This window comes from Manihot esculenta, chromosome 12 (genome assembly GCF_001659605.2).
Source record: "Manihot esculenta cultivar AM560-2 chromosome 12, M.esculenta_v8, whole genome shotgun sequence".
NCBI lineage: Eukaryota > Viridiplantae > Streptophyta > Magnoliopsida > Malpighiales > Euphorbiaceae > Manihot > Manihot esculenta.
This window is the reverse complement of record NC_035172.2, coordinates 5,724,836-5,796,097: the sequence shown is the minus strand read 5'-3', so window position 1 is coordinate 5,796,097 and position 71,262 is coordinate 5,724,836. Positions and strand designations below refer to the sequence as shown.

At 37.1% G+C, this 71,262-nt stretch overlaps 4 protein-coding genes across 9 annotated transcripts; 2 read left to right on the top strand and 2 right to left on the bottom strand.

Annotated features, from left to right (window-relative positions):
• The first annotated feature begins 11,766 nt into the window (after nt 1–11,766).
• Nucleotides 11,767–21,383, top strand: LOC110628174 (centromere/kinetochore protein zw10 homolog). Of its 3 annotated transcripts, XM_021774697.2 has the most exons (14): nt 11,768–12,365; nt 12,750–12,887; nt 13,253–13,426; nt 13,743–13,904; nt 15,681–15,914; nt 15,998–16,147; nt 16,792–16,884; nt 17,502–17,597; nt 17,797–17,925; nt 18,028–18,105; nt 18,202–18,360; nt 18,449–18,599; nt 18,718–18,800; nt 20,792–21,383. In XM_021774697.2, exons 1-14 carry the CDS (start codon nt 11,817–11,819, stop codon nt 20,873–20,875), a joined length of 2,280 nt encoding a protein of 759 aa, XP_021630389.2. In that variant the 5' UTR covers nt 11,768–11,816; the 3' UTR covers nt 20,876–21,383. The 3 variants fall into 3 exon arrangements, 2 of the variants coding, with proteins under 2 accessions (XP_043804728.1, XP_021630389.2); XR_006347985.1 differs by lacking the exon at nt 18,449–18,599 and having other exon boundaries at nt 11,767–12,365; XM_043948793.1 differs by lacking the exons at nt 18,449–18,599; nt 18,718–18,800; nt 20,792–21,383 and having other exon boundaries at nt 11,767–12,365; nt 18,224–18,332.
• Nucleotides 21,384–22,065: 682 nt separating this feature from the next.
• On the bottom strand, nt 22,066–30,865 carry LOC110627907. Its single transcript, XM_043962259.1, has 22 exons — nt 30,665–30,865; nt 29,952–30,518; nt 29,581–29,816; nt 29,375–29,452; nt 28,931–29,065; nt 28,698–28,819; nt 28,215–28,379; nt 27,935–28,040; nt 27,458–27,563; nt 27,236–27,346; nt 26,349–26,512; nt 26,126–26,243; nt 25,401–25,625; nt 24,950–25,140; nt 24,539–24,706; nt 24,341–24,446; nt 24,097–24,234; nt 23,843–24,001; nt 23,561–23,767; nt 23,163–23,357; nt 22,483–22,554; nt 22,066–22,394 (listed from the first exon to the last, which is right to left on the bottom strand). The coding sequence occupies exons 1-22, from the start codon at nt 30,710–30,712 to the stop codon at nt 22,236–22,238; spliced, it is 3,576 nt and encodes a 1,191-aa protein (XP_043818194.1). The 5' UTR covers nt 30,713–30,865; the 3' UTR covers nt 22,066–22,235.
• Nucleotides 30,866–33,809: 2,944 nt separating this feature from the next.
• Nucleotides 33,810–36,858, bottom strand: LOC110628159 (transmembrane 9 superfamily member 12). Of its 2 annotated transcripts, none has more exons than XM_043948920.1 (2): nt 36,658–36,858; nt 33,810–36,197 (listed from the first exon to the last, which is right to left on the bottom strand). In XM_043948920.1, exon 2 carries the CDS (start codon nt 36,147–36,149, stop codon nt 34,176–34,178), a length of 1,974 nt encoding a protein of 657 aa, XP_043804855.1. In that variant the 5' UTR covers nt 36,150–36,197; nt 36,658–36,858; the 3' UTR covers nt 33,810–34,175. The 2 variants fall into 2 exon arrangements, with proteins under 2 accessions (XP_043804855.1, XP_021630370.2); XM_021774678.2 differs by having other exon boundaries at nt 33,810–36,207; nt 36,658–36,857.
• A 2,293-nt stretch (nt 36,859–39,151) lies between these two features.
• On the top strand, nt 39,152–46,256 carry LOC110627292. Of its 3 annotated transcripts, XM_043948817.1 has the most exons (6): nt 39,160–39,386; nt 39,478–39,506; nt 42,760–42,954; nt 43,602–43,652; nt 45,749–45,813; nt 45,898–46,256. In XM_043948817.1, the coding sequence occupies exons 1-6, from the start codon at nt 39,310–39,312 to the stop codon at nt 45,988–45,990; spliced, it is 510 nt and encodes a 169-aa protein (XP_043804752.1). In that variant the 5' UTR covers nt 39,160–39,309; the 3' UTR covers nt 45,991–46,256. The 3 variants fall into 3 exon arrangements, with proteins under 3 accessions (XP_043804754.1, XP_043804753.1, XP_043804752.1); XM_043948819.1 differs by lacking the exons at nt 45,749–45,813; nt 45,898–46,256 and adding an exon at nt 45,131–45,738 and having other exon boundaries at nt 39,152–39,386; XM_043948818.1 differs by lacking the exon at nt 43,602–43,652 and having other exon boundaries at nt 39,156–39,386.
• Nucleotides 46,257–71,262: the final 25,006 nt, after the last annotated feature.

The window sequence follows — 71,262 nt, the reverse complement described above, 5'->3', positions numbered from 1 at the left end:
TATGAGGTGACTGAATATGCTCTCTTACCTCTTGTCACGTCACTGGACTAGGCTATTCTCGGATAAACCTGCGCATGTGGTCAGTCCGGCCTGCTTCACGTCACCGGAGGACACGCAATGTTGGGCTGGTATGCTTGAAAGTAACTTGATGGACTTTGGATCTGCGTTCTTTTCTAGAGCTCGGCCTCGCCCTAGTGTGTAAGAAGTTTGGTTCCTTGCAAAATAATCAGGAGGTCTGGTGCACTTGGAATTCGGATTTACAAAAGGTAATGGTAAATTATTTTCAATAGTTATTTAATGCTGGAGATTGTGATGCTAATGATGTTGTTTCGAAAATTCTTCACCTTATTACTGATGCTATGAATGCGTGCTTAATGGCGGAATATACGAAAGAAGAAGTATTTGATTTTATTAAAGATTGAGTTTAATAAAATTGGGCTTAATGGCGGAATATACAAAACCCGAATTTAAATTTCATAAAGTGAGTTCACCGCAAAGAAGTATTTGATTTTATTAAAGATTGGGTTTGGAAGAGGCTGAACTCTTGGAAGAGGAAACCATTGAGTCAGGCAGGTAAGGAAGTCATGATTAAAACAATATTGCAGGCACTTTCCAATTATATTATGAGCCTTTTTTTGCTGCAAAAAACTTTATGTTATGAAATTGAAGGGGTAATGAATGCTTTCTGGTGGGGCAAAGGAGAAAACTACCGTGAGAGTATAAGATAGATGGCTTGAGATCTGTTAGCGAAGCATAAAAGGGCTGGGGGCTTGGGGTTCAAGAGGATTCATGATTTTAATTTGGCACTTCTAGACAAGCAATGTTGGTGTTTGCTTACTCAACCTTCATCTATTGTGGCTCGTGTCATGAAAGCATGATATTTTTCTCGTTCTTCGCTATGGACAACATCACTTGGTCATAATCCTAGCTATGTATGGCATTCTATTTGGGAGTCTTGGTCGATGGTACAATAAGGTATTGTTTGTCGAGTGGGTTCGGGTAGTGATATTTTTGTATGACACTCTCCATGGTTACCTGATCCTCACGATTCTTTTATTTCTACACCTCCTCCTAGGCCTTTTGCTATTAATTGTGTTTCTGATTTAATTGTTGAGAACTGTTGGAATTTGCCTCTTATTGCCTCTGTGTTTAATGAACGAGATGTTCAACAGATTCTATCAATTCCACTTGGGCGGTCATGGGAGTCGGACTGCATTAGTTGGAAGCTTGAACAAGATGGAGAATTTTTTTGTGAGAAGTGCTTATAAGCTGCAGTGTTCTTATGTTTCTCCTTCTGCATCTATCTCGGGCCTTTGGAGCAAGTTTTGGAAATGCAAGGTGCCCCCTAAAGTTCTTAATTTTGTTTGGAGGGCACTTTCGAATGTGGTGCCTGCTTCAACGACGTCAGATGCAAGTATATAATTTATGTCCAATTTGTCAGCGTGGAAGTGAGACTATAATACATAGTTTTATTCAATGTTCTTTTGCTCGAGAAGTTTGGATGCAAATTGATATAGGATGACAGTATCCAGGTGTTAATTCATTGATGGATTGGTTCTTAGCTGTATTTGTTCTAGCCTCTGTTGATAAATGCAAATTAATACTCATGGTTTGTTGGGCATTGTGGACTAATAGAAACTCTATTGTGTGGGAACATAAAGGACAGTCTCCCTCTCAAGTTTCCCATATGGCCTCACGGTTCCTACAAAATTGGATTGTTGCTGCTCCTTCTTCCTTAGCTACTGCTGCTGCACCAAGTTCAGACTATCTGCGTTCATCGCAATGGCCATCGGAATGATGGATGAAAGTCAATGTGGATGCATCTACCGGCCCAAGTTTGAATTTTGTGGGTTTAGATGCTGTTGTACGTGACTCATATAGGGAGTTTATGGCGGCTAAAGCCTTGCGTTATCCAGGTTTCTTCTCAGCAAAAAATGCAGAGCTATAGGAATTATTAAGTTTTAAATTGGATAAAGAGCAAAGGTTGTCAGCGGGTTCTGATTGAATCGGATGCCATTTCAGTTGTTCAAACAATTAATTCATCAGGTCTTACCGTTAGATCATCATTTGATTTGATTGTTAGTGATTGTAAATCTCTTTTAAGTGAAATCGTTGAAACTAAATGTTGTTTTAGTTATAGGTCTGCGAATGTGGTTGCCCATTTATTAGTAACGGGTGCTCATTCCGAGTCAGGTTTGAGAGTTTGGTATGTTAATCTACCTCATTTTACTGTGACTTTTTAATATAATAATAAAATCACAAATGTTTCTTTTTAAAAAAAAATGAATTTTTTTTTAATTTTAAAAAATATTAAAATTAATTTTTTAAATTGATGTCATTATCATTTTAAAATATTTTCATATATACTATCCAAATTCAACTAAATAAATAATAATAATGGTTAGATTTTGCCTCTTCAAACACGGCCAAAGCAGAAATAAAAAAAGGGTATTATTTGTAATGGAAAACGACGGTGGCAATTTCCAATTAAATGGTTAATTTGACTTTTTTTGGTCGAATTTAAAATTTAAAATTATTTATATAGTTTAAATTTATATATGAGTTAAATAACTAATAAAATTAAGAGATTATTAAGATATAATTTATTTAAATTTGATTCCATTAATTCATTTTAATATAAAAATTAAATAAACGAATTTACTTTGAATTTCTTTTAAATTAATTTGAAACCACTTATAAATTAATTCAAAACTTTTTAATACTGATATACTAGATAATTCTAAATAACTTATTTTTTTAAATAATGAGAGATTTATAATTTAATCTCTAAATATTATTATTATTAATAAGTCAGTCCATATATTTTTAAAAATTTATTAAAATATTTTTTTTTCGTCAACAAAATACTTCTTCCATTTATTTCTACTATCAAAAATATAACAAAAAATCAAATTATCCTTTTATTTTCCTCCGGTTCCTCCTTATTTTTCTTTATCGATTCTTCCCACTCTTCTTCTTTTCCTTCATCATCGTCATCTTCTTCTTCTCCTTCTTCTTTTTCTTCTTGTTCTCCTTCATCATCATCATCTTTTTCTTTTTTTTTTGAGGAGGAGAGACTATTTATTGACAGAAAGAAACAATAAGGACGTTTTAATAGATATAAGAAAATATAAAAGCGTTTTAATAGATATAAGAAAAAATAATGGCGTTTTAATATATTTCTGAAAATATAAGTACAGACTTATTAATAATAGTAATATTTAAGAACTAAATAAGGGGTTTTATTTGAGGGCAAAATTGGATTTGAAAAAATTTTCTCCCTTATCCTTTGTCTATTTTTAACGGAAAGAAAAATGGAAAGACAATTTCGTTGACGAAGATAAAAAATTATAACGTTTTAATATGTTTCTAAAAATGTAAAAATTGATTTGTTAATAATAGTAATATCCAAAGAGTAAATTGTAAATCTCTCTTAAATAATTCAATTACATTCTATTCCTTAGAAAACATAGACTTGAAAAAATTTGAATTAAGTCTCATTTGAAACTATTCATTTTGTATAAACAAATTTAAATGAATATTTATAAAATCACCCATAATTTTTTTTAAATAAAATTTTTTAAATTAAAATAAAACAGAAGGCAAAGTTTCCATAGGAAGAAGATGAAGAAGATGAGGAGAAGTCAAGGAAAGGAAGCTTTGGCAATTGCACAGACCAAAGAGATAGAATATGAAATATGATAAGAAAATGCAAGCAAGTGTAGACAAATAGAGGTAGGTAAAGGTTTGATGAGAGCATGTGATGATTATTCAATTTGTCTACAGGGCTATGTGATGGTTGTTGCAAGATATATCCTATACACCTTTAGCCTACTCCAAAACAATGCAACAAAAATGTATAGGATTCCTTTGTAGATTAGTTTGAGGTAAATTTTATTAGTTTAGAGTGAATTTTAATTTAATTTTAAAAGAACATAATAAATAAATAAATAAAACTTAATTAATTCTTATAGAAAAGATAAACGTTTCATTTTACAAAATAAAATAAATAATTGAGTGATTTTAAAATAAAAAATGAAGTAATAAATTTTATAAAATTTTAAAAATTTAATAGTAAGTCTGCGGTTATAAAAAATTGAGAATTTTGAAGATTTTGAAATATCTAAAAGCTACGCTTTTTTTAATTTAGTCGATTTAATTTAAAATCGAATTAAATTAAAAAAATTAAAAAATTAAAATTTTAATATTTATAAAAATCTAACAGAATCGATTTTGGATAAAAAATAATTTGAATAAAACTGGTATAATTCAGTTCGATTCGGTTTAATCAGTTGAACTTTTTATTTTTTACCCCTTATTTTTAATATTTTAAAATTTAATTGAAATATTTTAACTTTGTTCATATCTAATTGCCTTTATTATAAAAATAACATACTATTATCACTAATTGATTTGATTTTATCGATTTTTTCTTATCAAAATCGAACACAACTAAAATAATTAAAATTTTTAAAAATAAAAATCGAATCCAACTGAAAATAATAAAAAAATGAACTGAATTTTCGAATTAATAGGATTCGATCAGTTTTTTGGATTTGAATCGAGTACTACTTACCCCCTACAAATGACCTTCATCCTAAATAAAGTAATTACTTTTAAAAAACATACCTTATCTCCAAAAACTCCCTTCTAAATATAATGTTAATTAGATTATTGAATCAATCTACTTTGAAAATAAATTAATGAAGAATTTATTATATATAGTCTCTTAATTTTATTACTAATGTGATTCTGTATTTTAAAAATTAACATTTAATTCCTTAATTTTACTTTCATTAATATATGATGTTGCACTGACTCCTTAAGGGGATTGGATCTACAAAACAAGTAGCACTAGATAGTTTAGTGGATAAAATCTCATATGCTTTAGTCGGTAATGACTTTAAAGGTATTGACCGCCAAAAGAGTTAATATTGAGATAAGATCTATAAACCTAAAGGTACCCATATTTACAAGTATTGGAAACACATACCTGATAGGGTTTGAGAATCGTGATAGACTTCTGATTGGACTAGGACATCGTATTTAATTATGATTAGATCTCCTATTTTATATAAGTTAGATTTGGGATAGGATTCGGTCTAAGATATTAGATATGATGTCTAAATATTCATCTTATCCTTATTAAGTTTCAATTATGAGGACATCATAGTAAACATTGAAGCACTATAATTTAAAGGAGCTATCACTAGACCTAGAGATAAAGCATTGCAAACCATAATGATGGAGCATTCAGCAAAAGGCCATGTAGCGTCTTAGATGAGGAGGCAGCCAAGGTGGAGGTGACTTGGATACAATTTTGATAATCTTGGGAGATTCTCACCAACTATCTAGTGTGCACTTAATGTTCAAGATATAAAAACTTAAAGATGAATACTGTGGACCACTTCTATGTCATATTTGAAAAAAAAAATCATTTTATATTTGGTCAAACCCACATTTTAAGATCCATACCTTGGTAGAACTACTTATAATTCATACTTCTTACTCTCACTAAGTGTTTAAAAATTCTATAGCATAAAAGTTGAGAAAAAAACTCCATTGAAGGAGGGCTTATCGGGCTTAGGTCATTTTACTTATTATGAGGTTGTATTCTTTGTTAAGTTTCACTTAGAATTTTAGTTTATTATAAGTTTGTCGCTTGTAATATCACAGGCTTATACTTGAGAAACTCCGGCACATGTTTCTTTTATGTTTCAAGTGCATTAACTCCATTATATCTTTATTTTTCATATTCATTGTATTAATAAAAGTATTGTCATTCTCAAGTGTTATTCTTATTTTTGTTGTTAAGTTATTGTGAATATTATTTAAGTGTGTTTGAGTTTGGTTGAATAATGATCCTTTCATGGCAGAATAATTTGAGTTATACTTCAAGTTAGATTTGGCTAAAGCTTAAAGGATAAAGAGGGATAATTTACACATATGATATATTAATTTAAAATTTATAATAGTAAAATATATAAATTTTATTTTGTAACATAAAACTCTCGATTTCTATTTAAATAGAGGGATTTATAATTTAGTCTCTGGATATTGCTATTATTAACAAGTCAGTCCCTGCATTTTTAGAAACCTATTAAAACTTCCTTATCTTTTCTCTCCGTTAATAAAATAGTCCTTCCGTCTATTTCTGCCGTTAAAAATATAACAAAAGACAAAATTACCCCCTTCTTTTCCTCCTCCTCCTCCTCCTTCTTCTTCTTCATTGATTCTTTCTCTTCTTCTTCTTCTTCTTTGGTTCTTCTTCTTATTTTTTGATTCTTTTTCGATTTTTCTTTTTATTCTTCTTCTTTGAGGAGGAGGAGAAAATTCTTTTTCTTCTTCTTCTTCTTCTTCTTCATCTCCTTCTTCTTCTTCTTTTTCTTCTTCTTCTCCTTCATCATCATCATCTTCTTCTTTTTCTTCTTTTTTTCTTCTTTTTTTGAGGAGGAGGATAGACTATTTCGTTGACAGAAAAAAATAATAAGGACGTTTTAATAGATATGAGAAAAGTTAAGGATATTTTAATAGATATGAGAAAAGATAAAGACGTTTTAATAGATTTTTGAAAATGTAGAGACTGACTTTTTAATAATAGCAAAATTCAATAACTAAATAAGAATTTTATTTGAGTGTAAAATTGAATTTTAAAAGTTTTCTCTCTATCTTTTATCTATTTTTAAAGGAAAAAATGATGGAAGGACTATTTTGTTGACGAAAATAAAAGATAAAGACGTTTTAATAGGTTTTTAAAAATGTAGGGATCGACTTATTAATAATAGTAATATCCAAGAACTAAATTATAAATCTTTCTAAATAATATAGAACACCGTTTCATCAATTATAGCAAGTTTCTATATTATTTTGCTATACGATACTTATTAAATTATATATCTATATATCTGATGACTGCTGGATTCCTTCACCCCGGACCAGGGGCTTGACCACAGCCCAAGACCCATGACGTAGAGGCCCACACACCTAATATACATAACAAGCCTGGCTCATCCAACCTTCAAGGCCGGGCTCGACCCATCTTCCTCACTCAAGCCGGCCCGGTCCGCATGGAGCAGGCCCTCTTCACTCAGGCTTAGCATCCAGCCCAACTCTCGGTCCAGCCCAGGATCCAGAAAAATATTCACCAGACAACCTGGCAGATCCGCTCGGGCGTACGCACGGGGAGAATCAGAGGCCGTTACGCATGGAGCAGGCGGCTGATACCCCAGTACTTCCGAATCCGCATGGCAGAGATGCGTGGTCCAATCCTGGAGAGATCTTTACACGTCACCAGCAAGCAAGACAATGTATAAAAGAGGAGTCCCCTCCTCAGAAAGTTTAAGCCTTATTCAGTAATACAAAAACTCTTGTAAAACCCTATTCTATTGGATCTCAGATCATCAATTGGCGCCGTCTGTGGGAAACGAAGGAGATCTTTTCATCACCGGAGTTTTCACTTTCACAACCCACTGAGATCCACGATGGCAAACCACCAAGACAGTAACCTTAATATTCCAAATGACCTGAGCTCTGCCCAAGATGGGCAGCAGTTCTCCTTTTCTAGCCCTACAACGTTGAATAACCAAACACCTATCTCTCTTAATCCCTCGCCAAGCCTGGCAGGGAATACTCCCACCATGACCCTGTCTAACCAAGACATTCAAACCATGGCTCTCCAGCTACAAACCACTGCCCACTGGTTGGGGCAGATAATGCAACAAAGGGGACTTAGCACCCCAGTAAACGCACTCCCAGTAGTGGAGGAACCCAGAACCGATGAACCCCAACCTACCTCTGCCCGCCTCCAAACTAACAACCACAATGCCAGAGAAGAGGAAGAACCGGAGGCCCGAATCCATGGGAGAAGGGCAAGAGAGTGGATAGAAAATGAAGAGGTGAATGACTATTCTGCTGAAACAACCAGGGAAACGGGAACTGAAACAGAGGAGGAAGAATGTAGTTTGGGCAAAAGATCCAGCCCGGAAGACGAGAAAATGAACCAAAAGCTGAAAAGGTTGAAGGAGCAGCTCCTAGCCGAGCTGGGTAAGAAAGATCAGAGTCAAACCTCCTTGCCTACTTCTTCTCCCTTCTCAAAGTTAATGCAGCAGGAGACCGTTCCCAAAAAGTTTATGATGCCGCCGATGGCGGCCTATAATGGGGCTGGTAACCCGAGAGAACATGTCATGAACTATAAGACCTTCATGAAGTTGCAAACTCTGTCAGATGCTCTGATGTGCAAGGTGTTCCCAACAACGCTCTCGGGACCAGCGAGGGCATGGTTCAACAGCCTGGAGGCCGGAAGCATTCAAAGTTTCGGAGATCTGGCCACTCGCTTCATTAGCCGGTTTGTAGCCGGGGTGCCAGCAGATAGGAAGACGAGCTATCTGGAAACAGTGAGACAAAAAGCTGGTGAATCCCTCAGAGAGTATGTCGCCCGTTTCAATACGGAGGCCTTGCAGATTCCCGAGCTTGACGAAGGAAGGGCGGTAGAGGCCATGCAAAAGGGAACAACCTCTGCCGAGTTCTTTGGCTCTCTGAGCAGGAAACCTCCGACCTCACTGGCCGAGTTGATGATGAGGGCGGAAAAGTATATAAGGCAGGATGACGCCTTAGTAACGAGTAGATTTGCCAAAGGGGTGGAAGGAAAAGAGAAAGCCCCAGAGGAAGGGAGGTCGGAGAAACACGAGAAGAAGCGTGGAAAGAGGCCTGAGCCGTACAAGCAGACCTGGGAAAGAAGGGATCAAAGGCCTCCCCCTCCTCGGGTTCTCGAACCAAGAGTGCTCCCTCCTTGGGTCCCGGAGAAACCGACTCCATTAAATGCGTCCAGAGCCGAAGTGCTCATGGCTGTCCAGGATAAGGAGTTTCTCCAGTGGCCCACACCTTTGAAGTTGGAAGCAGATCAGAGGAATCCTGACAAGTATTGTCAATACCACCGGACGCATGGCCGCGATACAAATAACTGTTTTCAGTTAATCGCGGAGATTGAAAGATTGATAAAAAGGGGGCATCTCAAAAATTTTGTGAAGAAACCAGAGGGGCAGAGGCCTCAACCCGGTCCGGCAGCCCAGATGCCCAGGAGAACTGGAGCTGGACCAGTGAATGATGGGTCCAGTGGGACTATTAATATGATTGTTGGAGGAACTGGAGGACGGATGAACCGTCGAGGGAAGAAGAGAAACCGGGAAGGGGAGACCAGCAATGGCGAGGTTATGCAGATCGTTGAACACTCTCCCATGACCATCGCTTTCTCTTCGGAGGATGCACAGGGCATTCAGATGCCCCATGATGACGCGCTTGTCGTTGAAGCAGTCATTCATAATTTTCGGGTGAAGAAGGTTCTGGTGGATGATGGGAGTAAGGTCAATTTATTGCCATATCGGGTTTTCCAGCAGATGGGAATCCCAGAGGAACAGCTGGTTCGGGACCAGTCACCCATCAAAGGGATAGGAGGAGCACCGGTACTTGTGGAAGGGAAGGTGAAGTTGGCCCTTACCTTGGGAGAAGCACCCAGGGCTCGCACCCATCATGAGGTGTTTTTGGTGGTCAAACTCCTGCTAAGCTACAATGCGATTTTGGGGAGGCCGGCGTTGTTCAACTTCGAAGCTGTCACTAGCATCAGGTATCTGGCACTCAAGTTCCCAACGAAAGGAGGAGTGGGAATGGTCCGGGGCAGCCAGGAAGAAGCAAGGGCAGTATACTTGGCCACAGTGACGGAACCGAACTCAACCGGAGAAGTGCTTGATTCGGAAGTTTTGGAGGTCAGGGATGAGACAAAGGAAGCCCGGAAAGAACCCGTAGGAGAGCTGGAGACCTTCTCTCTATCAGAAGAAGAAGCGAGTAAGGTCTTCAGTCTCAATGCCGGCCTCACCAAAGAACAAAAAGGTGAAGCCATGGCCCTGATCCGAAGTCACTCGCCGACCTTCGCATGGAAGCCCTCAGACATGCCGGGAATTGACCCCAAAGTGATGACACACCGATTGAATGACCTTCGCTGGATTCCTTCACCCCGGACCAGGGGCTTGACCACAGCCCAAGGCCCATGACGTAGAGGCCCACACACCTAATATACATAACAAGCCTGGCTCATCCAACCTTCAAGGCCGGGCTCGACCCATCTTCCTCACTCAAACCGGCCCGGTCCGCATGGAGCAGGCCCTCTTCACTCAGTCTTAGCATCCGGCCCAACTCTCGGTCCAGCCCAGGATCCAGAAAAATATTCACCAGACAACCTGGCAGATCCGCTCGGGTGTACGCACGGGGAGAATCAGAGGCCGTTACGCATGGAGCAGGCGGCTGATACCCCAGTACTTCCGAATCCGCATGGCAGAGACGCGTGGTCCAATCCTGGAGAGATCTTTACACGTCACCAGCAAGCAAGACAATGTATAAAAGAGGAGTCCCCTCCTCAGAAAGTTTAAGCCTTATTCAGTAATACAAAAACCCTTGTAAAACCCTATTCTATTGGATCTCAGATCATCAATATCTATATATATATATTTTCTTATGTGTAATATTTAATTAGTTTTTATTTTTTATAAAAAATTAATTAAATGGGCGTGTTTGATATTGTTATAAAATTTCTGTTTTTTATTTTTTTAAAGCTAAAACTAACTTTTTAATTTTGTTATTTATTTTTTAAAAACTATTTTCTAAAATTGTTTGTATAAAAATAAATTTAAATAATTTTATAAATAGTTACACATAAAATAAATAACAAATTATTTTTATAAAATGTATAATATTATAATAAAAAATTAATATTTGATTCCTATTATATAAAAAAATTTATTGATTAATTCTTGATTTTGAAAATTGTATTAAAATTTTATTGAGATTTTAAAAAATGTACTAGTTGTTTTTTCATTAATTTTGATATTTGAGTGTTGTAAAAATAAAAATTATTATTTAATTTCTATAATATAAGAAAATTTACTAATTAGTAGATATTTTTATAAATTAATAAATTTTTCATATCATAAAAATTAAATAATAAATACTTAACCATTAAACTAATGAAATAATTTATTAGTATATTATTTAATATCTTAGGGATATTTAATGTATTTTTTAAAACTGATCGATCAATTAATGAATTTTTTTATATCACAGAAATTAAATAATAAATTTTTAAAAAAATTTAAAATTCATTCAATATAGAGAAAATAATTAATAGATATTTTTATAAAATTAAGAAATAAATTAATGATTTTTTTATATTATAAATATTAAATAATAAATAATTAATAATTAAAATTAATAAAATAACTAATTAATAATTTTTTTAAAATTTTAATAATATTTTATTATATTTTTTAAAATTAAGAAATCAATGAATTTTCAAGTAATATAAAAATTAAATAGTAAACTTTTCTTATAATAATAAAATAAAGATATATTTTATAATTTAATTGAATAAATATATATTTAAAAAATTAATTTAATGGATTAAAATAAAATTTTAAAATTATTAATGATAATTAATAAAAATCATTAAAAAATAATATTTTGATAAAATGTATAAGAAGAAAATTAATATTTGTAGTTTTGAATTCTTATTTTAAAAATATTTTAAATAAATTTTATATTATTTAAATAGAAATGAAAAAAATTTTTATGTTATAAATGGAATTATGTATTTTACGGATACAACTCCTGAGTTAGTGGACCGTTTGTATAAAGTACCCTGTGCTATAATGTCACAGACCTTTAACTTCTGTACCACTTTTGTAATTTACCTTTCTTCGTTCCACTATATTTTAACTCTACCAAAATCCACTGCACTCGGAGACTAAAAATTCAAGTCCTATCGTTATTCAATGGACGCTTTGTTCGACGCGATTAACGTCCGAGACCTACTGTCCACCGGCGACCTCACGGACTCGACCTCCCCACTTTCTGCCCCCGATCTCCGCCTCCTCATAACCAGGCTCGAATCTTATTCTCTCCAAATCAAGTCCAGAGTCCAATCTTACCTCCTTTCTCACCACAGCGACTTCTCGGCTCTCTTCTCCCTCTGCAACGACGCTGTTCTACAGACTAATCAAATCAATGAGAAGGTGGCGGATCTTATGGGCTTGCTTTCTAATCCTCCTGTGGATGTTGAGATTAGGGCGATTGTTGAGGAAGCGAGTGCGAAGATGAGGGAGGTGAGGGTGAAGAGGCAACTGTTGGAGTTGGTGAGGGCGATCGTGGGAATAAGTGACAGGTTAAGAGATGTAAGAGTGGCATTGAAGAAGGGACAGCTGAAATTTGCTGCTGAGGAAGTAAGGGACTTGAAGAAGGCCTTGAGGATTGGTGATGAGGATGAGAAGGATCCTGTGGTGTACGGCTTGTTAAGGAAGGAGTGGCTTGATTGCTTTGAAGAGGTAACAGTTTTTGCCTGTATGGCTCTATTTGGTTGCTGGGGAATTTTCCGAAAATATAGAAAAGTCTAACTTGAATGCTTTGTCCATAGTTAAGTTATATTTTAGCATCATTAGCTGAAAGTTTTGGAAATTTTGCATTTATCTCAGTGAGTTATTCTTACATAAAATTCCATATCCGACAATGACTGTTTAGCTAAAATGATTTTAGAGGGTTTAAGTTTGCAACTTACAATTGGAGGTGTTGTGGTTTATTCTGTGAAACAAGACAATCCTCAGCAACCAAATGGAGGATTATTTTATTTACTGTTATAGTGAATTGTGATTGGTATATTTGTGATTTATATTTTGTGATTTTTTTTAGATGAATTGGATTTGGGTTTGTAGATTCAAGATGTGCTTGTGAGGTTCATGGAAATTGCAATACGGTTTGAGCCAAATTCTGGTGGAATTCGGGTCAAGTATCGGCTGAGCATGGATGGAATTGCTGGGGTTGACTTTCACACAGTTTTGGAAGCATTGGAAGTAAGTGTACTTGTTATCTAATCGTCCTCAAGAAAATTCAATATCTTTAGTTATTCTTACATGTACTTTGTCAAAAAAGCCTTAAAACACCCATCAGAAGTTGGTCCATTGAGACTAGTTATTATGAAATATTGTTTGCTTTTGGGACAATTGCTCCATTAAGGGTATGTTTAATTGCTATTGCACGTAGCTAATCAACAGTGCATGATGAGAATTCGAGTTAGAGAAGGAATTAAATTGTAAAAATCTGTTGCCTATGCTCAAGACAATTCCTTCTAACATTTTAACATGACAACCATACTGGGTAGGTGCTTATTGAATCCAAAGCTTCAATTTATTCACTCATTTATTAGGTGATACTGTAGGTGATTGGTATTTTGGATTATGGGCTTGCTAAAGTGGCTGACCAGATGATCAAGTTTGTTATCACCCCTGCTGTAAATTCTCGATCGTCTATTTCATTTGTAGAAGATTCTGAAAAAGTATCAGGAGAAACAGCTGAGGCAGTGTTAAAGATGGTACCACCATTTAATCCAAAGGTAAAATTGCTTAATTAAATTGTCAATATACTTTATTATTTGCGCTCGCTATTATTCAATACAATGGCAATGCATATGAAAATCTGTAGTATGGAATGCATGCGCTAAAGTTTATGACTTGCTTGAAAATGGCAATGTTCTTCGATTTTGTTACACTGCATTTGTTATTTTGAAAATTTTATAAATAAATTCTGTCCTATTGGTTGGAATGGAACTTCTGCCAATAGATCACATCTAATATGCTTTTGTTTCCAATTTTTTGTTTGTTGTGGTATATATTAATTGTTTCTTTGAATTTATTTTGTCCAATTATTAGATGGAAGATGTGGATGGTGAGAATATATATTCAGGGATCATTCAGGTTGTAAAGTTTATTTACGAACGCATATGCTTCCAAAATGTTTCTTGGAATCAAGTTTTTGGAAGATTGACATGGACCAGGATATCTGATTTGATTATTTCTAGCTTCCTCTCCAAGGTTTGTTTCCTTGAATCTTCACATGTTAGCTGCATTTTTTTTAGATTTTTTTTATATGTACAGAGACACACACCCCCCTTTTAAGTTTAAGATTGACATATATGTCAAGATATTGATTATACATTCCTGTACATTTGTTTATTGACGTCTCTAGGTACATCAAATAACCAAGTGTTGAACATAGAAATTTGATAGCAGAATAGGCAATATTGTTGGTTGATAGGACAAGTTGTCAATTTCCCATCTGCAAAAGTTTTTCATGCAAATGCATCATTCCCTTTTGGGTTTTTGGTAGAGTAAGGATCCTGCTCAAGGATTCTTAAACAGAAAAGGGACAATGGAAAAATAAGATAATATTCTTCTGTATTTAACTAAAATCACTACTTCGTTGTTTACAAGAGAAACAGGACAAGCACAGCAGAACAAAAACTAAAATATGAGAAAGAAAATAGGCAAAGCCTCCAGGATAACAATCGCAGCAGAATGACAAGTTTCTGCCCTTAACACACTATTATTTTTCACACCTTGTACATAGTAGCATGTTAATATTTATACTATAATTTTTCATCATTACTCTTCCATATGTTATCATTCCCTAGTTCTCCTCTAATCAATTCCTCAAGATTCCCTGCTGGTAATGGTAGGTTGGTGCTCAAATTTTGACTGCTGATATCTTTTCCCTTTCAGAGTACACTTTGAAGCTCTTGAGCTAGACCTTTTTCCTCCTTTCATATCAGTTCATCTTTGACATGGTCACTATGAATGTTATTTGGAAGAATGTAAACTGCTGAAATTATTGATGCATTTGTCAAATATGCTTTCGTTCAAATAGTGAGCACTTCTAATTTTCAAACATATCGTAGGATTGGGAAGCAAATGGATTGGGTCATGTCTGAAGCTGGCAAAAATTAAGTCACCTCTGCCAAACTGGTTTCTGATGGATCTAGAAACTGAAATGCATCCTGTTCATCCATTCTCCAGAGTTTAAGGTTAAATTGTTGTATGCACGATAGATCACTAAACCATTGCATGATACAACTCTAATTTTGACTAAGGTCATTAATATAACTCAAGACAAAAATAATAGCAAGATCTGTAGAAATATATTCAGGACTGATGAACCTACTTACCCCAGTTGATTTATGCAGAAAGTGGTTTACCCAATTCCCATATGGAATCTTCCACACTTTTATCCCACCAAATTAATGCTTGAGATAAATAAACTTTTCCCTTCTTGTTTCTTCTGTGGACTTCGAAATGATTTATATCAATGTGCACTGCGGATATGAAGTTGGATATGCATTCTGAGAGAAGCTCGCAGCCTTAACCATTTGGGGCAGTTGTAATGGTTTCCTGGTTTCTGTTGCATTTGGGAGGTGACATCTTGCTTGAAGGGTGCTTATCTGAGGCAAAGGCTTTGGTTGAAGGTGATATTGTTTGAAGTGGGGATGAGTGAGCAACTTAGTCCTTTGTTGGTTAATTATACCTTTGTTTTTTATCATACACAAGGATTGTTGTATTTCCTTTTTCGTTGTTCTTGGAGCTTACACTAATTTTAACAGAAATTGCTCACTGAATAATGAAACTGCCTTGGTTGTGGTTTACGTTAACTTCTTTGCTTTGAAAATTGAAATGTGCTTCACATGGTTATCTGACCTAATGCTGCATGTTGTTTCTTCTTCATTGTTTTCATTTTGTTTCAATCTATGTGACTCCCTTGTTTGCATGTATGGATGACAGTTTTTTTTTTTTTAATTTTTTAACTTGTTCTCCCAGGCGGTTCCTGAAGATGCTTCAAAACTTGCTGACTTTCAGAAGATCATCAAAGTCACATCTGAGTTTGAGAATGGTTTAAAAGAAATGAAATTTATTTCAGCAACTGATAGCACAGATCAAAAGTTGAGCAATTTTGCCGAAAACGTTGAGATTCACTTTGCAACTAGGAAGAAGATGGAAATTTTGGCAAAAGCTAGAAATTTGCTTTTAGGATGTGATTTTTCCATTCCACAAGTGAGCTTTTAAGAACTGGAATGCATTTTCATACCAGTGCTGTTATATTTTAGTAAGCTTCTGAACAATTGGTACTTCCACAGGATTATACAAGTGAAGGACCTCCAGTGAAGAGTGCTGGACTAGCTGTAAATTCTTCTGAGCATGTTGTTGATTTGCTCTTTCTATCTGAGAGGTGTGTGGTGTCCAAAGCAGCTTCCCAACTTATGGAGCTAGTGCATAAGACGCTTCAGGTGGTTGATTAAATAATGGAGTAATTTAATTTTTGTTGCTTAGAAAATTTCAACTCATATCTTTTTTCATAGATGTTCGCATGGTAGGCTTATCTGTGGAATGTTTTTGTCGCATAAGTTTTATGCCTTTCTCACTCTACTTTCATCAGTGCTACTGATTGAATTGCTAACATTTTGATCACCATCCAAGCCTGCTCTAGTTTAAATTTTTTAGAAGATGGAAAGCTGCCTTCAATCCAGCAAGTTGAGAATTTGTCCTAGGTTGTGGTGCATTTAGCAGTCAAGACGTGTCAAATTTTCATGAAGTGGCTACTAAAAGATCCAGCACTCTATATTTTCCTCCCTCACATTCCCACATTGAAATAAATGTGCTTTTTGTGAGAGGTGGATAGTTGCTTTTTTCATGCAACAGGATGATTGAAGTTGAGATGTTCTATCTATGTTTTGTGAACATAACTATTGAATTTTTTAATGAAGAATTTCATTCAAGATGTATAGGATGCTAGTGTTGCATGTGTGATCTGAATCTGACCCATCATTGGGTATAAATTTTTTTCTTTGATAGTAAGGGTGAAAATCTAACTGGATCCCTACATTCACTCAGAAAGTAGGTTTTGCTGATGATAGATGGTGAATTGGTGCAGGATGTTTGTTTGTCATCTCCAAGAGTTGCACTTGAATTCTATCGTGCAGCAAGGGATGCTATGCTTCTTTATGAGGCTGTTATTCCTGTTAAGGTTAGTGCATGGGATGTAGTTCTAAAGCATGAAATTTACCTGCTTAACTGTATGCAATATTGTTCTTGCGGTTGGTTGTCCTACTACGTGCAAAAAACAGTCATTTGAAAAAGCCTTGTTCAAAAGCATGTGATTTGGTTTCTGATATGGAATCATGTCTCTAGAAATCTTCATCTCGTGCTTCTATGGCAAATCATCATGGGGAAATTGATTTTGTTTACTTCTTCTTCTTCTTCTTCTTCTTCTTCTTTTCTTTTTATTTTTTTTTAATGTTTAAACTTTTTTTATGGCTAATCACGGGTATTGATTGAACTTCTTTGTCCTTAAAATTTCTGAAAGCTCTCTGTCTCTGGACTCCTTTTGGGCATCTCTTGTAATGGATCTGCTTTATTCAATATCCTAAATCTATTTTATTTTCATCATTTTATTGAAGGCAAAATTTTTTGCATATTGTCCCACTTTTCTTTGAGATGTTTTATGCATGTGATAAATTTGACCTAGAACAAAGCTTGAGGTATAACACTCTTTTGTTCTATAACCTTTATGGCTAGCTAGACAAAATGTTCAAGTGAAATTATGTGTGTTATGTTAGTAACCTTCAGTTTTGACTTATGAAGCTAGAAAGGCAGCTTGATGGCATTAACCAGGTTGCTGTTCTTATGCACAATGACTGTCTTTATCTATCTCAAGAGATATTAGGACTGGCATTTGAGGTATGCATGAACAGACTACATATTTATTTATAATGAATTATACAAGATAATTTGTGTGTTACAATGTTGTATTTTCCATTGTTTTGAAGTGACATTTTATTCAACAAACTTTTTCAATCATATGATGGAAATGAAACTGGATACCTTAACTCCAGTAGAAAACTAATTCTTTGTGTTCCCTTGAATTGTGATGTTCCAGTATAGGTCAGACTTCCCAAATTGTATTAAGGAGCAAGCTGTTTTTGTTGACATGGCTCCACGATTTCATATAATGTCAGAGAAGATATTACATAGACAAATCCAACTTGTAATTTTTAATTTGAAAGAGGTAAACTGTCAGATAGACTGTCATACATCAAACTGATGATAGAAAGTTTTGAAGGTTAACCAGAAAGTATGAACTGATATCAACTGAAAATGTTATTACCAGGCCATAGATGGTGCTGATGGTTTTCAGAATACTCATCAAATCAAACAATTTGAGTCTGCAAAGTTTAGTATAGATCAGGTCGGTATGTTTTATGTGTGCTGCATGCATTTCTTTCCTTAAGTTATCAGTTGATATCTTAACTTTATGCGGTAGAACTAAATGTTTCTGTATTAGGTGGTTTTTATTCTTGAAAAAGTACGTCTTATATGGGAGCCACTGTTGCTGCCATCCATTTACAAGAAAAGCACATGCATAGTTTTAGAGTCGGTTTTTTCTAGAATGGTGAGAGACATACTTCTTCTAGATGATATGGCAGCCGAGGAAACATTACAGGTATGATCTATTGGTTTATGGTTACAAGTTTTTGTGGCTTACAAGGCTTTGTGTTTAGAGGATATCTGATTCATTTATAATTCCCCAGCTTCAAAGACTCATCCATCTGATGTTGGAAAGCCTAACTTCTTTGATGGAGTCCTTGACTGCTATCATCCAAAAGGAGAAGTTGGAAGAGTATTCTAGATTTCCTTTAGATGATCTCATACCATCTTTATGTAAAATTCGCAAACTTGCAGGCATGGTTTCAGTCTTTCGCTTAAGTTTGTTTTTGAAAGTCAATAAGGATTTGATGTTGTCTCGTGTCCTTTTCTTTTTCCTTTTTCAAATCTCACTATTTTGCTCTATAATTCTCAGAATTACTCGACATGCCCTTGAAATCCATTATGACAGCTTGGGAGAGCGGGGAACTTCTCAGCTCTGGCTTTACAACATTAGAGGTATGCATATATGTGCAGCATTTAATCTAGTGACCTTTTGTTAGATACATTGTGTATCCGTTTTGTCTTGATACAATATATTGTACATCCCTTTTGCCAACAATTAATTTACCCTTTGTTTGGATCCTTAATTGTGCAAGAGAATGGGAGAGAAATTTGAGAGAGGAAATGAAGAGAAAAGAAAAAATATGAAATCTGATTTCTTTTATGTTTTGGATAGATTAATATTTGAGAGGAGAAATCAAGTCTCGCTTAAAAGAAAGGAGGGCAAATAACAATTATACCCCATGTTTCTCCAGTAGAACTTAATTTTCTTTATCAAGTGTTTCCAGAATATGAACTCAAACTAACAAAGGACAGAAGTCTGAAATATAAAACTAGCAATTGAGAGTCAAAATATCCATAGTTTTATTCGAAAAGAAAAAAGAAAAGAGCAAAACCAACAATGTTACAACACAATGATCAACGATACAAGGGAAAAAAAGAAAGCATTTCATTGTCAGCTTAAAATGGAAAGAGCATTGCTGAACCAGAAAAAGAAAATGAAAGAAAATACATACTTGCTGTACTAAAATGCAGAGCATAAATGATAGGGAAATCCACAAATTCATGTTTCTCTTATATTTGGAGAAGGGCATTGAAGTATTTTTGCCTTATTTCTTTCCAATTCCCACCTTTGGGAGGGAAATAATAAATTGGGCCATTTGCATCTGATTAGGAAATGTACTTTCCCTTCTTTTCCTCTCCTTTCTTTTCATTTCTCCTCATTTTCTGTCCAAACAAGAGTAATTTCATAATTTTCATTCCTTTTCCTTCCTCTTCTCTCCATTTCTCCCAATCCAAACTTCAAAGTCCAAACAAAGGGTTAGAGAAACTAATGTCTTAACATAGTAATATATTGTATATTGTTATCCTTTCCTTCCCACCATACCATACCATAAATGGGCGACACGTTAACTCCAGTAATGACTCATTCCATTAGTCCTATGGCAAACATACTCTATGCCCTTGTTTGGAATGGCTAGTTTTCAAAGAATTCAAAAGAAATGAATTCTTTTTCCTAATTTTTTGTATTTGGCAAAACTAATAGTATAAGAATTCAATTACATCAAAATTACTGAATTAGTCATTGAGAACTCTTTTTTTCTTTTCCTTTATCCTTTTTTTTTTTCTGTTTTGATTTTAAATTTATTTCTTATTTTTTAATTAATAACTGCTATTTAAAAAATTAATATCTAATGCATTTATAATTAATATTAAGAAATTTATTATATTATTTTGTTAATTTTTAAAAAAGTCTTAATTTATATTTTTTAATAGTAAACCAAATGTAAAATTTAGATTCTAAATCCTATAAAAATATAAATAATGAATTTTCAACTGATGTGATAAAATGGTTGTTATTTATAAGAATAAATATTTGTGTTTAGTTTAAAAATAATAAGAATAATGAATAAATTAAATTAATTTGAATTAATTGAGTTAATAGCCAAAAAAGTCTGTACTTTTGATTTTGTTGCAATTACTATGTACTTTTCTTTTTTTGCCAATTAAAATCTGATTTTTTAAAGTTATTTCAATTATATCCTATCGTTATTTGTGCCAATAAAAAACTAATGGAATTGCCACGTCACTTGCCACGTCAATGCCTTGTATACCAAACGAGGGCTATGGGTTGATAATTTTCTACCGATTCTGAGTTATGAGGAAACTAATACTCTGCCACAACCAGGAAGCCAACGTCTTTGTCTGGTCTGCTGCACCACTAATTGCTCATTACATGTGGGATGGGAGAACTATAATTGTATGGAGAAAGTCTTATAAGAGATTAAACTTCTTAATTGAAATTTTCTTTTAATTTTTTATTTTAGAAATGATGTAAAAGAAAAGCTAAGTATGAGATAAAGATAAGCGTCCAGTGCATTTGTTGGTTGTTATTTGGTGTCTGTTCTACATTCTTCAGGGTGGTTAGAAACTCTTCAATTTTGCAGGTTGAAGATTTCATTAAAGCCATATTTGCAGATTCACCGTTGAGAAAGGAATGCCTATGGAGAATAGAAAATGTCGGCTTGTAAAGCTACAATTTTACTGGAATTTCAGCTCCAAATGACATCAATATAGGGTGGTGAAGAAGAGAAGACAAAATGAGAAGAGAGAAAATTGTCAGTGTTCACTCAATGGGGACAGCAAATGGCTGCTGAATGTAATACCTCTTATATCAACTGCTTTCTCATCCAGTCAACAGAGCTAGATTTACAGATTCCTGATATATTTTGTAAAGCTGTTCTCATTCTGTCGCCCCCACCCCCGAAAAAACAAAACATCATCAGTACAGGGAAATAGCTTAAAGGTTAAATTGGAAACTGCATGTTTATCACTTGGAGGTTACGGAAACTGCAGATGCTATTAGATTATCAGCAGAGCATCTGTCATCAAGTTGTGTAATTTTTTTTTTTTTTAATGTATTGTTGGCTTCGTAATGCTTGTATACTTCGAGCGTAGTTGAATATATGATCCTCTTGTATCGATTTTGGCTGTTTTGTAACGGCTATATCAGGTGGTCTGGGTTTGGATTTCTGAGCAGTTCGATTCCATTTTGCATTTGCCACATTACCTTTTCCTTAACATGGTTTGAAGTGCATAGTTGAATTTCTGATTTCAGTTCAGGGTTGAAAGAAGGATGGGAAGTATTAGGTTCCATTGACAGGGCCAGCCAATCTTGATCCTGGTCAGTTGAGCAAATCACATTTCCTAGTTTTGAATGAAACAGAGGAACTTTGTCCATTCTACAGTCAGTTTTTAGCAAACCAAATGACTACTATTTGATTCGCGGTATAGGGAAATTCATTAATTAATTTCTTAAATTTAAAAAAATTATTATTTGATTTTTACATTACAATAAAATTTATTAGTTAATTTTTCAATTTTAAAAATATATTAAAATATTTATAAAATTTTAAAAATTTATTAATTAATCTCTTTAATAATTTAATTAAAAATATTAAAAAAAATAAAAAAAATATTTTCAATACAAATGGACTAATTAGCATAATTTTAAAGAAAATTAAAGTATCAATGAATTTTTTCAAAATAAAACACTTTTCGATTAAAATTAAGAAAATTATTAATTAATAATTTTTTTTTAATTTTAAAAATATTTTAATATATTTTTAAAAATTGACAAACTAATTAATAATTTTTTTTCGTAATATAAAAATTGAATAATAAAATTTTCAATAATACTAATAATATGTATTTTGACTTTCTGATACCGTATAACACTTTATTATTTTGCAAAATCGAATGTACACAAAAGATTTGAATATTACACAAATTGCTTGAATCATTTACAAAAAAAAAAAATACAAATGAATTTGATGTTGAAAGGTATACAAAGAAAAGTATTCACATCAAAAAAGAAGATGTGATGATCCACTAAACGTAGAAGTAGGTAGATGTATCAGCTGCATTTGTTGCATCTCTGCAAAGAATAGATCGAGCTTCAATTACTGAGCGAGGTGGCTCTACATCCTTGTCTTGAAGTGAATTTCCAAGCAGTCTCTGCATTTCTGAAGCGAATGTATCGTCCAATATCTATAAAACAAAATCAAATATTCAAATGGAATTCTGTAATTGCCAATAACCATGCATGTTCAAAACAAAATCAAATATTCATACTCACCCCTAAAGCATAACAGGAGCCGTTATACCAAACCCTGTTTTCTTTTCTTCCTTCCAAAAACTTCAAAACAATCTAGGATAAAAATGAGATAATGAATTAGTTCCTCAACAAAATCGAAGGAAAAAATTAGTAATAATGATTTTTTAAGTGTGTATCATGATAACTAGTAAAGGAAAATATTGTATAAAAAATCTACTAATTAGCCATTTCATTCATTTTAATAATTAAATATAATGTAAGTCGATATATAAAGTGACTCGACTAATAAAGAAATATCTGAAAGTCTATAAAATTAGAAAATCGAGGGATCGACTAATAAATTTTTTCGTAGTATAGAGATTAAATAGTAAAATGTTTAACGATTAAATCTATAATAAAACGTTAAACGATTAATAAGTTTTTTCGTAGTATAGAGATTAAATAGTAAAATGTTTAACGATTAAATCTATAGTAAAACGTTAAACGATTAATAAGTTTTTTCGTAGTATAAAGATTAAATAGTAAAATGTTTAATGATTAAATTTATAGTAAAATGTTTATCGACTAAATTTGAATGGAGAACTAATTAGTATATTTTTGAAAACTTCAAAATATATTTTTTAAAATTAAATAATGAGTTTATATATATTACAGAGATTAATTAGTAAATTTTTATTATAAAAATGATAATATGTTTGTACCTGTCCCATCCTGTCCCACAATCCACGACAGGCCGCAACAAATATCCTACCGGTGAAGACCTCATGCAAGTTAGATATAGAGTCAATGAGTTGTGAACTCAGCATCTGCATTCTTTCACGGACCTCAGACTCTCCATCTTCTTCCTTTATTTCCTCCAATATTCTTTTGAGTCGTGTGCTCCTGTTAGCTTGCATCTGGAACAATGATTCATTCAAATTATGGTTACACAAATCTCAACTGTTTTACAGTTTTACATTGTTTTCTTAATGTGAATAAGAAAACGTTCTTGATTGCAATAATCTTTGCTAGAATGTTTCTCAGTTCCTTGATAGGAAAGAAATTGGATTTTATGAGTTGTGAAACTGAATACTAGAAAGGGAAATGGTAGAGGGCTTACATTCTGGACAAGCTTTTCAACTGTTGCCTGGAGATAATTTTTGTATTTTGTTCTCAACAGAACTGTGATTCCATTCATCTGCTCTCCAAAGAGTGATTTTCTATCTCCCATGACAGGCAGATAGGACGCCCAAGACTTCAAGATGTCCTCCACTCTACAATGCAAGACATCCAGAATTCTCTTGATGGTATTCAGAAAAACCCCCAACTGCACAAGAAAATCGTGCTACGGCGTAAGCATATATGGTGTGGAAACTACACAAACACACAAGAAGCTGCTCACTTGGTTAGGTACAGAATAGAGTGCTGTTGATTGTCTTCTTGTCAGTTTCTGAACATGCATATTAAGCCTTTTTGGAATGCTGTCTTTCAAAGGAGTTAAGATGTCATTGTATTGCCTCTCTAATGCCTTAATGATTGCTCTTTCCGCATCGGCGACAGCCTTCCAGAAGATTAGAGAGAGAGAGGAGATTTTGCATTATTATCACAAAATTAGCATAAAAATGCAGAACAAACTTTATCATGGACAAAACTTACATTTTCCAAAATCAGTGAATACTGAGGCCACCGATTGATCACCACTTCATACTCAACAAGGGAATCCTTTATTTTCTCATACATTTCTTCAGCAAATGGAGAGGTGGAATGATTTGTTGTTACTCCAGCCCATGGCACCTGCAAGAGGGATTTGTTGTTATTAATCAGAGAAAGAAGTTTTATTGAAAGCATGGTGAAAATGGACAACATTACGAGCACAAGAGAGAGAGAGAAAGAGGTTTACTTTTTCAGCTTTGCACTGGTCAAGCAAGTTAAGTTGCATATCCTGCACCCACACCATTATGTAACTGTGGAACAAGCCCTTAGAGTCTATACCACCCTGCACTGGACTGAAACAAACAGAATACGGTATGTCAGAAAGACAGCTTCAAGTTTTATGACAATGTCATTATGGTTATGTCAGGATGATCATATCATAAACCTGATATTCCACAGATCAAGATCTCGTTCAAAATCAGCGATTGCTGTCAGAAGTTCATTTACATGTGGCTGTGGGCTAGATGGAGGCCAGGCACATAGGAAACTTCTAAGCCTGTTGCACAACTCAGTGCTGTAGACGGCAGCGGTGATGTTTGACAAGTCAATTGAGCTGAAAGGAGACAAACATGAATCAGAAGATATCAAAACCCCCTCATTTTAGTTAATTCATCCACAGCAAGTCAGATTAGTATCAGTACACAGAAAAGGGTACAAGATTTTGTTCATCTAATTGCAACACTTTTGGATTTAGAGGCTTGAGTTATTTATCAAAATCAAATCATTATGCAGGTCTGAAAAATTAAATATAAAAATTTTAGTCATTTTTTTTTTGTAGCATTTCCTGAGAACATACCTTGGGAATATATGCTGGTTGTGTATTTTGATGTCTGCCTGAATTTCTTTGCCAATACTCATACAGAGATTCTTCATTTTCAAATAAGCTGTTGAGATTGTAATGGAATCCATGAGGAAACCTTCAGAGTTGTTAGATACAAACTCATCAGTCTCAATCATGTGCTTCCGACACCTTTGCTTAGCTGCTCTCTGTAAATAATTATCATTTGATTCAGAATATACTATCACAAATTTAAACAAAAAACAAAATAGAGGGGACTAGAATGGCATTGCCTACTGTCTTACATATCAAGAAAATATAATGAAAAAAACCAAGTCATTGCTTTTCTAACCAAGTACAAATTCTTATACGCATATAAGCATGTACATATATAGCTTGGTAAAGCAAATAAGGTAAAGATTATCCAATAAGTAGGCTAATTGAAAAAAATCTCTCACGTTGCACTAACCTGCAAATAGTTTCTCAGCATAGTCTGTGCATCTTGAGATAGTATGTCATGAAGAAAGGTGTAGACTTCAACAGCAGGAGCTAAAGCTGGTGCAGCAGAATCCTGCACTGGACCAAACAGGTCTGCCAACCCCGTGGGAGAGTTTTCATCCAGAGCCTTGTAGTTCTCGAAAACATTTGCCAACAGACTCTCAATTTGTGTTTCACAATCTAATAATAAACTTTTCTGCAACAGAATGATACATACATTACATGTTTTCCAACGTACAAAAAAAATACATGCATTAAAGGCGTACACTAAACTACAAACTCTCAGTAGCAAATACCAGCTAATTTTCAATCAGAAACAATCTAAGAAATAGCAAATGGAATATGGTATATGCACTAAAGAACCCTCTGATTATGGCTCATACTCATGCCAAATGTCAACCACATTGCTCGTTTGCTACAATCTTCATGTCGAGATTTCTAGAAGTACTGAAGTTTGCCATGATAAAATTCAATATTTCTAGCAATATGAAATAAGAAAAAAGTAGTAGGAGGCATTATGTGAGAATCAAGATAAATAGTGCCTCTAATTTGTACCTGGAGATGTTAACTACCTATTTAATAAAAATTTCTTCTCTCTTTTGCAGCTTTAATCTCAAAATTAGTAAAAAGAACAACATCATATTCAAAAATATTATTAGGAAGGTAATGGACACATCCCTACTTAGGAAGGCCTACCTCTTGTCTAGTCAAACTTTTCTCTCCCCTAGCCTTTATGATGGGTACAAGTAACTCGTATACCAACTCTAAGCAGTCTTTAGTTGGAGTGGCAACATTCATGACATGTGAAAGATATCTGCAAAAAATTTAGAGAGTGAAGGTATTGCAAGGGAAGGTAGAAAGGGTAAGTAATATGTAAAATGAAGTATTAGGCTTAATTGAATAAATTTGTTGGAAGTACCTCAATTTTGTATATGAATCAGAAACACCATAATAGTCTGCAAATGCGGTCAACAGCCACTTCCAAGGTCCATGCAATCGCAAGTTTCGTGAATGAAAATGTTGTGCACGCATAGCAGCCTCCAACAGTAGATTATAAGCTAGAGTTTCCACAACAGGGCCACTCTGGATAATATCATGACATAAAATATTGAAGCAATTGATATAAATACAAATAATGGAACATGCAACACAAAAAGCAAATAGTCCACAATATTTACCGACATAACCTACCTGCAAGCAGAGTTATCCAAAATTCAAACTACAAAGTTATCCAATTTTCACCTCATAATCTACGTGGATCATGAGTTGGATTCTGACCATGTACATAAAACATTAGGTTTGGCTGCAAATCAAAATAATTGATCTGATGTTCTTGAACATTTGTAACTCAACTTATGTTGCATTTAACTTTGTCATCAATCTAATGATCAATTTCTAAGCTTGATTAGAAGGAAAGGTTGCAGTCAGTTGAAAACCAGCATAGGACCAGTCACAGTGTTATCATATGAATACTAATTAAAGAATGAACAAAATGATTATGTAGCCAGCCAACCCAATTTATTTGCAGTTGAGACTTAGTTAAGCAGTTTCTTACGCATTGGTGTGAAAGACGAAAATAACACCTGACAGACAGTAAATAGCTGAGTTTGGTGCTTATATTCTAGATCCATTAGATATGGGAAAAAAAATTCACAAAATCAGTCTCCAATGCAGATACATCAAACACAAACTCAGTTATCAGGTTCAGTTTATCTTCAGGCTAATATGGCTTGTTGTTACTAATTTATACTGGGGGAAGAATGAGACCATACAATTCCAACTAATTTGAGAAGGAAGAAATAGAACCTTTATATTATTATTCTCGTCACATGTAATTGTACTACCAATTGAGAGTTGTATCTTCCCAACACATTCTTGATCATCATGAAATAAGGGCCACCACCGAATTCTGTCACTCTGCAAAATTTGGACAATCACATCGCGCAGCAGCTAGTCATTAGGAAAGCAGAAAGGCATCATATATTCTTATAAATATTTGATACTGGAAAATGCAAAAAGTTAACGTACAAGATTATCATTCAATGATGAAATTTGAATTGTAGCTCGACCTTGGACTGATTGTTTTGCATCCTGGACTTCTACTAAAAGAGCATCTCCTTCACTCTCTGGGAAACTGAATTAAATTTGCACATAAGATTTTCCCATCCATCTATGCCATAGCAATTAATAAGTATATATAAAACTATAGTCCCCACTTTGGGCATTGATATATGATTTGGTTTTGTCAATCACATTGGTGTATATTAGCATGCAAATGGCACTACTTGGTCATATACGGTACATCACTTAATGAAATGCCATATTGAACCAATCTATGGTTTATTCAAAAAGATAATATTAATATGGTTTATTTCTAGAGTTTATCCAGCTGATGGTCTAAAAAAATGCCACCTCATTTTGCTGTGACCTTATGGTATGACTAAAATTCATTAGCAGCCAATTGCATACCAGTAGAATAAGTTCAACCATAAGATAGGAACTTACAACACATGGTACTCTCCACTTCCTGGGTGTAAGGAAATGGTAGAACCTTGTTCAAGTTGTGCATCTTCACTGGCGCTTTTCAGTTGGAATAAGCACGACAGTTGCTCTGCAAACAGAAAGAATGCAGCAGAAAGCTATAAAAAATTTTCACTAGAAAAGTGACTGTCAATACTCATGGTTTACACGAGGTTTGAAAACAGTTACACCTCTAGCAAATTTTCTATTGCAACACATACAACACTGATATACAGCTAGGAACTTTTTTGTTAAAAGCACACACCTTCTGATGTCACTGAAAATGAAGCTAGTTTAAGAGAATTCATGCCATTTTTCACTAATGATGAAACATGCCGAGCATACTCTTTCCCCACTTGCATGTAGATTGCACTGCGCTGAGAGTATGTGCTCTTCAGCTTTCGCCTAGGTATTATTCGAAGTTTCCTTACTGCCAAAGTCAAGAAGTAAAACTCAATTAAGTTATTGAAAACTTTTTGAACAATATTGTGTAGGAATCATTCTCTGTTTGATATGTCAATGTATTCAGCAAAACTGCACAATTGTCTTTTTCATCCGTTGTCACTCTTCTACTTCATTGTAAGAGTACATTATTTCACACAATAGAAAGATGATCAGTCAGTTCAAGAAACATTTGAAGTTGAAGCATGGTGACAAATTCTACATTTAGCATGAAATGCAATAGTATCTTTTTAACTATCAGTTTCTAAATGTTTTACAGGTGCAAATCTGCTTTTGGAAATCTTACCCTCAACTCTTATCTTCCCGACGACCTTCTTTGGTTTTGAAGGGAATGTTTGTTCTGCATTATTCATAGTTTTGACTTCTATCGGTTGTACACCTCGCGGTTGCAACAAAAAATTGTGTAGTCTATATGCAAGGGAAGATACCATTCAGAGCTGTACTAGCCATAAGAAGAAATTCACAATTTCCAGTGACTATATTAGAATTTATAAGTGCACAAGCATGAAGGAAGCCTACCCAAAGGCGCTTCGAAGAAGCAAACACTCATCAAGCAGAAATTCAGGAGCCTCAGTACATCCCCTAGCCCATGCATGGAGACATAAGCGGATACATGCATCATAAGCTATGAGAGTTTGCCAAGCATATTGACCACTGCAACAATGAATAGACAAGCCATAAAAAAATAATCCATACACAAGGTTGTAAACAGAGGCTCACTTCAGAGTTCACAAAGCTAAAGTTCATATATCGCATCTGACTATGTTTCTTCAAATGTGCATCCATAGTTCAATTGAGTCAAATTTTGGGTTGATTTCTGGGTCCAATTCTAAATTTTACCGTCCACATCAACATGGAGTTCTGATTGCTAGATTATGCAAATACTAAAAGGATTACTAAACACGTATAGCTACTATCAAATAAAGTCTCATATCCGTAAATGAAGTTCATTCGGAATCATACCTTGTGCTATAATCCAATGAGCTTGTCTGCCAATAAGGCATCGTTTCTTCTTTTTCTCCAGCCATTGTCTTCTCTAGCCTGCATGAGAAGACTTACAATAAACTGCAATTTGTATGACGAAAAATGAGATAAAAAAAAAGAAAATGAAGAAGACAACAACCAAATGTGGGTTGTAAAACTACCTAATGGGGTTCAGAATTCAATACCTTGCAACAAATTCACTGCTGGGCATTGATTGGGATGTTCGATCTACTAGACTTTCCTTACTTCCATCAAAATGATCTGCTTCTCTTGATTCGAAAACTTCAACGCCAGTTTTTTGCATTTCAGCTTCAACTACAAAACTCTTTTCTTCTCCCCTGGTTTCCATGATTGGAGGTGCACTTGGAGTACCCAAATCTCCGGCTTCTTTAAAGTCGTTTGTTTTGTGACCATAATTCTCCTACAATTATGACCCACATCAACACCCAGAACGAAAATTTTATTTGAAAAAAAAAAAGGATCAAGATTCAAACAAATCCCATATTTCCATATCGCTATCAAACGTAGAATTCATATCAATCACCAATAAACTTACATCAAATACTGCATGTGCATTGCGCATCTGGACTCTCTCTCGAAGTGGACAACTCCCAACTGGGGTCGAATTCTTAAGGACAGCTTTTCTAATGCCCAGATCACAGTCTGTGGTAAACCTTCTAAAATTGTCTGGAACAACAATTTTCAGATCTTCTTTCAACAACCCTCTATTCAACTTCCTTGTAGGCCTGTTCCCAAGTATCTCCTCCTCCTCCTCCTCCTCATAGAAGTGCGAAACTGGCTTCTCCAAGTAATCAGCGTCAATAACTCCCACGTTCTCTTCTTCCTCCGAGTAGTTTCCGCCCACATAATCCGAAACTGATGCCACGCTTTCATTATCATTGTCGTCTAGGCAAGGAGCTACTAAGCTGTGAGGAGTTAGCAAGCCAGAGTGGAATTTAAGAGGAGGTAACAAATGGGAAGAACTAAAATTATTGGAATTATATAAAAGTGGAGATTTCTGGAGTGGGTCTGTAGGAGATTTTGGAAATGGGTCGTGAGAACATAGTTTCTCGGTTAATGGGGACAAAGGAGAACGAATTCGAGGTTCTTGAACATCTGATCCCTGCAGGCAAATGATGCAATTTACGAATCAATCTCTAAAGAAAAATTCTACGAAGCAAACCACAAATTTAACGAGAGAAATTTAGACAGAGTATCTGAAAAAAGGAGTTCAAAAGATAAAAGGCGAGAAAAGAGAATGAAAATCACCTGCTTGATCCAGTTGATTGCGCTTTCATCTAGACCTTCAGTGAACATCTTTGTATGTGATTTGGAGAGAGGAGAGAACTGGATTCAAAGAAGAGGAAGAGAGAAAATAGTTGAGCTGTGAGAAAAAAGGAAGATTTTTTGAGCAAATAGAGCTTTCAAGAAGGGAGCGGAGACTCAGTTTTTAAAAGGTAACGGCTAGTTTGACATAATTTATTTCCCTTGCTTATGTAGACTAGTGCTCAAGCAACTTCGAATCTCACAGGTGGCAGTTTCGTAATATTTTATTTTTTTATTTTTTAATTAGTATTATATTATAAAAATATATTTTATATTATTTTATATTGAATTCTCTCTCCACTATTATTGTTTTAAAAATGTATATTTATTAATTTTTTATAATATAATAATAAATATTTTTAATTATTTTTTATAATATATTTTGTTATTTTTAACATATTAATCTAATATCACAGTAATTTAATTGTATATGTTATAAGGTTTATTGGTAGATCGTTATCATATTTTTTTATAAAATTTTATTTAATTGTTATATTATATATTATAGTAATATATTTTATTATATATATTATAAAATATATTTAGTCATGTTATTAATAAATAAAAAAGCATGTTCTTCGTTTTTTAAATATAAATAAAATATATTTAATTAGTCTTATTTTCTTTTATCTCTCAATTTTTATTTAATAAATTTTATTTTAATTCATAAATTTTATTTTTTTTAGAATTTACTGTTCATTATCCATCTACGTGAATTATTTTCTATTTTTTCATTTTATTTTTTATATTATTCTTTATTGTTAAGAATTAATTTATTTATTTTATTATATTATTAATTTATTATTGTTTATTTTATTTAATTATTAATATTATTGTTATAAATAGTAGTTCAGTCTATTTAAAATTTAAAAAATTATGTAAATTTTAAATATTATTTTGATGGGTAATAATTTAATCTAATTAAAAATAAATAAATAGTATAAATTTTAAATAATATTTTTATGGGTAATAATTTAATCTAATTAAAATTAAAAAAATTTATAAATATTAAATATTATTTTTATGGATAATAATTTAGTGTAATAAAAATTAAAAAATTATGTAAATATTAAATATAGTTTTATGGATAATAGTTTATATCTAATTAAAATTAAAAAAAAATAATGTAAATATTAAATATATTTTTTATGGGTAATAGTTTATCTCTAATTAAAATTAAAAAAATTGTAAATATTTTTTAATGGGCAATAGTTAAATTTTGATAAATTTATCTTTACAGTGAATTAATAAAATATTATTTAAAAAAAATAAATTTTAACTATAAATGTTGAATTAAATGTTTAAATTAAAAAAAAATTTAACTATAAACGTTAAATTAAATTATTAATCTATTTAAATTGGATATATTATTATAAGAATGAAATAATTATTTAAAAAAATGTTAATAAATACATCGCGATCATCCTTAGTGAATAATTGTTGAATCAATTTCACTCTGTTGAGAATTATAAAGTTAATATTGAAAATATTTTGCACTCCAAGGCTTAGTCTGGTGGAAAGTGCATCCTGTAACCTTGAAAGGTCTAAGATTCGACTCCCCCAGCCCCTTATTTCAAAAAAAAATATATATATATATTGAAAATATTTTATCTAATTTAAACTTAGTCTAACATAACGAGATATTAGCTTTTTGTTAAAAATAAAGTAAATAGTAGGTCAATGTCAAACACGCAGTCATGAATTTTCTCAAAGCCGGCAAACCAAGTTGTTTGAGTACGAGAACACTGAAAAATAGTATACTCAACAGTTTCAGAGCTGTTACGGTAAGAGGGATCAATCTTCATGCCTCTTCTGTAGAGATTTTTCTTTCACTTTAAAGCATTACGAAGGGTCTTCTAAATAAAGATTTTCACTTAGGTTGAAGTGGGAGTTTCCATAATTGGCTTCAAGTTGCTTGTTGAGTATTAGCTGGATAACTGAGATTGATTTCTCTCTGAATTATGATCCTTGCTGGCAAGGATTTTTTATAAGCTGATCCCACTGTAAAGATGCAATTTCTCTCATGAAACCAGAAAATGCTATCAGAGGAATATTCCAATTCACCTTGCTTTCATCAAATAAATCTGCAACAAAATTACCATTGTAGAGGTCATTTACTCTGAAAAGAGGCAAGGGTCATGCCTTATCAGAGTACCAGAGCCATTGCAAATGGATATTACTTTATGGGTTTTGTGGGCTTGGGGAAAATGTGGTCCATTTGCTGTGGCATGTTGGGAGTGCTCTATGCTTACGATCCTGGTAGTTATAAATACTGAAATCCAGGAGATCAGAAGTTGTGGCTGAGATTGGGTTCCTATACAAGCAAACCAACTGGCTTATGCAGTGGCTTGGACTCGTTGTTTTTATACTTATTTTTCAGTATAGACAGAGCCTATAGACTATATGAGACCTCCATTTTGTGAAGATGTTTCTTTGACTTGATGAATTTGTTTGTTTTTCTATATAAACATGAAAATTGAAAAAAAAAATTCAATTAAAATTGAATTTTGTAAAATTTTTAGATATCAACTGGAGTATGATTTGCAATTTGGAAGGTTTTAAAACGCTATTCATCGGATGATTAATGACATTTGCAAGTAATTTAATAATATATATATTTCTTTTATTTTATTGGAAAGAAGAATTATTCCTGTCTGATTCCATCTGGTTGAAATCCATTTTTAATGAATATGGATTTAATCATTTTGGCCAAGTTTCACTTCCAAAATGAATCGGTTAACTTCCAATTCCAAACCATACCATAACCGGGTCTATCCCATTCCCATCCAAATCAACATAATGACCGGTGTAATGGTGCTGAAATTAGATTGGCCATTCACGAAATCAACCCCTAAAATCAGAATATCAGCAAATGGCAGCTAAGCCCCTAAATCTAATTTAATCACCTCCACATGCTCAATGCAGCCACCAGTCAGGTGAACATTATACGCCAATGACTTATTATTTGGGGAAAAACACAAGATATCAACGAGGTCATATCTTGCAGAACAACTATGCGAACAGAAATTTATCCAGTTTCAATAGCAACTCGGTAAAAATAAAGACAAATTTTGACAATACTGAATGATTGAGATATGAAAATGTCATTTAACTTCTTTTCAATGATAAAATTGAAGTGAGAAAAAGAAATAGTACATAACAGCAAGACCATCACCAGTTTCTACAATTTCTAATGAAGCTCAAAACTACTATCATGTCCTAAACTCAAAAGCAGAAAAAAAATATAACAGGCCTTGATCATTTTTAGCCATATCATCTGAGTCTTTAATACAGCACAACAATATCAGCTATCTTAAGAAATTTTAGCAAATCCCATAAGAGAGAGAGAGAGAGAGAGAGAGAGAGAGAGAGAGAGAAAATTGTGAATAGGGGACAGCTTCCTCTTTGTGCAAGCAGTTTCCTTCTCAACTGATTGTTAAGACGTTAAACGCTTCTAGTCAATCTTTACCGACGAGAAAAGGTAATGGACAAAGTAGAAGGACATAAGGAAGCCGATTGTGCCAGTAGACAACATGATTGCTATTGCCATGAGCAGTGAGTACCCAAGATACAGTATAGCTGACACAGGTCCACTCAAACTCTGCAGGTCAAAAACCAAATAATTGATGGAGTATAAGAACACATAGAGAGCAACTGAACCGGATGCAAAGAATGCCTTCCACCACCATCGCCAGTCCTCCACGCACAGATGCATGTAAGTTAGAACCACTGACACTTCAGCACAAACAATTACCAATAGCAGAAGAACAATGAGCAAGAAACCAAAGACATAATAAAACCTTCCAAGCCAGATGCTGGAAAGGATGAAGAACAACTCGATGAAAAGGGTACCAAATGGAAGTGTTCCAGCACCAAGAACAAGAAGCCATGATGGGTATTTGCGTGCAGGAATTTCCCTTGGGATCTGGTTGGTTCGGACTGGATACTGAATTGCCTCAGCTCGTGTCCCAAAGAATCCTCCCAGGAGGGTGAGTGGCACTGAAATACAGAACCACAGGGCCAGAAGTACAAAATACAAGGAAATGGGAATAGCACCAGTACTCTTGCTTCCCCATAGAATGAAATTCAACACTGTGAGGATGACAAAGGCAATTCCAGGGAAGAAGCATGCAGATGCCCAGGAAACACACCTCCATCCTTCTGATGTTCCCTTCACGGTTCTCCACAAACGTACTGAAACATAGCCTGCAGCAATGCCCAAGAAAAGATAAAGAATTATCATTCCTGTCAGCAGCATTCCTCGTGAAGCTGGTGACATGAAACCAAGGGCTGCAAAAACAATTGTGACCACTGCCATCCCCGTAATCTGAACTCCATCTCCAACCATGACGCAAAGAAGCTTGGAGCAATCTGGTTCTCTGAACACATCACCAACAACAAGCTTCCAACCTGAAAGCTCCTCATTCATCTGTGCTTGAGCTTCTTTGTCCAATTCCTCATATCTTGTCAAATCCCTTCTCACAGTCCTCAAGAAAATGACAAAAACAATGCCAGCTAGGAAAAAGATCACCATAAGAGAATTAAGAATAGAGAACCAGTGGACACGAGCACCTTCCATCTTCAAATAAGCATCCCAACGAGATGGCCATCTAGTATCACTTTTCACAAATGAAACCTCATAAGTGAAAGAAACTCTCTCTTGCTCCCTTATTACCTGAGACTTGTCAAGTTCCAAGGGGCAGTTGGCAGATGAGATATTATCATACATATGAAGCTTAGACATTGTTTCAGGATCATATTTAACACTGCATGGGACAACCTCAAAACCAACTATCTCATAACCAGATGCTTTCTTCTTATCAGCTTCAGAAATGACACCCATACCTTCTTCCCCAGTACCAATTATCTCCACACCACTCCCTTCATACTCATGAACCAAAACTGTGAACTTAAGGTGATTGATAATGTAATCATCATTACTATTCTGTGGTGCATACCCAACTGGAAACCCAGTCCACTGAATGTTAACTCCATTTTGCTTTGCATACCTCATGGCAGGCAAATTATCTAAAATCATATTCACTTGATACAGATCACGGGTTCTCTGCTTCAAAAGCTTTACCTCATGCTCACTCAATGGAGGAGTAGTACAAAGGAAAACAGACTCATTAACATTCATTCTAAACTGGTAAGGTGAGTTATCAATCTGATCTCCCATAAGGAGCTCCCCAAGATTCTCAGCACTTTTTTTTATTCCACCAGCTGGCTTGCAGTAAGGTAGGCTATAGTAACTGAAGGGAAGCTCAGTTTCAATAGAAGTTAAGGAATTAACTTTGGCCAATATAGGTTCACCGGTTGAATAGGTGTGCATATAGCTGCCAGGCAGATAAAAGGCATTGCAAGCATGCACAAAGATGAACACCAAAAGGGAAGCCCAATAAACGGTGGGCATCCTCATTTTCGACATCAATGTGAAAGCTACTAAATTACGCAGATCTTTGAATCAATGCTCGATCTAAGTTCACCTACAAGCAAATTTAAAATCAAATCTATAGGAAATCAAATCATTACTATCAATCTTACTTTATAACTAAACAAATAACATGAACATTTGTTTATTATTTTAAGTTCCAAAAGAAAATAATTATTTCCATTCAACTATCAAGCACCAGATCCATTAACAGATACGCAGAAATGCTACACAAACATAATTAAACATAACAAGATCAGATGAAGCTTTTAGCAAGGCAGATCAGAGGACTGAACATAAAATTTCCGAGGAAAAATCACAAAAGCGTCTATAGAGGCCATGAACAATACTACCTCCAACATGAAACAACCTTCAGTACAGAGTCATAGATCTAACAGGAAAGCTAAACGCACGTATAAATATATACTTAAAAGAATATAAATAACTACGCCTATACATCAAAAGAAAAAAAAATCTCAAGAAATTGGGAGATTAAGAAGGTTACCCGAAGCAGATCTGAACAAGCCAAGAACAGCAAGGGTAGAAACAGGTAGGATCCGGATTCAGATGCCGCCAAGAACAGCTTGAAGGAGACGCAGAAGCAGAATCCCTTGTGTTTGCGTGGGAAAATTTCTGAGTTTTCTAGTGGATGCGAAGGATTTGGGGAGATGTGGGTGGTGGTTTATTTACGATAGGCGAATGAACAATATATAAAAAGGAAAAAGAAAATAATTAATTCATTAATAAATGATTTGATGGGTTACAGATCTTAATCTCTTATTTTACAGTTGGTGATGTAGAGACAAGCTTGTTTAGCATGGTCGGTTGAACGGTTAAGATAAAAAGTTTAAAAGAATTTAAAAATTTTATTGGAATTAAAAATCAATCTTATAAAAATTATAGTATATATATTTTAGAAAATAATTTTACAATTATTGGTATTTTTATTTTTTGTTAAAATATTACTTGTTTAATACTAAATTTTCATGTTTTTATGTATTAGTAAATTTATACATGATTAAAGTTCATATGTAAATCTCATGTAATATATTATGTTAAAATATTAAAAATACTAAATCATATTAAAATGCATCAACAGTCATATTCGCTCAAACCAAATTATTTTAAATTTAAAATTATATTAAATAGATTGATTTTGTATTAAATCACGATAATATTATAAAAAAAAGCTATTAAAAATATAATGTTCATTAATAGTACTATATACTATAAATTTTGATTTACACTAATCTAAAATTTATTTTAAAATAAAATGCTAATTTTTTTTAGTAGTTTATAATTCCATGCATCAAAGAGACTTGGCTTAATTTTTTATGAAATGGCATTATCATTGTTGTGAAATGTGAAAGTATTCAATTAATAAAATAAAGTAGAAGTTTAAGTCAGAAATCTAATTTATTTTTAATCAATATTTAATTTTAATTATTTTAAAACATTTTTATTTACATGCATACTAAAAATAAAAATTTTAAATACTTATTTTATACATATTTAAAAAAATAAGTAAAATATTTAAAGTTGAAATTTTAAAAATTATAAATAAATTTTTTGGATTGTAAAAAAAATAAAAATAAAGAGAAATATATGGGTGAGAGCTGTTGCTATAAAAATAATATTGGATGTTAGAAATTTTATTTATGGGAGAATTATTATCAAATTTTTAAGTTTTTAAAAAATTTATTAATTGTTTTAATATTAAAATTATTCTATTAAAATATTTCTATATTTTATGAAATTAAATTATTTAATTATATAAAAAAATAATTAATTTATTTATTTTAATTTTAATTAAATAAATTAAATAGTATGAATATTTAAAATTATAGAGAATGAATAATATATATAATTAAAATTATATTAATTAAATAATATAAATTTAAGATAAATTAATAATTTTTTAATATAAAATTAAAAAAATTAATTTTATAAAATATAAAAGTTTTTTAATTAAATAACTTTTAAATAAAAATAAATTGATAAAATTTTTAAATTTAAAGAACTTAATAATATTTTTTTTTTTAGTTAAAAGAAAATTACTTAAAATTTTCCCGATTAACTTAGAAAATTTCAGGAACCATGGCCATACACACATCCGTCCCTGAGTACGAGTGATTTGTATGTATGAGTTATGGTCAATATGTTCAAGAAGCCGCTTAGTATATGATTGCAAGCCGCATATATTAGTCTCGAAATTTCGAATTTGATTTTCACTCTCTTAAGTTTATTTTAACGCTTTCCATGCGCATTATTAAAAAGAAAAAAAATATCTATATGAATTGAGTTGAAACTGGTTAGATTCATGTCTTGAATAGATTCACAATTTTTTTTTTAAAAAAAATTACTCCTTAGTTTCTAAAAAATTATTAATTAATTTATTAATTTAAAAAATATATTAAATTTTTTTTATATTTTAAAAAATTTATTAATTAATCTATAAATTTCAATAATGAAATATTATAAAAAAAATTTTAAAATGTTCTGGAGAATTAATTAATAAATTTTTTAAAAATTTAAAAAATCGATTAATATAATTTTTAAAATTATAAAATTAAATAATAAAATATTTATTAATAAAATTTAAAAAAATTAATTAATAAATTTTTTAAAATATTAAAATATTTTAATATATTTTTTAAAATTAAAAAATTAATTAATAAATTTTTTCTATTATAGAAATTAAATAATAATTTTTCTTTTAAATAAATATGCATGAAAAGGCTTTTATTAATTAACATTCAAGTTTAAATCTCCGTACATCAGATCATACCAAAATTAGGAGTGAGCAGATGGTTAGCTTGATTTTAAACTGATTACAGAAAACTGAAAACTAAATTATTAGAGATTAAAATTGAAACTTAATTGATTATACTTATATATCGAATTGAATTAGCCGAATTGATTAATATTGAAATTGAATAGAAGAGGGGTCAAATTGAAAATGAGAAAAATAAATGTGGATGAAAATACAATTTACAGCTAGTGCGGATGGTCTGCACCAACGAATGTTTTGAAAGGCGCATAGCGTAAGCGAATGAGACTCTGACCAACAGACCCCCTGGATCCAACACAATCCAGAATCCAGAGGAGGCCACCAGGTGTAGCGGCGATTGAGAGGAGGAGAGACAAGGAGGCAGAGATGCTGGAAAACCCTGCACCTGCAGCTCAGCCTGATTCCACCACCATCGTCAAACGCTATCCTCCTCCCAATCAAAGGCAAGCTTTCTTTTCTTTTACCTTTGCTTATTGGTATTTGTTACATGAACCTAAGATGAGGCATAAGGTGATGCTGTTTCAATAATTGCAGGAATCGTTCTATTAGCAGGCGCAAATCAGGTCTGCTGCTTCTTTTTCAAATTTGCTATTTTCTTTTAATCTCTTTACTGAGATTGTCTAGGTTAGAGTTTTGCTAGGAAATATTGTTGAAATGTTTTTATGATTTTGCTAATTAGGGAACTTTGTCAAAGTAATTCAGTATAAATGCAGCTGTTTCATAGCTTAATTCCAGACACGACACTTGTTTATTGGTCATCATGTTTATAGGGTCCTCCCCCCTTCTCTCTCTCTCTTTTTAACATAAGGCTCATACCAACTACAAATTTTTTCCTTTATGGTACTTTATTCAGTTCAATTGGAAGATCTTGGTCAGCTTGAATCTCTTTGTTTCCCAATGCATTCGGTGTCTTCACTTTTCTCTGTTTCTCATCGTGACAATGATTAAAGAGGGACTGGAGTTCAATAATGAATGCGTTTCTTATTCTTAATTGACTTGGATGAGATTTTACTCGTTAATCATCCCATCTAGCAATTTGTCTCAAAGTTGTTGGACGGCTGAATCAAATGAAAGATCTTCCAACTAAAAGGAAACATTAGCTCTTCTTATAAAGACTATATCTCTAAAGACTTCTAGAACCCGTAGTACCCAATTAGTGACAATGGCACTGTTCTAAACAATTTGGTTTTGATTTTAACAATAACATCTATTATTTGAGTTCCTCATTGAAGTGCTGCTTTTTCTCCAAGCACAATGGAAGAAAGGACCTTACAAATAATTTGAGACCCACAAGATAGGTTAATATGATTTTAGAAGAACAATGCTGAATTTATGTACTAATGCTTTAGTTAGAAAGTAATTATTTTATGTCTAAAAGTTATGAGTGCATTGGCATTGCATAACTGTTCATAAGACTTAATGGTTAAAAACATTTATGCCACAAGCAATTGCTCCCCTTGTCCCAAATATAGGCTTATTTTCCATTTTCATTTGTCCCAAATTGTTGGCTACTTCCCTTTTTCAGATGGTAATTTATTTATTAACATCCTAATATAACATGTTTAATATGCATCAAAAAAGTAAAATTTTTAGTTCTAATAATAATTTAGTAATGGAAGTTTTTTTTTTTTAAAAATGGTAATGGAGCAATACGAGTGGAGAGAATATTACAAAAAAGATGATAGAAATTTGTTGCTTTAACTATTTCTTTATCCATGTGAAAGTAACTGTAGGCCTATCTTTGTGAGAAGAATTGAGAAGGATGCTTTGGAGTGACCGTGAAGATTTGTGAAAAGTATCCACATTGCGGAATAGCGACAATGGTCTTTATTGTTGACCCCAACTAGTTTAGGGTTAAGGCTTGAGTATCTTAAAGATGACTTGATTAGTGGTATGACTTGTCTTTTCTTTTTTATCTGAAAGTGTGTGACTTGTCTTAGCACTTGGGTAGTCTACAAATAAATATTTGGGAAAAAAAAGTGTATTTGACTTTTCTTGGTTGAGAACTTTGAGATGAGTTTGGTTGCCATTTTACTGTTGTAGATTTGGGTTTTACCCTACATGGGAATGTGATAGATTTTTGGAGGAACTCCTTTGTACAGTGGAAAATCATTATTTTTCGATATGTCTTTGTGATTTAACAAAGACAATTGAACAATTTGTATGAAAAACATTATACTTTAAAATTTTGGATGCTCATGTTATTTTATTTGCAAATGTTTATTAAGACAAAGAAAATGAAATGTCAATTTGGTGGTCATACTTGTCTTATCATACATTTGGGTCATGTTTCTTTGCTTCTCCCTTTCTTCTCCTACTTTGTTGTCAAAGAACTAGTTTGCTCTATACTTGGTAGACCTAGAACAGAGCTTATCTTCTGTTGAGAAGAGAAATTTTTAGGGAGAGGAAGAAGGATCTCCATTTGATTTCTCCATGACAGTAGGTTTACATTAGGGATTGAATTTGAGTCATACATGTTTCATGTTTGCCTTAGTTATGGATGAGTGCTAGCCACTCGTATGCAAGATTTCTATAATCTATATTATCTGCAGATGATATTGTCTTAGTAAATAAATTGGTGAATGTGAAGGATGTTTCATATGAGTGCTAGCCACTCATATCCAAGATGATGTTCTATAATCTGTGTTATTTGCAGATGATGTTGTCTTAGTAAATAAACCAGTAAAGTAGTTAATCAAAAGCCAGAATGTGAAGGACATTGGAGGATTAAGGGTTTAGGCTAAGTAGAAATAATACAAAATGTATTTATTATGCATTTAGCTCTCATAAAAAAAGGTTCAATTGGATATAGCTTTGGTGCATAATTGCAACCAATTTAAATATTTAGGTTCTATTATCCAAAAGAACAGAGCAATAGATGAGGATATAAGTGTAATACACAGGATAAAAATAGGATGGATGAAATAAAGAAGCATGATGGGTGTGTTATATAACCTTAAGATCACTGATAAAGTGAAAGGTAAGTTTTACAGAACAATTGTTAAACCAACTTTATTGCATTGTGCTTTATGGGAGTCTATGTTTGGCATCTAATTTACAACATATCCACAAGATGAGTATGGTAGAGATGCATGTTAAGATAGATATGCTAATGGATAAGATTAGAAATGACATCTATTAGAGAATGTATGTTAGGTAGCGGTAGCACACATTGGAGATGAAATGAGATAGTATCAATTAAAATTTAAAATGCTTTAGCCATGTCCAATATAGAGTGCCAAATGTGCCTATATGGAAATGTGATAACTAGTGGTAGGAGTGGTGTGGAAAAGAGGAAGTCCTAAAATGAAGTGAAAGGAAGTAGTACCAAAGGCTTTTTTGAATGTTAATGTGGAACTGGTATCACATAGAGTTAAATGGGAAAAAAAGGATCCACAAAGTTGACCTTAACTAGTTTGTGATGAAGGCGTATTAGTTGTTGTTTAAGTTTTTTGTTGGGTATAAAATTTTGGAGCAGACCCATTGCTCTGGAAAGATCAATTTTACTACTGGATCTGAGATTTTTAATATTTTTGCTATTCTCACTGGGTATTGCATGACATGCTTCAGCTTGCTTTTCTTGAATAGAATGTGAATTTCCGTTGTGGTTTAGTATGCAGTAAATGTCTTAGCAGCCAAATTCAAGATTCTTTCTACAGTTATGCTATACAAAGATATGGAATTTTCTTTGTATTGAATGGTTAGCTGTCTGCTGCATGAAAATATTAGAAATTTTCTTTATATCTTTATATTTACTAGAACTTGGAGCCTTGGACCCTCAATGATAAAGGGTTTAAGGTTATCTTCATTTTGCAGACCGGCTTGATCGAAGTAACAGTCTTTATGCAAGTGATACAGAGAAGAATCAACAGTACGCCTCTCCAAGAAACCTTCCAATTATAGATCATGTGGATTTAGGGAGCAGCAATGTCCTGAAGGAGAACTCTCGTCCAGGCTTAATAGCTTTAGATGGGTGCTGTCACAGTGAGGCTTCCCAGCTTTTGAACAATCGTAAGTGCATAATGCAGTTGTTTTAGAAGGATTACTTATGGTCCCAAGCAATTATATTGATTACATTGTTTCTTCAATATATCAACAACAGTTAAAGGTTTGGAGTAAGAATATAGAACAATGAAACTAACATGGTCACCTGGAGACATCGAAGTCATGCTGTGATTCACTGCAAAATAACTTTGACCTTTTATATGTGTGGGTCACTTATTCTCATGACAGATGTGTCTTAGTTGTGATCAAAGATTCAAAAGTATATGTCTGATTTTCTGCAGTCAGGTTCTTTTATTAAATACATGTAGGTGACAGTGCTTTTTTGCAATCTTTTCTATGTGGTTTTATTTTAATCACATTGCTGTATCCTTATCTCATCAAACAACTTGGGCCAATGTCTTAAAAGGTATTTAACTGTTTAGGTCTTGTTAATATACTTATACAAGAGTTTCTTGTTTGGACCAACTTAAATATTTTCCATTGTCTGACTGATCAATTTGTCCTATAGCATGGCCAATGTTTCAAAAGAGAAGTATTGTTTCTTTTTTGGATACACGAAAAGATAGAATAATGATAAGTTATTTCAGAATTGCAAGGGCACATGCATGATGTTGTGTTACTGTTACCTGTTTACCTCTATGTTTGAAGTGCAGGTTGGGCACTGGCAATGCATAATTACAATGACGTTTCCATAGATTTATCCGGTGAGTGGATTTGCCATTGAAGTCTTCTATTGTATTGCCTATCTTTGACTTTTTTCCTGATGATGCATAGACACTTTTCTTTTGGCTGCTTGCTTGTGTGAACACAGTAGCATATGCTGCTATGGTGGATGGTGCCATACTGCCATTTTACTTCTATATGTGAAGCAAGCTTCATTGACATAGTGAGAAATTATAATTATGGTAAATTCTTTTCTAGTGAGTCTATAGGCAGTAAGCACATGTAAGGTTCACAAATATGGGTATAGATTCTATGTAGCTACATTTATAGACAGTAAGATTTCCAAGCAAGACCGAGAATAAAGAAACAAAAGAAAAACTGCGGTGGCATTTGCTGTGTGTGGTGCCTGTTTGCTTGTATATGAGAAGCAAGTTCCATTGACATAATGAGAGTTGTACTTATAATGAATTCTGGGTACTGCAGTGATCAGATATAAGGTTCACAAATTTTGGGGTAGATTCTAGTGTAGCTACATTTATAGACGGTAAAACACAGAAGACTGATTTGTTTTCTGTTCTCCCCCCCCCCCCCTCTCCCTCTTTTCTTAAGTAACATCAAATGCAACACATGATTAGGGTTGAGCAGAACGGTATAGGCTATATATTTTTCAGTGGTCGCTGTGTGGTGCTCGTAGTGTCGCTTTTATGTCCTATTTATATCCACTACATTATATGGCATGCATATATGTTTTTCTTGATGTTGTCTGAGTTCATGTTATGCCAAAATTTTCTCTTATTTAAGATGAACGTCTTTTAAGACTCTCCTAGTAATTTATGGACGTATCATGTGAACTTGGTTATTGGCTTGGTTTGCTGATTTTCTAATTTAGTAGTCTTTTTCCTCCTCTCCTTCTTTGTTGATGGAGTCTGTTCATCTAATGCAAAACATAGTAGAATCAATCAAATTTTTAAATTTAGGAAAGCTTCTAAATGTTATTTGTTGGAACTATCGGTTCAATTATGAACCGAGCTCTAAGCACTGGAAACTCCATTTTTGCAAACTGAACCAAATTGAATTAATGGTAAAACCAAACTGAAAAATGGTTCTGTTCAGTTAATCAGTTCTGAACTCCGAAGGCACCTTTCTCTAGTTTACGTTATAGAGAAAAGGCAAATTGCAAAAGTACCATCACAGCCTCACAGATAAAAAGCAAGAGACTCAAATTGCATATCAAAATCACCAACACATTTCACATATCAAAAATAAGAGAAACTCAAATCACCAACAGATTTCACAAATCAAAATCACATATCTTGGATATGAGTTTAGAACACCAATACAACAACAAAGCATATCCTGATTCATCAGTACAAAAATCAAACTGCTACACCAAGAAAAACTAAAATTGACTCAAACATAGAGTTTGAATCACATTTTACAGAAGCAAAATATAAGATATGCAAATTAAACCATGAATAGAGTGATATGTTGAACCCAAATGTGATTCTTGGATATGCAGGCAAGGCAAACCTAGGTCGATGCATGTGTGGGTATTTCTATCAAGATGGTGGGTGTGGCTTGTGTGGTTATGCAGGCTAAGCAGCGAGACATGTGGATGTGGCTACAGTCACTACATGAGGGAGGGAGGGGAGAATAAATGAATGTGGGTGTTGACAAAGAAATTAAGCATCAAAGAGGTCGCCCATAACCAACCACCCGGATCCAAACCCGACATCCATACCCGCAAAGGAGATCAAGTTTAATAATAAATATGCTTATAAGCTACTTATTGTCAAATGTCAATTGCTTATTAGTTACTTATAAACATTTTAACCGAAGACATAATTGTTTAAAATTTTAAAGGCTTATAAGTTAATTTCTATAAACTAAACCAAATATCCTCTTGGACAGTGGGGGGATTTGCGTGAAGGGAGGTTGGGGGCGAGAAAATTGTATATTTATAATGAGGGGCTAAAATGGTAGTGGATAAAGGAATGATAAATTGGTTCAATTAGTTTTTTTTTTGGAAGATTTACAATTTAGTCTATGAATATTGCCATTATTAACAAGTCAGTTCCTGTATTATTTATTAATATCTTGTTGCTTAAGTTACAAATTTGTGGTTTCCATTATTCAGAAAGGCCGGTAATGTATTCAGGAAGTAGTGCATCAGCATGGGGACACTATAGATTCCCACATCAGGTGAGCATATCTTTTCTGCTACACCATCCTTCCACCCTTTGTCTGTTTCTCTCTCACATGATATGGTGATGGATTGCGATTCAGTTTATATCTTCTGCAAATAGTGGTGGAGAGATGGACTTCCTAAGAGAACTTCGCCGTGCAATTCTCAACTCCAGTGCAAATCCCAGCAACTAACTGTCTCACATCTCTACTGAAAGGACGAGTGCTGTCTGAATCTGGGACATGTGTATGCCGGGGATGCTGGTGTTCGCTGCTCGAGTCAGGACTACGTGTTCTGTTGTGTTGATTAAAACCTAGAATGTGCTACTACTTTTTTTTTTGAAAGGAAATGTGCAACTACTTTAGTGTTGTGCTTTATGTTGTAGAGGTTGTTTAGTGTGTGAACCAACGTCACTTTCTCATGTTGTATTTTATTGAATTAATTAAATTATTACCACTAACCAGAGAGAATGTGATGATAGTGCAAATTATGCAAAAGATTTTAAAAGTCCTTTTTGCCCTAATTACTTTTAAACTGTAGTTCAGTTCCTATAGTTCAATGAAACTTGTATGTCACTATGAAAAGATAGTTATTCTTTGTGTGTTTACTAAGGATTAAGTAAAATGTACATAATTGATGAAGAGAGTGCCTATTAATTCTTATAATTTTTTAAAAAATAATATATTAAAATATAATCCAGAGAAATATAGTTAAATTTCTTTATTATATTTACAATTTTGCCTCTAAAATTTAATGCATTTCAACAATTAAATCCATATAATTTAATGCATATAATTTAAAGATCTTTTGGAAAGATTAAAGAAAGAATATTTTCTTCCTCTGTAAAAAAACTCTTCTAATAATTGGGAGATAATATTTTATCAACTTTTTAATTATATTTAGTTTAAAAATTAAAATAAAATATATTTTAAAAGGATTTATTAAAAATAAAATAAAATTAAATAAGATTATAATAGTCAATTTATATTAAAAAAATAGATAATAATTTTATATTATAGTAATATATAAGTTAAATTATTTTATTTTATTTTAATTTTAAAAAAAATTTTATAATATTTTTTAATTTAAAATAAAAAATTAATGTGTTTAAAATTATTATAAGTAGGAAGTTAATAAAAAGTAATTATTTTTTTAATATGTATAAAAAATAGAGTGAATAAAAAAAAATGAGACAGGAAGTATATATAATAGCATTAATAAGATCATTAAAATTTAGAAAATATTTTACTCTTTTAAAATGAAAAAAAAATATTTTTAAAAAATAATTAAAATTTCCTTTAATAAAAAAAATGTGTTTTTAACGAAATTTTAGTGTAAAGTTCATCTCCAGCGCTAGGCTCCTCTTGGTGTACTCAAGCTCTATATGCCTTCTTCGCTTACTTCCATTGCAACTATCCAAAGCCAGACATAATTCCGTACTTCATTAGCATTATTCATTTTATATTAAAAATTTAAATGAATTTTAGTAAATTTATATATGATTTATTTTTTAAAAAATAAAAAATTTTAAAATTAAAAAAAATGAATTGATTTTTTTTTATAAAATTTATAATTTCAAATGAAATATGAAAGATTTTTTCTCTAAAATATTAATTTTTTTTAATTTCTAAATTTTATCAAATTTAATGCAAATTAAGGAAATAGAAGCTCGAAACTCCTACAAAGAGCTCATGGAATCAAGAATAACAAAATTTAAATAATTATGTAAAAATATACACTAGAATTAGAAAAAAAGTGAATTAAAAAAGACTTCAGCATTTTCTTTTTTTTAAATAATTGAATTTTCAAAAAAAAATATTTTAGAATATATATCTTCAATAGTCAATATTAATAGGATTTGTGTATGCAAAATTCAGTTTTATCAATAAAATTTTCAAAATTCAAAAGAGGATTCTTTAAAAAATAAAAAAAAATTTATAATTTAATTTTTAAATATTATTATTATTAACAAGTAAGTGGCTACACTATTATGAATTTAGTATATAGTTATAAATTATTTAATTACTTATTAATAAATTATTAACTTGTAAACAACACATTATAAAATAAATTACACTTTAATCTCTTAATTATATCATAATTAATGAAATTAATTTTTATATTTTTAAAATTAAATATTTAAATCTTTTTATTTTTTACCACTACAACCACTATTAAAAAATTAATAATTTAAAAATAAAATTATCAAATTTCTTAATACACATTCAAACCTCCCAAAACAAAGGAAAAAAAAAAAAAAATTCTTCTAACTACTGATAAGGCAAGCGCGACTCAATAAAAAATAAAAAAGAAGCGCAAAAATAGATACCAGTGAAGACAAGGCAGCCTGACTAACCACATTGGGTGAAGAAAAAGGAATTAATATATAAACAAAAGATGGTCTTTTCTTTTTTTCTTATTTTTTTATTTTAAAAATTTCAAAACCAATAACAAATAAAATAAAAGAGCACTTCCACCAAAGACTAGTACGCCCTAGAGATCCTATTTGAAACAAAAAAATAAAATAAAAGAGACATAAAAAACTTATATTATAAAAAAGGGTGAAAGAAGATTTTTCTAAAATAATTTTAGCACTTTTTAAAAATAATTTTGAAATTTTTTTAATTTTTTTCACATTATAAAATACAGTATTTGAAATAGATATTTTTCTGTATACAATTATATTTGAGAGAAGAGAATAAAAAAGAAAAATAACTATTTGAAATAGAGATTTCTCGGTATGCAATTATATTTGAGAAAAGAGAATGACAGAGAACGAAAAGAGTTGTGTTTTCAAATGTAAAAATTTTCTTTAAATATGTTATAGAATATAGTAAAAATATTATGAAAAAAAATATTTTTATTAGATTTGATTAATTATTTACTTTTAAACTATAAAAAAATAAATGAAATGATCGTGTATTTAAACAGAATAAAAATAAAAGAATTTAAATATTTAATTTTAAAAATATAAAAATTAATCTGTTAATTATAATTTAATTTAGAAATTAAAATATAATTTATCTTATATTATAAAAATTTAATTAAGAATAGACCTAGGACGGTGCAACTCGAATGGTAGATTAAATCATTTTAGTTTGGAAATTAAAATATAAAAAAATTATATTATTATCATATAATCCAAAAAAAATTATATATATATATATCCTCCACGTACAGAGTTTTGACAAAATTCTCTGCCAAAAAGGCAAAAAAAAAAGTTTTGAGAAAATTAATATATTTGTTGTAAGAAGAGAATAAATCAAAGTAATAAGCGATCCTCGCTAAGTATAGCATATATATTTTAGGGAAAATTAGTATGAGGAGGTGTTTTGATTTTGATGAAATTAATTAGTTGATTTTTATAAATTTTAAAATTAATTAAAATATTTTTTATTAATTTAAAATATAAGATCTTTTTATTAAAAATTTTTGTTTGTCAAAAAGAAAAATTAATACATGGTAATATTATTTTAATTTAAAAATTAAAAAAGGAATCATACAAATCAAACTTTAAATATATAAACACATACATTTTTTTCATGAGAAATGTATTTTTCTTTTAAAAATAAAAAAAAAATATATTTTTTAATTATTTATTATCTCATTATGTAAATTTAATTAATATAAAATTAATGCAAATAGCATTATTAATTGAGCTACAATTAAGAATTGTTATAAATAAGCTTTTGTATTGATAATTTTTTTTTTATAGATAGGATAGTTTTTTTTTTTTTTGAAATAGGGGGTTGGGGGAGTCGAACCTTAGACCTTTCAAGGCTACAGGATGCACTTTCCACCAGGCTAAACCTTGGAGTGCATAGATAGGATAGTTAACAATTACAAAATTAATTTATTTAATATTTATATTTTATTATATTTGATGATCTGAGATCCAATAGAATAGGGTTTTACAAGGGTTTTGTATTACTGAATAAGGCTTAAGCTTTCTAAGGAGGGGACTCCTCTTTTATACATTGTCTTGCTTGCTGGTGACGTGTAAAGGTCTCTCCAGGATTGGGCCACGCGTCTCTGCCATGCGGATTCGGAGGTACTAGGGTATCAGCCGCCTGCTCCATGCGTAACGGCCTCTGATTCCCCTCGTGCGTACGTTCGAGCGGATCTGCCAGGCTGTCTGGTGAATATTTTTCTGGATCCTGGACTGGGCCGAGAGTTGGGCCGGACGCTAAGCCTGAGTGGAGAGGGCCTGCTTCGTGTGGGCCGGACCGGCTTGGGTGAAGAAGATGGGTCGAGCCCGGCCTTGAGGGTTGGATGAGCCAGGCTTGTTATGTATATCAGGTGTGTGGGCCTCTACGTCATGGGCCTTGGGCTGTGGTCAAGCCCCTGGCCCGGGGTGAAGGAATCCAGCGGTCATCAATTGCCCCTTCACCTTTTCGGCAGTTATTGCTCCAACTGCCGAGGGGGTGAATACCAAGAACTAGTATGATCGCGCCTGTTCGGGTTCAGGTGCCTTAATAACATCCTTTCATCTTTCAGTCGTTGCGCAGCTTCTGAATTCTATCTGCTCTTTTCTCTTTCTGTCTTTTTTCTATTCTTCTTGTCCTCTGCCGCCTTTGCTTTTTTTGTCATCATTATCTGGACATCTCCTTTCTTTCCTTTCCCGTGAATATCTTTTAAGAATCTGACATCACTGGCTTAGAGTCTAGTGTAGCTCTGCCCCGTGCTAAGTCCTCAGGCTCCGAGTATATATCAGCGCCAGCTTTTCTTCATTCTTGAGTCTTCTATTGAAATGAGAAATTCTTGTTTTATCTGTGGCAGGTCTATTCGACGCCTTCTTCAAACAGATTGCCTTGTGCCCCAGAGGTTTGCTTTGATTTTGCTCTTATCATCTTAAGGGAGAACTGTTTCTGACTTGTCTCTGTTTTGAAACTTTTTGCAGTTCCTGAAATAAAAATGGGTCAATTCAAAATTCTTGAAAATTTGATGTTACCTCTAAGGCGTCTGGATGGTGCATTGAAGATCCTTCTGGTATGGCAGTCGAAGGGTGGGACCATTCGGCAAGCTGCTGAAACTGCTTTACCCAGGTCGTCTGGCCGGCCTCCTCCTCTGCTTGTTGTCCGGGCTCCAAAGAAGTTCTGGGCTATTGAGGGGTTCGCTCTAACTTCACCTTTTCCCGCAGAGAAAAAGGGAATTTCCTCGATGCCCCTGTTGTCCTCTTTTGATATAAATGGGAGTGGCGCCGGCGCTCAGCTTGTTGTTCTTTTTGATGTGAAGTACCAGTATTATTATTCCCTTTGGTGTGAAGTACCAGTATTATGTGAGACTGGGATCTGCTGCACTCAGTCAAGTCTCCAGCGATTTCTTCGAATGTGTACTTCGCGATCTCTTCGGGGCCATAGCCCGAAGACTTATGTTTTTCATGTGTGGTGCACGGCCGACATACAATATCTGAGCTTGTTCGAATGTACCGTGCATCACATTCGGGTAACCGAACGTATGCCCAGGGGGACAGTGAGAAATGCTTATGGGAATCAACTTGTTCAGTTCCCCTATAATAGCGGGACAGATCTTGGCCTTTTCTGAAAAACTCACATTCCGAGCTGCGAGAAGTCCTCCGAACTGAAGACTAGAATAGTAGGGTAGGTGATAATCGTAGATGATGAAGTATCTGGATATGTAAATCCTTTAAGGATAGTCTTTCATCCAGTAGTGTAGGCCTTTGTAACGTGCTGTAATATACTTTTCTTTTAATGAAGTTCTTGTTCTGCTCTCATGCTCAAGCTGTTCTTCCTTTGTCATGTGTGAAATACTTTAGATTGCTCGCCTTATAATTTTAACCAACTGAGCTCTGTCCTGCTTTTTTCCGAGCTGATCTAACCATATCTGCAAGCTTTGATGAGTTGAACTCCGGATCCACTTAGCCAACTGGGCTTTCAAGTTTCCGAACTGGACTGTCTGACCGACCTGTGAGCTCGGTCTTGACTTCGATGAATTGAGCTTTGAGTCTCCTTCATCCGGCCGGGCTCTCAGGTCATGTTGTCCGAGCTGGACTAACCGACCCGAGAGTTCTGTCTTTGCTTAGTGAAATGAGCTCTGAGTTTCCTTTAGCTGGCTGAGCTTTCAAGTCATGCTGTCCGAGCTGGACTAATCCGACCTCTGAGCTCGGCTTCTGATGAGTTGAACTCTAAGCTCTCAGCTCTGTATGATCCCGAGGTGCTCTTGGCGCCTCTTTCCGATCTCACATCCTTTGTTTAATAACGATAAATCAAATCTTATAACTTTTTAAGTGATGAGCAAGTCTGACCTTTATCATGCTCCCATTTGCTTGTACTTTTGAGTCTTTTCATGACTTGCCCCTCTGTTTCCTCGGCATTTACCATAGGGATGGTAAAGTAGTAGGCTAAGTTGCTCTGACTGATGAGTTGGGCTTGTATTATGTGGATGGCGAATGGGCTTTTAAATGATGGGCTGTCATCGTGTACTTGGCCCTTGATAGATGTAGATAAGCCCAGCGATCATCCTTTTGCCCCTTTACCGTCTCGCCGGTTATTACCTAACCGTTGAGAGGGTAAACTTCGAGAACAATTAATGATCGCGCCGCTCCAAGACAAAACTGTTCAGATCAACGCCCTGCCTCATAATTGCCTTTCTTTTCGAATTCCTTCTGTCTTTTGAAGAACTAGCTCTTGTCTGCTCTCTGTCTTCCTGCAACTCCTTGTACGGTTTTTCATCCCATCGTGTTCTCAGGTACGCTTCCTTGTTCTTCCATGGCAAGTTCAAAGCTTCCTGATGTTTTTGACCTTGAGTCGCATATTACACCTTCCAACATAACTAATCACATTTCCCGGAGGCTGTTAGATACTCCGTTGTATCTTATTCGAGCACCTCTTCCAAATGAGAGGATAGTTCTTCCTTACCCTCCCCCTCCTGGTTTGGTGGATCCCCAAGAGGTTCGTAGCATAGTGTTTTTCCTGAAGCAGAGAGAATTTGGTCTACCGTTTCCTTTTACCCCTTTCTTTGTTGAGGTCTTTGAATACTTTGGGGTAACTCCTCGAATGTTATCCCCAAATTCCATTTTATTCATGTCCTATTTCGAGTCTATCTGTCTGGGTTGGGGTTTCGCACCTACGGCCTGTCTGTTTGTCACTTTTTTCCGCCTGGTTAGGGCGAAGCAAAACTTCTATTACTTTTCCCCCCGTAATGGGCTATCTCTTCTTACGGGCTACAAGGATTCTATAAAGGGATGGGTAGAGAATTTCCTTGTGGCGGAGCTAAAACTAGGGTCCTGCCGATCGTGGGATGTGGACCTAAGGTGGGGGGAGATCTTTCCGGGCTGTAACGATCTGCCCGAATTGAGTCTTATTGAGCAGGTCGGGCTGCTTCGACTGACTTCCGTTGAGAGGAAGTATGATGTCGAGAAGTGTATGTTTGCGTCCAACCTTAGGGATATCCGGGACACGGGTATAGTGCTTTGTCCGGCTATTCTGTTTCTTCTTTGCGCATAATATCAGAAAGTATGCTGACTCTTTATAACTTCTTGTTTCTTGCAGCTTCTGAGGTTAGAATGGATGGCATCAAATTCCCCAAGAATTTTGACCTGTCTCGGGAGAACATGCATGCAATTTTTGACGCCTTTGAGGATGGGCGTTCTGTAACTGAGATTGCTGCAGAGCTGGCTCAGGTCGCTTCCTCCAAGAAGGTCAGCCGACCTCCCGTCAAAGCTTCTTCTCGAACTTCCAAGCCGAGCTCTCGCAGCACCAAATCAGCTCGGCCATCTAGCCGTGGTGGGTCGAGCTCAACCTCGACGCCTGCTGAAGGGTCTAGATCCGTTCCAGCCTCCTCAGAGGTCGTGAGGGAAACTTCCCTAGCTATTGTGGGGCAGACCCAAGCTACTGAACAAGTGGGGCAGGGTGCTGCCCATTCTACTGAGGGGGTGTCAGGGGGAAAATCTAAGTCCCCTGTTGAAGACAAGGAGACCTCTGGGACAGGGATGGAGATCATCCTCCTAGAGGATCAAAGCCCAGAGGTTTCTGGTGAAGGTGCCCCTGCCCCTGTGAGGACTGAGCCTGAGGGATCTGAGGGCGTCCCCTCAAAGACCGGGGGCAAGCGTCCAACCCCTTCTGGAACGCCTGTCCCATCTCCTGCTCGGAAGAAATCCAAGACTGCTGCGGGTCCTTCCCCACCTCTTTCTCCCATTGGGAAGGGGAAGGGTGTTTCTGCTGTTCCTTCGTCGTCCCCTACTGACAACGTTCTGAACCTATCAGGCATCACTTCTGAGTCTCCGGCCACTGCTGTTGCCGCACTTCTCCGGGAGCGGATGTTCGGCGGAATAACAGAGGCGTCGGATCCTCGTCTTCTGGCCCTGACTGGTCACTTGGCCAGTTGTACCAAGGAGCAGGTGTCCTTCCAATCTCGCTCCCGTGAGGAGCTCGGATCCACGATTAGAGAAATGCTTCTGATGGTAAGTTATTTTTTCACTTCTCTTTGGGTTTGCTTTGTTTCTTTTCTTGACAATTGTTCTTCCGTACTAGGTGTCGGGCCTATTTATGGAGGTGGATGCCCGTGACCTCTCTCTCCGGGAGTCCGTGGACCGCCGGATCGAAGAAGAGCGTCGCGATGAAAACCTGACTGCCACCAGTGAAGCGAGGGGCCACCTGGCGGCTGCCCGGGAACAGATCCAGTCTCTCCAGGTGGAGTTGCATTCTGCGCTGGAGGCCTCTAAAAGAGCTGAGGACAGAGCGGCTGAGGCGGCAGAACATAGCAAATCCCTGGAGTCAGAGCTGTCTCGTACTCGCGGGGTTCTCCAGGAGTCCGATGAGAGGGCAGCTGAGGTGGAAGCTCGTTGTGTAGAGGTTGTAAAGCAGCTGTCCTCTATGACAGCGGCCCTTCAGGAGAGGGATGAGGCTGTAAGCCAAAAAGCTGAGGTCCAGCGCCAATATGAGGCCTTAAAGGCTGATTTTGAAGGGCTTCAAGCTCACCTGAATGAGGTGAAGGCTCAGAGGGAAAGTGCCCTAGCCCGGGTGGAGGTCCTTGAGCAGGAATTGGGCACAAGTTCTGAACGTATCAAAGATCTGTCTTCATCGGCTGAAGAATTCAACCTTCGCCAACAACAGCTAAAAATGAAGTCAGGGCTTTGGAATGTAAATGTTTAGCCCTGCTCGAGGTGGTAAAGTGTGCCGAAGGGAAGGCTCAGCTAAAGCGTGAACAGTATATAGTGGAGTATCAGGAGTCTGATGAGCTGAAGGTTAAAATTGAACAGGCCTGTGAAGCTCATCTTCAGGACTACAAAGACTCTTCTGAATTTAAGGAATTTGTAGCTGAGGCTTGTGAAGAACATCTTGATGAGTATAAAGCTTCTGGTGAAATGAAACAGGCTATCATTGATAAGGCCTACCGCATGTATGTAACTGGCTACAATCGCGGTTTAAGAGAAGCTAGACAGGCTCCTGATATTCCTTTGGCCAAGCTTCGTAGGCGCGAAGTGGACTCAGATGGCGAGTCAGTGCTATACGGGGAGGATGATTTCCCATTGCCCCGAGGAGATTCCCGGAGGAACATAGACCGGCCAGTTGAGTCTTCTTCAGGGGAATCCGAGCTAGGGTCGAAGGAAGATGATCCTGATTCTGAGAAAGAAGGCCTCCACCCTGGGTCAGAAGTTGCCCCTACTATTAATGTTGAGAGCTCTGGCCCAAGGGACACCGAGCTTCTTTCGAAGGTGACTGTAAATAGAGATAATGCAGGCGAGGGTGTTCTTACTGATGTAAGTCCTTTAAGGACTATTTATCCTCCCACCTCGCCGGAGAGATAAATTGTAACAGTCATTAATGAAATATCAGTTTCCTCTTTTTTGTTTTTCATATTTCTTGAAATTTAGCCTTCGTATTTGTGATGTGAACTACATATTTTCATTCATAAGTTCTGAATTAATCTTAAGTTGTGAGCTCAACTCTTAACTGATAGTCTGAGAGATCAAATCTCGTACCTTTTTAATGGCAACTATCATGTCTGTTTTTGGCTTTTAGTCCTTCTTTCTTGGTTGTGACTTTGTATATTTGTTCCAGATAAACTGATATAGGCTTTGATTATAGCCTTTTTATCCTCCTAAGGATTTCTTCATTTATGAGTCCTTCTATGGAGGGAGCTCGGCCTTTCTCTTTGGCCTTCGTATCTTGATCTTTTAAGGATATGAGTCTATCCGAGCTGGGAGCTCGGTCTTGGGCCTTTGTGAATATCGGTCCGAGCTGGAAGCTCGACCTTGAGTTTTTAAGAATATAAGTCTAACCGAGCTGGGAGCTCGGCCTTTTCTTCGAAAGCCAAAGTTTTAGCGTTAGCGTCTTTTTCGAGGTCGGGGCTTCTTTAGCTTATCAGGCCTTGTACCTTTTTCATAGGTCGGAACCTGACTATCCGAGCTGGAAACTCGGCCTTTTTCTTTCGTACCTTGAATTTTTGCGGAGATATGTTTATCCGAGCTGGGAGCTCGTCCTCGGCACTTCTATAGCTATTACGCCTCGCGCCTCTGTAGTAGGTCGGAACCTTGTGTTTTTTTTTTTTTTTTTTTTTTTTGGTAGCTCCGGGCCTCTCTGTTTTTGTGAGGTCGGAACTATATTTTTGTAAGTTGTCCCTTCATGGAAAAATTTTTTATTTTTGGGAGGCTCTTAAGTCCTTCACCAGCCGTTTTTGTTTTCCGGAGATCTTACGAGATCCTGGCTGAGCCGGGGTGGCCTCGGGGCCCCACCGGCTGTCCTTTGTTTTGTTTTCCCGGGAGTTCTAGGGGATCCCGGTCTTCATGCTCCGGGAGGCATCTTTTAGACCCTCACCGGCCGTTCCGGGGTGACCTCGGAGCCCCGCCGGCAGTTTTTTTGTTTTGTTTTCCCGGGAGTTCTAGGGGATCCCGGTCTTCATGCTCCGGGAGGCATCTTTTAGACCCTCATCGGCCGTTCCGGGGTGACCTCGGGGCCCGCCGGCAGTTTTTTTGTTTTGTTTTCCCGGGAGTTCTAGGGGATCCCGGTCTTCATGCTCCGGGAGACATCTTTTAGACCCTCACCGGCCGTTCCGGGGTGACCTCGGGGCCCCGCCGGCAGTTTTTTTGTTTAGTTTTCCCGGGAGTTCTAGGGGATCCCGATCTTCATGCTCCGGGAGGCATCTTTAAGATCCTCACCGGCCGTTCCGGGGTGACCTCGGGGCCCGCCGGTAGTTTTTTGTTTTGTTTTCCCGGGAGTTCTAGGGGATCCCGGTCTTCATGCTCCGGGAGGCATCTTTAAGATCCTTGCCGACCGTTCCGGGGTGACCTCGGGGCCCCGCCGGCAGTTTTTTTGTGCTCCCTTAGGAGGTCTTGCGCAAGGTTCAGGCTCATGGGCCTTACTGTCGCTTCGTCATCTCAGCTGGTTTTTGTGCCTAACTGAGGTCTTGTTTTCAAGGGATCTTTCTGAGCCCTGTTCTTTCTTTTTCATGGAAAAATGTTTTTCACAAAGATAATCACATTGTATAAACAATTTTCATTTATTCATATTTGTCAAAATACAATGTTTTTCTTTACAAATATTTCAAGGGAAATACCTTTTTAAGTGCTAGATGTTCCAAGCGTGGGGCTCGGGGTTTCCTTGCATATCTTCAATTCGGTATACCCCGGGCTTAACCACTTTTGTCACCTTGAATGGACCTTCCCAGGTCGGTGCTAGCTTGCCTGCGGCTGCTCTTTTTCCTGTAGCTTCCAGGTTTCTTAAAGTCAGGTCTCCCACCTTCAAGCTTCTTTCTCTGACCTTTTGATTGTAATATCTTGCCGCTCGTTGTTGATAAGCAGCAGTTCGGACTTGGGCTTCTTCCCTAACTTCTTCAAGAGCATCTAGGTTGCTCCTTAATTTTTCCCCATTAGCGTTCTCACTAACGAATTGAACTCGATGAGTGGGGATCTGCAACTCAACTGGGACTACAGCCTCTGTGCCATAAGCAAGTGCAAACGGGGTTTCTTGAGTGGGCGCTCTGGGAGTGGTTCGGAGTGCCCATAGAGTGCTATGAGTTCTTCTGCCCAATTCTCCTTTGCGCCATCCAGCCGTTTCTTTAATCCTTGAAGGATAGCTCTATTAGTGACTTCCGTTTGGCCATTAGTCTGAGGATGAGCCACGGAGGAGAACTTATGCCATATGCCCATGTTCGTCGTAAAGGCTCTGAAAGTGCTGCAGTCAAATTGTCAGCCGTTGTCTGAGATAAGTACTCTTGGTATGCCAAATCTGCAGATGATATGTCCCCATACGAAATCTATCATCTTGCGAGCTGTGATTGTGGCTATTGCTTCTGCCTCTGGCCATTTCGAGAAATATTCCACAGCCACCACTACGAATTTCCTTTGCCCCGTAGTCTTGGGGAAAGGTCCCAGGATGTCAATTCCCCATTGTGAGAAAGGCCATGGACTGGATATGCTTGCTTAAGGAGTGGCAGGGGTCCTGATGGCATTAGCAAATCTCTGACATACATCACACCTCCGGACAAACTCTTCTGCTTCTTTTTTAACAGTGGGCCAGTAGTATCCTTGCCTGAATATTTTGTTAGCTAATGTCCCTGCTCCCTCGTGAGCCCCACATAGGCCTCTATGTATTTCCTCCATTACCTTTGCAGCTTCTTCCGGACTCACACACCGGAGCCATGGGCTGGACTTCCCTTTTCTGTATAAAGTTCCCCTTATTACTTGGTAATTGGCAACTCGAGCTGCTATCTTTTTGGCTTCAACTTTATCTTCGGGGAGTTCGCCCTTTTCCAAGTATCTCAGGTATGGAGTCATCCAAGTTGGGCTCTGCTCCACCTGCAGTACTGTGTTTGTCTTCTTGAAAGCAGGTGTGCTGACATGTTGTATGTATACTTCATCAGGGAGCTGCTCTAACTCTTCTTTGGTCAGTCGACTAAGCAGGTCTGCCTCCTCATTTTCATCTCGAGATATCCTCTGAAATCTGGTAATAACTCCTCGGCTCGTGAGGTCGGCTTCCACAGTTTTTACTTTATCGAGATAACTCTGCATGATGGGATCTCTGGCCTGATATACTCCCGTCACCTGGTTGATCACCAGCTGAGAGTCACTATTCACCTCGAGGTCGGTTACCCCTATTTTCAAAGCTACCAACATTCCGTTCACCAAGGCTTCATATTCGGCCACATTATTAGAAGCTTTGAATTCTAGTCGTAAGGCATAACATACTTTAAAGCCCTCCGGCCCCTTAAGTATTATCCCAGCGCCACTGCCCTCAAAGCCTGATGCTCCGTCTACATATAGCTTCCAGCTGGACTCTTGGGAAAGCTCTCCCTCTCCTTCTTTTCTTGGTATCTCCGAGGATGATCCTTCCTTCTCCTCGTTGAATGAGCATTCTGCTATGAAGTCAACCAGCGCTTGAGATTTTATAGCTGTCCGAGGTCGGTACTCCAGACAGTAAGGGCTGATTTCCACGGACCATGCTAACATCCGTCCTGAAGTTTCCGGCCTACGTAGGATCTTCTTTAAGGGTTGGTCCGTCATCACAACTCCTTGGTGGCCTTCCAGATAAACTTTGAATTTTCGGACTGCTAACAACAAGGCATACGCCAATTTTTCAATGTTCGAGTATCTGACCTCAGTGTCTCTGAGTACCTAGCTGACGTAGAAAATAGGTTTCTGCTCCCCTTCTTCCACTCTTACTAGTACTGCGCTGACTGCTTGCTCTGAGGCTGCCAAGTATATCAGGAGTTCTTCCCCTTTTATGGGGCTGCTGAGCACGTGAGGCGAGCTGAGGTATTCCTTAAGCTCTGTGAAGGCTTTTTGGCAGTCTTCTGTCCATTCAAAATTCGGAACCTTCCTCAATTTTTTGAAGAATGGCAAACACTTTTCTGCCGACCTTGACATAAATCGGTGAAGCGCCACTACTCTCCCGGTTAATCTCTGGACGTCCTTTACACAGGTCGGCTCTGGCATATTCAATATGGCTTCCACCTTCTCCGGATTGGGCTCAATGCCTTTTCCACTCACCATGTATCCCAAGAACTTTCCTCCTCTGATGAAGAAAGCACACTTTGCTGGATTCAATTTCATCCTGTATTGATCTAACACCCCAAATATCTCCCTTAAATCTGTTATGTGTTGTTGAAAAGTTAAACTTTTAACCACCATGTCATCCACATACACTTCTACATTCCTGCCGATCTGGTTCTTAAAGATTTTATTCATTAATCGTTGGTAAGTTGCCCCGGCGTTTCTTAATCCGAAGGGCATAGCTCTATAGCAGTAAGTCCCATCTTCAGTTATAAATGAGGTCTTCTCCTCATCTGTCTTTTCCATTGGGATTTGGTGGTAACCAGACATAGCATCCAAAGAAGACATGTAATCAAAACCGGCCGTTGAGTCGACCATCTTATTAATATCGGGGAGGGGGTAACAATCTTTAGGGCAGGCCTTATTCAGGTCGGTAAAATCTATACACATCCTGTATTTGCCATTGGCTTTTTTAACTAACACAGGATTTGCCAACCACTGTGGGTACATAACCTCCCTAATAAAGCCTGCCTCTTCTAGCTTCTGCACTTCTTCCTGGGTAGCCTGCTGCTTCTCTCTTCCCACTACTCTCTTCTTTTGCTTTACTGGTCTGGCCTCGGGGAGGACATTCAATCGGTGTGTCATCACTTTGGGGTCAATTCCCGGCATGTCTGAGGGCTTCCATGCGAAGGTCGGCGCGTGACCTCGGATCAGGGTCATGACTTCACCTTTTTGTTCTTTGGTGAGGCTGGCATTAAAACTGAAGACCTTGCTTGCATCTGCTTCTGATAAGGGGAAAGTCTCCATGTAACGCCCCGGAAATCCGGACCGCTACCGGCGCTAGGATCCAGATCGGCATAAGGCCGCCGGGACCCGTAGCAAGCCTAACATATACCTGTAAACCTGCTTAATCCCATACATGATCAACCATCATACATAAAAATTAAAACTTTTCTTTTATACATGTGATCAATCACCAACTCAACCTGTGTATACTCTGAACATATACATAAATAAAGTCCCTCTGTGGGATCTCATCAAAGCCTCGAAGGGCTATACATCATGTGTTGAGTTAGTTTTGCATAAACATCATATCATAAGATCATGTACATAAAAAGGGATTAGCAATACACTATGGTCAAGCACAATTCTAACCTCAAAATCTCATTACATAACATACTGAAACTCTTACATTTCATCATAATACAACTGTCATGTCCACAATCTAACTATTACATACATATGACTTTTCTCTTCTTTTCTTCTCTATCAATCCCGTACCTGCAAACCTGGGGGTTAGGGGAGAGGGGTGAGCTAGATGCCCAGTGAGTAGAACTATATAAAAAAAAAATATTTAAAACATGCTATAATGGAATGCATCATTGCACAAACATTTCACATCATGGACGGACCGACCCAAAAATCCCTCAGCTCCATGCCCGGCCCTATTATGGGCACCACAGGACTTCGTATTGCCCGGCCCTATTATGGGCACCACAGGACTTCGTATATCGGAGCTATTGCCCGGCCCTATTATGGGCACCACAGGACTTCGTACACAGGACTAGTGAGTCGTGCAATGTCCCTCCTCATCAACCACAATATAATAATGCAATGTAGCATATTCGTGATTCTAATGCAAACATCCTATATTATAGTCATGATGCATGAAACATGATAAAATATTCACTTTATTAATTTAAAAGGTTAAGTATAGTTCCACTCACCTCTGGCTGACTCTGTCAAACTCTCAGCAGCTGGCTCACTGCTGGGGTCCTTGGTTCCTCGGGTCCGAACCTACACAGGTGGACTCCAATGAGGGACCAACATAAATAAACATAACTCTAATGTATCCCCCAAAAACCCCCTAAAACATCCTGAAAACATCACAGAAAATATGCATGAAATGGCTGAACAGGGCACCTTCGGCGGCACCTTCGGCGGCCGAAAGTCCTGGACAGAGACGAAACTCAGCTAGGTTCGGCGGCACCTTCGGCGGCCGAAAGTGCCAGACAGAGACGAAAGTCTCTTTTCGGGGGCAACTTCGGCAGCCGAAAGGCCTGCCTCCCCAGCCATGTTCGGCGGCCGAAAGTACCTTCGGCTGCCGAACCTGGTTTCTGCCAAAGGGCAGAAACTTGGCTCCCTTTGCACATTTCGCCTCCAAATCTATAAATCATGCATATTTTTCAACCAAAGCATGCATACAAGTTCCTAGGGGCCTCAAACATGCATATACCCCATCTACAACACTTCATTCATACACAATCAAGCTACATTGTTCATCAAAGCATCAAAACCATAAACTCATCAACAAACCTAAACATGCATCTCTACCCCATAGATCTTGCATAAAACTTGTTTAAAACATAATGTAAGCTAGAGATCGACTCTTACCTCTTGAAGATCGAGAGTGGAGGCGATCTAACTTGGAGTTGGGAGAGATTGAGCTCCTTGGGTCTCCAAGTTCAAAACTTGCTCAAAACTCGTTTCAAAAGCTTAAAAACTTCAAAGCAAGATGAAGACTTGTTAAAATCATGAAAGATCTAAAGGAAACACTCAAGATCGAGGGAGGAGCGGCGGAGACTCACCTTGGCCGACAATGGGAGAGAAAAAGCTCGCCCGTGCGGACCAAGGGGACCCTTTTATAGTGGCTGGCCAGGCCACGTTCGGGGGCCGAATGTGCCTCCGTATCCATGCAATGTTCGACGGCCGAACATAAGGTTCGGCGGCCGAACCTGCACTTCCCTCACTTAGACTTTCGGGGGCCTAACGTGCCTCCCAAAGTCCATGCATGTTCGGCGGCCGAAAGTGAGTTTCGGCGGCCGAACCTGGGTTTTTCCTTAAAGAATTTTCATGCAAAAACTTATTTAAAATCATACTTAAAACATTAAAATACATGAAAACATTTTATAAAAACATGCTTTTACCCTTCTAGAGGTTTCCGACACCCAAATTCCACCGGACGGTAGGAATTCCGATACCGGAGTCTAGCCGGGTATTACATTCTTCCCCCCTTAAGAACATTCGTCCCCGAATGTTCCTCAACTAGTACATGCATAGTAAAACAACATAACATACATATAAAACACATAGAGACTAACCTTAAAAGAGATGGGGATATTGCTGGAGCATGGACTCCCGTGTCTCCCAAGTACATTCTTCCATATTGTGGTGGTTCCAAAGGACTTTCACCATCGGGATTTCCTTGTTCCTTAGCTTTTTGATCTGAGTGTCAAGAATCCGCACTGGTTGTTCAACATAAGTGAGATCCTCTTGGATCTCCACATCAGGCTCACTAAGAACCTTGCCCGGATCTGACACGAACTTCCTCAACATGGAAACATGGAAAACCGGATGGATTCTCTCCATAGAAGCAGGCAAGTCCAGCTTGTACGATACGTTCCCAACTTTTTGCAAGACCTCAAAGGGTCCGATGTACCGCGGAGCTAGCTTACCCTTCTTTCCGAACCGAACCACCCCTTTCATTGGGGACACCTTGAGCAATACTAGATCCCCCTCCTGAAACTCTACCTGTCTCCTGCGGATGTCTGCATAACTCTTCTGCCTGCTTGTAGCAGTCTTGATTCTTTCTCTGATCATGGGTACCACTCTGCTGGTGATCTCTACAAGCTCAGGCCCTGCTAAGGACCTCTCTCCAACCTCTTCCCAGCAAACAGGTGACCTGCACTTCCTCCCATACAAAGCTTCATATGGAGCCATCCCGATGCTAGCATGATAGCTGTTATTGTAGGCGAACTCTACCAAGGGTAGATGTTGCCTCCAAGAACCGCCAAAATCTAGCACACACATCCTGAGCATATCCTCTATTGTCTGGATGGTCCTCTCTGATTGTCCATCAGTCTGGGGATGGAAGGCAGTACTGAAATCCACCCTGGTACCCATAGCATTCTGCAGACTCCGCCAAAACCTGGAGGTGAACTGGGGCCCTCTATCTGACACTATAGAAACTGGGACCCCATGCAGCCTGACAACTTCATCCACATAAACCTGCGCTAACTTATCCACAGAGTAGTTGCTCCTAACAGGGAGGAAGTGAGCAGATTTGGTGAGTCTGTCCACAATCACCCATATGGAGTCTAGTCTGTTGGATGTTGCCGGTAACCCCACTACAAAATCCATAGCGATATTCTCCCATTTCCACTCTGGAATCGGCAGTGGGTTAAGCATTCCAGCCGGCTTCTGATGTTCCAGCTTCACCCTCTGACATATTTCGCAGGCTGACACGAACTGTGCCACTTCCCTCTTCATAGCTGGCCACCAATACACTCTCTTCAGATCCTGGTACATCTTGGTGGCTCCAGGGTGAACACTGTACCTTGCATTATGAGCCTCTCTCATAATGTCTCCTTTTAGCCCGATGTCATCTGGTACACATAGTCTATTCCCATAGCGGAGGATCCCCTTACTATCGAACCTGAACTCACTGTTTTTGCCTGACTGAACAGTCCTGGCAATCTTTACTAACTCTGGGTCCTCATGCTGTTTCTGAGCCACCTGCTCCAGAAACACGGGTGTTACTTTCATCTGCGCAATCAAAGCACCTGTACCAGACAACTCCATCAGCAGACCCTCATTGATGAGTTTATAAAATTCCTTCACCACCGGTCTCCTCTCTGCCGTGATATGGGATAGACTGCCAAGTGATTTCCGGCTTAAGGCATCAGCTACTACATTAGCCTTACCCGGATGGTACTGGATCTTGCAATCATAGTCACTCAGCAGTTCCACCCATCTCCTCTGCCTCAAGTTCAGCTCTCTCTGGTTCAAGATGTGCTGCAGGCTCTTATGATCTGTGAAGATCTCACATTTTACCCCATAGAGGTAATGCCTCCACATCTTGAGGGCAAAGATAACTGCTGCCATTTCCAGGTCGTGTGTGGGGTAATTCAACTCATGCCTCTTCAGCTGTCTAGAAGCATAAGCGATCACCTTACCATTCTGCATCAACACACAACCCAGGCCTACTCTGGATGCATCACAGAACACTGTGAAATCCTCATTGCTGGTTGGCAGAGCTAACACTGGTGCTGAAGTCAACCTCTTCTTGAGCTCCTCAAAGCTTTCTTCACATCGATCGGTCCACTCGAATCTCTGATTCTTTCTGGTTAATCTGGTTAAAGGAGCTGCAATCTTAGAGAAGTCCTGAACGAACCTCCTGTAGTAGCCAGCCAAACCCAAGAAGCTTCTGATCTCTGTCACTGAGGTGGGTCTTGGCCAGTTAGTCACAGCCTCTACTTTCTTGGGGTCCACTTCTATCCCATTCTCTGACACTATATGCCCCAAGAATGATATGCTCCTTAACCAGAACTCACACTTGGAGAACTTGGCATACAAGCCATGTTCCCTCAAGGTCTGTAATACAATCCTCAGATGCTGGGCATGCTCCTCTGCATTCCTGGAATACACTAGGATATCATCTATAAAGACAATAACGAAGTGATCCAGGTATGGTCTGAATACTCTGTTCATGAGGTCCATGAATGCTGCAGGGGCGTTAGTTAACCCAAACGGCATTACAAGGAACTCATAGTGCCCATATCTGGTCCTGAAAGCTGTCTTTGGTGTGTCTTCTTCCCTTATCCTCAGCTGATGGTACCCTGATCTCAGATCTATCTTGGAGAAACAACCCGCTCCTGCTAGCTGGTCGAATAGATCATCGATCCTTGGCAATGGGTACTTGTTCTTGGTAGTGACCTTGTTCAACTGCCTGTAGTCGATACAAAGTCTGAGGGATCCATCCTTCTTTCTCACAAAAAGCACTGGAGCACCCCAAGGTGAGGTACTCGGTCGGATGAAGCCCTTGTCTACCAGATCTTGCAACTGTTCTTTCAGTTCCTTCAATTCTGCTGGTGCCATCCTGTAGGGAGGGATAGAGATCGGTCTAGTTCCAGGCATCAATTCAATCTCGAACTCTATCTCCCTAGCAGGTGGTAGTCCTGGAAGCTCTTCTGGAAAGACATCCAGAAATTCTCTGACAACTGGCACTGAGGCTGGCTCCCTGACCTGACTATCTAGCTCTATCACGTGAGCTACATACCCCTGACATCCCTTCCTAAGCAGCCTACGAGCCTGTAGGGCCGATATCAGACCTCTAGGCGTACCCCTCTTGTCTCCTCTGAAGACAACCTCCGACCCGTTCTGATCTCTGAACCTGACTACCTTGTCCCTGCAGTCCAAGGTAGCACCATGGGTAGATAGCCAATCCATCCCTAGAATGACGTCAAAATCTGTCAAATCTAGAACCACAAGGTCGGCGGAGAGGCATCTTCCCTCAACAAACACTGGACAGTACCGGCAGACTGACTCTGCCGCCGTCGGGTCACACTTGGGTCCACTGACCCATAGGGGACACTCTAACCCAGAGACCATCAACCCTAGCCTCTCAACTGCCCTCGGAGAAATAAAGGAATGAGATGCACCCGGGTCCATTAATGCATACACATCAGAACACCCAATGATGAGATTACCTGACACCACGGTGTTGGATGTGTTCGCCTCCTGCTGAGTCATTGTGAAGATCCTGGCTGGAGCTGATGGACCTTCACCTCGGGAACCAGAAGAAGAGGCTGCCCCTCTCCCTCTACCTCTGCCACTGCCCTGAGTTGTGGCTGGAGCTGCTGGTTGTGCCACACTACCCGAAGCTGTCGGTTGGGGCTGGCCCATGAAAGGTGCTCTAGGACAATCCCGAGCTATGTGTCCCTCCTGGCCACATCTGAAACATGCATTGGTCCCCCATCGACACGCTCCCTTGTGTGGCCTCCCACACCTTTGGCATTCTGCACCATCTGAGCCTGAACTCGAGCCACCGCCAAATCCTAGACCGGATTTCAGCTTGTTCCAGAACTTGTTCTTCTTGGGCTTCTTAGTGCTACTCCATCTCTTACTACCTGAACTCTGAGTAGAGGGTCCTGGCCCTCCTCTGCCTGGGGTCTTAACCCCTGAAGACTGGGTCACTGACTGCTTCACTGACCCCTCAACTATGGCACTGGCCTCCATTCTTCGAGCCATATCTACCACCGTGTGAAAACTCTCCCTCTCAGCTGATTGAATCAATGAGGAGTACCTGGACTGTAATTTCATGACATATCTCCTGGCCTTCTTCACATCTGTATCTAGAGCTTGCCCTGAGAAGGGTAATAGCTCCAGAAATCTGTCTGTGTACTCCTCTATGCTCATGTCTTCTGTCTGTCTCAGTTGTTCAAACTCAATCATCTTCAACTCTCTGGAACTATCTGGAAATGCCCATCCAGCAAACTCATTGGCAAATTCCTCCCATGTCATACTGTCTAGTCTCGGGTCCACATAGCACTTGAACCATTCCTTTGCCTTTTTGCACTTCAGGGTGAACCCTGCCATCTCAATGGCTCTTCTATCATCTGCCCCTAGCTCATCAGTGATCGTCTTCACTGCTCTCAGGTATTCAAAGGGATCATCCCCTGACTTATATTTAGGAGCATCCAGCTTAAGGTAAGCTGTCATTTTCACCTTACTCCCACTGGCTGAGCTAGGTCTAGGAGGTTGAGTATCTGGGGCTACTGGTTCTGTAGGAGGTGGAGGTGGGGATGCAGCATTCCCCGAGGTGGGGTTTGCTGGGTGAGGATGGAAGGATGAGGGTGGATAGGCTGGGTACTGTGGGTACGGTGGATAGAAAGGTGGATAAGGCATGTGAGTAGGGTAGGGATTAAAGCTGGAGTAATCCGACGTACTTCCCATCGGATACCCGGGACTCTGTGCATAGGGTGGGTAATAGGGTGGAAAACCATACCCCGAGGCCTGAGTGCCTCCTTGTGACTCCCCTGTCCCTTCTTCTGACATGCCAACATCCAGATTCCCATCCCTTCTCTGATCTTCTTCCATAACCTCCCTCACATCTGAAGAACTTCCTCCTCTTTCTGTCCCCCTTCTGCTAGTATCAAAAGACCTTCTAGGGTCCCTTGATACTCTTTCTCTGTTTGTTCTGCATGACATTGCCCTAGGCAATGTGGGAGGACGGGCGCTTGTGCCCTCATCCTCTGGTGGGACTCCTGTCAATCGTGCAGATCGACGAGTTCCTCTCATTCTGTTTCTGAAAAACAGCACATAACTCACAAGCATTAGCATCATATGGTTCATGTGGAGTCACATGAACCTACATCACGTACATGGCAAACATAGCATATCATTTATGCGCATGCATATAGTCATGGCATATCACATCATCATAGCAAGACAGGACTCTACATCCTATCCTAGTGGACATGACCTTTCCTATTGTGCTTGACCCTCTAAAACATCTATGAGCCCGACACTCTAGGTCCGACCATATGAACCTAGGGCTCTGATACCACTCTGTAACGCCCCGGAAATCCGGACCGCTACCGGCGCTAGGATCCAGATCGGCATAAGGCCGCCGGGACCCGTAGCAAGCCTAACATATACCTGTAAACCTGCTTAATCCCATACATGATCAACCATCATACATAAAAATTAAAACTTTTCTTTTATACATGTGATCAATCACCAACTCAACCTGTGTATACTCTGAACATATACATAAATAAAGTCCCTCTGTGGGATCTCATCAAAGCCTCGAAGGGCTATACATCATGTGTTGAGTTAGTTTTGCATAAACATCATATCATAAGATCATGTACATAAAAAGGGATTAGCAATACACTATGGTCAAGCACAATTCTAACCTCAAAATCTCATTACATAACATACTGAAACTCTTACATTTCATCATAATACAACTGTCATGTCCACAATCTAACTATTACATACATATGACTTTTCTCTTCTTTTCTTCTCTATCAATCCCGTACCTGCAAACCTGGGGGTTAGGGGAGAGGGGTGAGCTAGATGCCCAGTGAGTAGAACTATATAAAAAAAAAATATTTAAAACATGCTATAATGGAATGCATCATTGCACAAACATTTCACATCATGGACGGACCGACCCAAAAATCCCTCAGCTCCATGCCCGGCCCTATTATGGGCACCACTGGACTTCGTATTGCCCGGCCCTATTATGGGCACCACAGGACTTCGTATTGCCCGGCCCTATTATGGGCACCACAGGACTTCGTATATCGGAGCTATTGCCCGGCCCTATTATGGGCACCACAGGACTTCGTACACAGGACTAGTGAGTCGTGCAATGTCCCTCCTCATCAACCACAATATAATAATGCAATGTAGCATATTCGTGATTCTAATGCAAACATCCTATATTATAGTCATGATGCATGAAACATGATAAAATATTCACTTTATTAATTTAAAAGGTTAAGTATAGTTCCACTCACCTCTGGCTGACTCTGTCAAACTCTCAGCAGCTGGCTCACTGCTGGGGTCCTTGGTTCCTCGGGTCCGAACCTACACAGGTGGACTCCAATGAGGGACCAACATAAATAAACATAACTCTAATGTATCCCCCAAAAACCCCCTAAAACATCCTGAAAACATCACAGAAAATATGCATGAAATGGCTGAACAGGGCACCTTCGGCGGCACCTTCGGCGGCCGAAAGTCCTGGACAGAGACGAAACTCAGCTAGGTTCGGCGGCACCTTCGGCGGCCGAAAGTGCCAGACAGAGACGAAAGTCTCTTTTCGGGGGCAACTTCGGCAGCCGAAAGGCCTGCCTCCCCAGCCATGTTCGGCGGCCGAAAGTACCTTCGGCTGCCGAACCTGGTTTCTGCCAAAGGGCAGAAACTTGGCTCCCTTTGCACATTTCGCCTCCAAATCTATAAATCATGCATATTTTTCAACCAAAGCATGCATACAAGTTCCTAGGGGCCTCAAACATGCATATACCCCATCTACAACACTTCATTCATACACAATCAAGCTACATTGTTCATCAAAGCATCAAAACCATAAACTCATCAACAAACCTAAACATGCATCTCTACCCCATAGATCTTGCATAAAACTTGTTTAAAACATAATGTAAGCTAGAGATCGACTCTTACCTCTTGAAGATCGAGAGTGGAGGCGATCTAACTTGGAGTTGGGAGAGATTGAGCTCCTTGGGTCTCCAAGTTCAAAACTTGCTCAAAACTCGTTTCAAAAGCTTAAAAACTTCAAAGCAAGATGAAGACTTGTTAAAATCATGAAAGATCTAAAGGAAACACTCAAGATCGAGGGAGGAGCGGCGGAGACTCACCTTGGCCGACAATGGGAGAGAAAAAGCTCGCCCGTGCGGACCAAGGGGACCCTTTTATAGTGGCTGGCCAGGCCACGTTCGGGGGCCGAATGTGCCTCCGTATCCATGCAATGTTCGGCGGCCGAACATAAGGTTCGGCGGCCGAACCTGCACTTCCCTCACTTAGACTTTCGGGGGCCTAACGTGCCTCCCAAAGTCCATGCATGTTCGGCGGCCGAAAGTGAGTTTCGGCGGCCGAACCTGGGTTTTTCCTTAAAGAATTTTCATGCAAAAACTTATTTAAAATCATACTTAAAACATTAAAATACATGAAAACATTTTATAAAAACATGCTTTTACCCTTCTAGAGGTTTCCGACACCCAAATTCCACCGGACGGTAGGAATTCCGATACCGGAGTCTAGCCGGGTATTACACTCCAACTCTCCGACTGGCTCTGTCCGGACCTCTTTTGTTTCATCTCTGACCTCTAGAACTTCCGAGTCAAGTGCTTCTCCAGTTGAGCTTGGCTCTGTTACTGTGGCCAAGTATACCGCCCTTGCTTCTTCCTGGCTGCCCCGGACCATTCCCACTCCTTCTTCCGTTGGGAACTTGAGTGCCAAATACCTGATGCTAGTGACAGCTTCAAAGTTGAACAACGCCGGCCTCCCCAAAATCGCATTGTAGCTCAGTGGGAGTTTGACCACCAAAAACACCTCATGATGGGTGCGAGCTCTGGGTGCTTCTCCCAAGGTAAGGGCCAGCTTCACCTTCCCTTCTACAAGTACCGGTGCTCCTCCGATCCCTTTGATGGGTGACTGGTCCCGAACCAGCTGTTCCTCTGGGATTCCCATCTGCTGGAAAACCCGATATGGCAATAAATTGACCTTACTCCCATCATCCACCAGAACCTTCTTCACCCGAAAATTATGAATGACTGCTTCAATGACAAGCGCGTCATCATGGGGCATCTGAATGCCCTGTGCATCTTCCGAAGAGAAAGCGATGGTCATGGGAGAGTGTTCAACGATCTGCATAACCTCGCCATTGCTGGTCTCCCCTTCCCGGTTTCTCTTCTTTCCTCGACGGTTCATCCGTCCTCCAGTTCCTCCAACAATCATATTAATAGTCCCACTGGACCCATCATTCACTGGTCCAACTCCAGTTCTCCTGGGCATCTGGGCTGCCGGACCGGGTTGAGGCCTCTGCACCTCCGGTTTCTTCACAAAATTTTTGAGATGCCCCCTTTTTATCAATCTTTCAATCTCCGCGATTAACTGAAAACAGTTATTTGTATCGTGGCCATGCGTCCGGTGGTACTGACAATACTTGTCAGGATTCCTCTGATCGGCTTCCGACTTCAAAGGT

Coding starts and splice junctions, on each gene's coding strand:
- LOC110628174 (XM_021774697.2), top strand. CDS start 11,817: ATGGACGCTTTGTTCGACGCGATTAACGTCCGAGACCTACTGTCCACC. Junction 16,885..17,501: donor AGGCTGTTATTCCTGTTAAG/GTTAGTGCATGG, acceptor TGACTTATGAAG/CTAGAAAGGCAGCTTGATGG. Junction 18,600..18,717: donor TAAAATTCGCAAACTTGCAG/GCATGGTTTCAG, acceptor TATAATTCTCAG/AATTACTCGACATGCCCTTG.
- LOC110628159 (XM_043948920.1), bottom strand. CDS start 36,149: ATGTCGAAAATGAGGATGCCCACCGTTTATTGGGCTTCCCTTTTGGTG.
- LOC110627907 (XM_043962259.1), bottom strand. CDS start 30,712: ATGTTCACTGAAGGTCTAGATGAAAGCGCAATCAACTGGATCAAGCAG. Junction 28,820..28,930: donor CTTCTTCGAAGCGCCTTTGG/GTAGGCTTCCTT, acceptor CCTTGCATATAG/ACTACACAATTTTTTGTTGC. Junction 28,041..28,214: donor ATTTTCAGTGACATCAGAAG/GTGTGTGCTTTT, acceptor TTCTGTTTGCAG/AGCAACTGTCGTGCTTATTC.
- LOC110627292 (XM_043948817.1), top strand. CDS start 39,310: ATGCTGGAAAACCCTGCACCTGCAGCTCAGCCTGATTCCACCACCATC. Junction 42,955..43,601: donor TTCCCAGCTTTTGAACAATC/GTAAGTGCATAA, acceptor TTTGAAGTGCAG/GTTGGGCACTGGCAATGCAT. Junction 45,814..45,897: donor ACTATAGATTCCCACATCAG/GTGAGCATATCT, acceptor ATTGCGATTCAG/TTTATATCTTCTGCAAATAG.